At 50.2% G+C, this 70,738-nt stretch overlaps 2 protein-coding genes, 2 long non-coding RNA genes and 1 pseudogene across 9 annotated transcripts; 4 read left to right on the forward strand and 1 right to left on the reverse strand.

The window, feature by feature from the left end:
• Window positions 1-15,435: 15,435 nt before the first annotated feature.
• LOC101756134 lies at window positions 15,436-16,931 on the forward strand. Its single transcript, XR_001393211.2, has 2 exons — window positions 15,436-16,339; window positions 16,431-16,931. It is a non-coding gene; the product is annotated as an uncharacterized LOC101756134 (long non-coding RNA).
• Window positions 16,932-23,489: 6,558 nt separating this feature from the next.
• Window positions 23,490-27,353, forward strand: LOC101756541 (receptor kinase-like protein Xa21). Its single transcript, XM_012844436.3, has 3 exons — window positions 23,490-23,639; window positions 23,914-26,701; window positions 26,786-27,353. Exons 2-3 carry the CDS (start codon window positions 23,926-23,928, stop codon window positions 27,154-27,156), a joined length of 3,147 nt encoding a protein of 1,048 aa, XP_012699890.1. The 5' UTR covers window positions 23,490-23,639; window positions 23,914-23,925; the 3' UTR covers window positions 27,157-27,353.
• Window positions 27,354-32,548: 5,195 nt separating this feature from the next.
• LOC105913945 lies at window positions 32,549-38,503 on the reverse strand. 6 transcript variants are annotated; one of them, XR_001163556.2, is made up of 5 exons: window positions 37,975-38,503; window positions 33,724-37,519; window positions 33,505-33,612; window positions 33,137-33,394; window positions 32,549-33,031 (listed from the first exon to the last, which is right to left on the reverse strand). It is a non-coding gene; the product is annotated as an uncharacterized LOC105913945 (long non-coding RNA). The 6 variants fall into 6 exon arrangements; XR_001163554.2 differs by having other exon boundaries at window positions 33,137-33,612; XR_002677219.1 differs by having other exon boundaries at window positions 33,505-37,519.
• A 16,032-nt stretch (window positions 38,504-54,535) lies between these two features.
• On the forward strand, window positions 54,536-55,646 carry LOC111257987 (annotated as a pseudogene).
• Window positions 55,647-67,249: 11,603 nt separating this feature from the next.
• LOC101757757 (translation initiation factor IF-2-like) lies at window positions 67,250-68,928 on the forward strand. Its single transcript, XM_022828629.1, has 4 exons — window positions 67,250-67,519; window positions 67,682-67,821; window positions 67,996-68,384; window positions 68,466-68,928. The coding sequence occupies exons 1-4, from the start codon at window positions 67,250-67,252 to the stop codon at window positions 68,849-68,851; spliced, it is 1,185 nt and encodes a 394-aa protein (XP_022684364.1). The 3' UTR covers window positions 68,852-68,928.
• The last annotated feature ends 1,810 nt before the right edge of the window (window positions 68,929-70,738 follow it).

A 70,738-nucleotide genomic window follows, 5' to 3' on the forward strand; every position in this document is an offset into this window, starting at 1 on the left:
GGAAAACCTGCAATTTGTGACCACACGCGTGGTAGTTGGTTGCGAAACTGGCCCCCGAGCTCCTGCTCGTTGCAGGAAACCGATCGGGAGGCCAGGTCGACTTTTTGATCGTTGCCGCTCAAGCGTCCGTTCGCTAGGACGGAGGGGTTGAGCCGGGCCACGTTATCCACGTTGGACGAACCGTGGTGCTCGTTTGAGCTGCAAACGGGTAGGTTTGAGTGGAGTCCCGATCCCCGTTCGGGGGGGTCCGGCTCGGGCCAAGCTGGTGGCGTACTCCAATTTCCCGCCGGCCAGTTCCTATAGTTCCCGGACCCGTTCGACCGGGTCTGGGGGCTCGTTGCCTTTCCCCGTGGAAAAACCATGAACTTTATGCCGGGCGGGACTCGAACGTGAGGTTGGGGCGCCCTTGGCTTTCGCTTGCCTGGGTATTGACCGCTAGCGGACCCGTCCCTTCTCACCCCTTGCTCGGGGGATATCCTGAGGCAGCTGTCGAACCCGTGTTGGGCCAGCTTTCGAACCTCTGGACCGTAATGGGCCGTAGGGGCGTTTTCAGCCCCGTATCCCTTTCTTACCTCCCTGTGGGCCTTGGGCCGGAGTGGAGCGGTTCTTGCGCCTGGGCCGAACGTGGGGGGCGTCGTGGGCGCGTTACCCGGGAAGTGGAGTCATGGAAGCGCCATCCCGCGAATCGAGGAAGATAGGATGTTTTCGCGGCCGATCGTGCACGCGGTTTTCGAAAAGGAAACGGGCGTGGCAGGGGCGTACCTGGCGCCGCATTTATGGCGGCCGGGGCGTCGATTTGGCTTCCCCGGTACCCTTCTTATAAAAGCAGGAGCCCGCCGCGCCGGTTCCTCTCTCCTTTCGCATTCGAGCCTTCTTGCCTTCCACTTAGTTCATCCGCGCTCGCCTCATTTCCTTCGCTCCAAGCCGCGCGCTCTTCTTCCCATCTCCGTCGGTCTCCTCCCTTCTCCGGTGATGGGTTCCTGGGGAGTTTCTCACTTCACCTCCTCTCGCGCCGAGGGCCTGGTGCGGAAGGGTCTCCTCTGCGAGAGGACGACGGCGGGCGAGTGGGAGCTGCCGGGGCTGGAGCAGGTTCCGTCGCCTCCCCCCGGCTACGTCGTCTCCTTCGCTCACTTCCATGAGCGGGGATTCGCTTCCCCTCCGAGCCGCTTCTTCCGCGGGCTCCTCCACCACTACGGGCTCGAGCTTCAGCACCTCAACCCCAACGGGATCCAGCACATCGCGGCGTTCGTCGCGCTGTGCGAGGGATTCCTGGGCATCGAACCCCACTTTGCGCTGTGGACATACTTTTTCATAGTGAGCCTGTACCAGAAGTCGGTGAAGGCCGGGAGCCAGCAGCGGTCGCCTCCGGTGCCCATCGGGTGCGCCGGGATCCATCTCCGTCATACTCGCTCCAAGAAGTATATGACGGTGAAGACCTCGGTGTCCCACAAGGGGTGGCACAACCAGTGGTTCTACGTGAGGAGCTACCCGGACTCCCCCCTGCCGGCTTTCACTGGCCGCACCATCGACGCGGCGCCCGAGGTATGGGCGTACGGGCCGGTGAAGAAGGAGAAGAAGCGGTTCTCCGACTTGCTGCAGGCCATCGAGCAGCTGAAGAGGGGTGGGCTCACCGGCGCCGGGGTCATCGGCGCGTACCACGCCCGGCGGGTGGCGCCGCTGATGCTCCGGGCCCGGCCGCTTGGCGCCATGACCCCTGACGCGCCGACCGAGGGCACCGCCTTGGCGGCGGGCGCGCTTGCCGCCTCCGAGATCCGGCAACGGCTCCGGGAGGCGCTGGAGGACAGGGACGTCGATTACCCGATTCCCGGCCACCCGCCGATGCGCCCGGAGCCGGGCTTCATAGACCTGGTAAGGAGTTGGTGCGTCGTCTTCCTTTTCTTGTGTCCCGCTGTTTGTTGTTCTAACGTGGAGCTGCTTTATGTTTGCAGGGCTCACTGACCCGGGTCGCAGACTCCCTTCCGCCGGTGCCGGAAGATGCCGAGCGGAGGGCTCGCAACCGTCTCCAAGCCGAGGCGCAGAAGCGCCGCAAGGACAAGGAGACGACGAGGAGGCGGAAGAAGGCCGCCAAGGAGTTCCAGCGGCGGTGGAGGGGGGCGGTCGTGTCTGACGACGACGACGACGATGAAGATGAAGAGGATGAAGATGAGGAAGAGGATGAGGAGGAAGAGCTGGTTCCCCCCCGATCGGGGGCTTTGGTGATTCGTGATGCGCCCCCGCAGACGGCCGCGGGGGGTGAAGCTGGGGAAGCGTCCGCCCGGGCTTCGGCTCCCCCAGGCCCTGGGGCTGTGCCTCAGGGGCCAGCACAGCGCGCGCCCCAGGAGCTGGCGCGGACTGCCCCCCAGGGGTCGGCGCAGGGCGTCCCCCGGGAGCAGGTGCGGGACGCCTCCCAGGGGTCGGTGCAGGGCGTCCCCCAGGAACGGGCGCGGGGCGCCCCCCCGGGGTCGGCTCAGGGCGCCCCCTAGGAGCGGGCGCGGGCCGCTCCCCCGGGGTCGGCACAGGGCGTTCCCCAGGAGCGGGCACGGGACGCTCCCCCGGGGTCGGCAAGGGATGCCCCCCCGGTGTCGACACGGAGCGCCCCCCGGGGGGCTTCTGAGCCTGCCCCCGCCGCAGCTTTGGGCCCGACGCGGGGCGCTCCCCAGGAGTCTGCTCGGGGCGCTCCTCGGGGGTCCGTGGAGCCCGCCTCCACTGCCGTGCCCGCTGCCGGAGAGTAGCGAGGCGGCGACAAGCGGCCGTTGCCGGATGCCCCGGGGTCGGCGTCCGGCTCCGAGTCGAAGCGCGCGCGCCGCCCTTGCTCTTTGAGGGCGTAAGTTGGCTTCTCCCTGCGTGTCATTCTTTCTCCTCTTTTTTCATTTGTTTCTGCTGACGTCTGGCCGTCGATGTGTAGCACTTCTCCCCGTGGTCTCACCCTGCAGCTGGCGCCCAAGAAGGCGCTGCGGTTGTCAGCCTCCTCCGGGGGGCGGGCCGCGATCCCGCCCGCGGCGAGCGGCGGGGTTCCTGGTGCGGCCGTGGATCCCCCCGCGGAGGTGGCTCCTGCGGAGGCGATTGGCGGAGCGGCGGCGGTGCCAGCTGCGGGTTGTGGAGCGGACTCTACTCCGCCTTCGTTCCCTCTGGTCGCCCCTTTAGCTCAGGGCGTGATCCCCCCAGGCTCTCAGGCTGGGGAGGTGATCGACCTTGACGCCGACGAGGCGGAGGAGACGGCGGCGGCGGGAGGTAGGGCGGATGCCCCTGCAGCCGCGGCGGGATCAGAGGCGGAGGGGGCGCCTGCTCCCGGAGGCGCGGCGGCGGCAGAGGCAGTGGTGACGGAGGCAGGGGCCTCCGCCCCGGTCACCCCCGTGGAAGTGACTCTGGCGGCTGAGGTGGAGGTGCCCACAGGGGTACCGTTGGCGGCCTCGACGGCGACGAGCGTGCAGGCGCCGGGGCCGTCGGCGGATCCGGCGGCCTCTAGCGCCGTGGTGCCGTCCTCGACGGCGACGTCAGGGTCGGCCCCTGTCTCAGCCTTGGCCTCCTCCGTTCCCCGGGCGTGGAGGGGGTCCGTCCTCCGCTGGTCATCCCGCGATGACCCGACGAGGCATCTCTTCGCGCTGGACGATGCCGCCGAGTGGCATAGGTGGCAGGCGATGCAGGGCGGCGTCGCCCAGGTCCAGGCGGCTCTGACTTCGGCGCTGGGAGTTCTGGGCAACACCGTCCTCCCTAGTAGCCAGGTATGTTGCTCCTACTGTTTGGTGATGGGTACCTCCTCTTTGCTTTTTTGTCTTAACGGCGTGTTGCTTTGTAGGCTCTCCAAGAGGGCAGTCGGGGGAAATCCGATTTCCTCTGACGGCAGCAGGGTCTCTGGGAGCGCTTCAACACCGAAAGGGAGCGCACCAGGGACCTATCCCTGCAACTCAGCGCCGAAAGGGAGCGTACCCGGGACCTGTCTCTGCAGGTCAACGCCGCCCAGGGGGTCATTCGTGACCTGCAAGGGCGTGAGCAGGCGGCGTCGGCAGAGGTGCGGCGTGCGGAGGCCCGGCTCCAAGCCGTTACCGAGAAGGCCCGCCTCGACCTCGAGGAGTTCCAGGCCGTCGCGAAAAGGGCCCGCCGCGATGCCGAGGGGCTTAAAGCTGCTGCTGAGAGGGCCCGCCGCGACGCCGAGGAGCTCGCGCAGCTGAGGGGGGAGCGTGGAGCCCTCCGCACGGAGAACGATCAACTCCGTTTGCAAGTGCAGGGGCTTCAGTCTGCCGTGTCCCGCAGCGCCGACCGGGAGCGTGAGTTGAAGGCCCAGGCCGACGGTGAGGTTTTTTCCGTTCCTGCGTTCCTGTGTCGTCTGTGTTCTGTTCTTTGACTCGGTGGGGTTTTCTGGGTGGCTCCTGCGGGTGAGATCGCCAAGTTGCGGGCTCTGCTCGACGAGGAGCGCGGCGAGCACGGCGCCCTGCGAGATGCGGTCCGCGTCGTCTGTGATGACTTTGGTGTAGCTCCGGAGGAGGGATCGAGCTCTCTGCCGGCTCGTGTCCTTGGAGTGCGCCGTCGCCGTCGCGATATCGCCGTGGACGCGCTTCGCCTTGGCGTGCGGCGAGCCTTCGGGGTCTTCGGCTCTCATTATTCCGGTATCAACTTTGCCGGAATGAGTGAAGGGTACTGCGCGGGCTACACCGAAGCCGAGCTGGACGAGATCGATGCTGGGGTGACCGCGCCGGCGGAGGCCCTCGCGAAGCTCCTGGAGGATGAAGCCGTCCCTCCTGCCGACCATGAAGCCACCGCTCCTGCCGACCCCTCTGGAAATTAGCTGTACCGGGCTTGCGCCCAAAAAGTTTGTAATTATGTCAGTCCTTTGAACTCATTTTGCGTCGGCCATACGGGCCTGTTCTTACGACTTTTCGTTGCATGAAAGAACCCGATTCCCTTTGTTATTCCTTTGGGCTCGGAAGCTTAGGATGCATTGCCGGGTGCGTCAGTAAGTTTTGATGAGCGAAGATGCCGTAGCCGCTGGGGCGTAGGTTTTTTCGCGGTCCGATCACAACTTGCCTGAGCACCGTTTCACGCATCCTTATCTTTTTTGCATCCAAAGGTTTTAGAAAGGGAGTGTTCGGTTTGAAAAATAAAAGGCGTTTTCTTTTTAGATGGCGCCCAGCGGCTGGGGTCGGGACCCTTGATAGCCCCCGAGGGGTATACGGTCCTGGAGCAAGGCCAGGGTCGGATACCCCTGAGCTTAAAGGAAAAGGCCTGAGCTAAGGTGGCTCAGGGTTTCTTTTTTTCGCAGAAGAACAAAACTGGTAGCCCCCGAGGGGTATGCGACCCTGGAACGAGGCTAGGGTCGGATGCCCCTGAGCTTTGAAGGAAAAGGCCTGAGCCAAGGTGGCTCAGGGTTTCTTTTTCCGCAGAAGAACAAAACTGGTGGCCCCCGAGGGGTATGCGACCCTGGGACGAGGCCAGGGTCGGATGCCCCTGAGCTTAAACGAAAGAACGGAAAAGACGGCAAGATTATGCATAACTTGGAAGTAAAAGCTATGGGTAAAAGCGCCTTAGCTGTTCTATGTTCCAGGCGTTGCTGAAGATTTTCCCGTCGGGAGTTGCTAGCTTGTAGGTGCCTGGCCGTAGTATTTGTACGACGATGAACGGGCCTTCCCATGGGGGAGTCAACTTGTGGCGACCCCTGTTATCTTGGACGAGGCGGAGCACTAAATCACCGACGTTGAAGGCGCGGCCTTGTATCCTGCGGCTGTGGTAACGCCGTAGGGCCTGCTGGTATTTAGCCGAGTGTAGTAGGGCTACATCTCGCGCCTCGTCGAGTTGATCTTGTGCGTCCTCGAGTGATGCCTGGTTTCCCTGTTCGTCGTATGCTTTGACCCTTGGCGACCCGTACTCTAGGTCGGTGGGCAAAATGGCCTCTAACCCGTAGATCATGAAGAACGGGGTGAACCCCGTCGCCCGGCTGGGGGTCGTCCTCAAGCTCCAGAGGACTGCTGGGAGCTCCGCAACCCACCGTCCGCCGAACTTTTTAAGGCGGTCGAAGATCCGTGGCTTGAGACCCTAGAGTATCATGCCGTTGGCTCGCTCGACCTGCCCATTCGTGCGGGGGTGCGCCACTGCCGCCCAATCCACTCGAATGTGGTGGTCGTCGCGGAACTGGAGAAATCTCTTCCCGGTGAACTGCGTGCCGTTGTCGGTGATGATGGAATTTGGGATCCCGAAGCGGTGGATGATGTCGGTGAAGAACTGTATCGCCTGCTCGGACCTGATTTGCGCCACTGGTCTTGCCTCGAACCACTTGGAGAATTTGTCGACAGCGACGAGCAGATGGGTGAAGCCCCCGGGCGCACTTTTGAAGGGTCCGACGAGATCCAGCCCCCAGACCGCAAACGGCCATGTGATGGGGATGGTTTGCAACGCCTGCGCGGGCAGGTGAGTTTGGCGGGCAAAGAACTGGCATCCTTCACAGGTGCGGACTACCTGGGTAGCATCCGCGACCGCGGTTGGCCAGTAAAAACCTTGTCGGAAGGCGTTGCCAACAAGCGTCCTCGGCGCGGCGTGGTGACCACAAGCCCCGGCGTGGATATCCTGGATCAGTGCCTTTCCCTGCTCGATCGGGATGTAGCGCTGGAGGATCCCAGTGTGGCTTCTCTTGTAGAGCTCCTGGTCGATGATGGTGAAGGATTTCGCACGGCGCGCGATCCTGCGGGCCTCTGTTTTGTCCGCCGGGAGCGTGCCGTGGACAAGGTAGTTGAGGTACGGGGCTCTCCAGTCGACTGGGGAGTCGGCCCCTGCAGCGGTGATTTCCATGACCACGGGGTCGGATGGGTCGGCTTCCGGGGCCGACTCGGGTAAAGCAGCGTTGATTTCCTCGGGGTCGGCGCTCGGGTCCGGGACAGGTGGCGCGCTGCCGACCTCCACCGGCTCGGGTCCCGATCCCAGTGCTGGGCATGCCTCGCCGACCCCTGCCGGCTCCGGATAACGGATTGAGGGCTTCAGCTGATCGCTAACGAAAACGCCGTCGGGGACGGGCATTCGGCCGAACGCCGCCTTCGCCAGCTCGTCAGCGGCTTCGTTGAAGCGCCTTGCGACGTGGTTGAGCTCCAATCCGTTGAACTTGTCCTGGAGCTTGCGGACCTCATTGCAGTAGGCTGCCATTTTGGGGTCGTGGCAGCTCCACTCCTTTATGACTTGCTCGACGACCAACTAGGAATCGCCCCGGACGTCTAGCCAATGGATGCCCAGCTCAATGGCGATGCGGAGCCCGTTGAGTAGGGCCTCATACTCAGCGACATTGTTGGATGCAGGAAAATGGAGGTGGATCATGTACCTGATGCGCACGCCCAACGGAGAGACGAAGACGAGGCCTGCTCCGGCGCGGGCCCTCATCAGTGACCCGTCGAAGTACATCATCCAGTACTCCTGCTCCTCTGGCGCCGACGGTGCTTGTACCTCCGTCCACTCGGCCACGAAGTCAGCAAGTACCTGGGACTTGATGGCGGTGCGGGGGACGTAGGTGATACCCTAGTCCATAAGCTCAAGCGCCCACTTCGCGTTCCTTCCTATTGCATTTGGGTTCCGGATTACTTCACCAAGAGGGAATGAAGAGACGACCGTTACCGGGTGGGAGGTGAAGTAGTGACGCAGCTTTCTCTTCGTGATGAGGACGGCATAGACGAGCTTCTGGATCTGTGGATATCGTGCCTTGGACTCGGACAAGACTTCGCTGATGAAGTACACCGGGCGTTGTACCTTAAGAGCATGCCCCTCCTCCTCCCGCTCCACTACTAGGGCCGCGCTGACCACCTGGGTGGTCGCCGCGACGTAGAGCAGAAGGGTCTCGCCGTCGGCGGGCAGGACTAGAATTGGGGCCTTCGTCAGGAGGTCCTTGAGTCGGTCAAGTGCCGCCTGGGCCTCGCTAGTCCATTCGAAGCGGTCAGATTTCTTCAGGAGCCGATAGAGAGGAAGACCTCGCTCACCGAGGCGCGAGATGAAGCGGCTTAGGGATGCTAAGCATCCCATGACGCGCTGCACTCCCTTTATGTTCCGAATCGGCCCTATGTCGCTGATGGCCGCTATCTTCTCTGGGTTTGCCTCGATGCCGCGCACAGAGACAATGAAGCCTAACAGCATGCCCCTTGGGACACCGAACACACATTTCTCGGGATTAAGCTTAATACGCTTATCCCTCAGCCTTTCGAAGGCTAGCTCCAGGTCGGGAACGAGCTGGTCACCCTTCCTGGACTTAACCACGATGTCGTCGACGTAGGCCTCAACGGTCCGCCCGATGAGATCCCCGAAGCACTTCAGCATGCATCGCTGGAAGGTAGCCCCCGCGTTTTTGAGGCCGAACGGCATCTTAACGTAGCAGTAGGGGCCAAAGGGGGTGATGAAAGAGGTAGCGAGCTGGTCGGCCTCTTTCATCGCGATCTGGTGGTAGCCGGAATATGCGTCGAGGAAGCTGAGGGTTTCGCACCCGGCGGTTGAGTCGACTATTTGATCTATGCGTGGAAAAGGAAACGGATCCTTTGGACACGCTTTGTTGAGACCGGTATAATCGACACACATCCTCCATTTCCCGTTCCTTTTCGGTACAAGGACAGGATTGGCTAGCCACTCGGGATGGCGCACTTCCTTGATGAACCCGGCCGCCAGGAGCTTCTGGAGCTCTTCACCAATGGCCCTGCGCCTTTCTTCGTCGAAACGGCGCAAGCCTTGCTTCACTGGTTTGGAGCCGACCCTGATGTTCAAGGAATGCTCGGCGACTTCTCTCGGGATGCCTGGCATGTCTGAGGGCTTCCACGCGAAGACGTCGCTGTTCGCGCGGAGGAAGTCAACGAGCGCGCTTTCCTATTTGGGGGATAGGGCCGCGCTGATCCGCACAACCCCGCCATTGGAACAGCCGGGATCGAGAGGGACTTCTTTGATACCTTCGGTGGGCTCGAAGGAGGTGCTCGACTGCTTGGCGTCGGGCCGATCTTCGATCACCTCAGCAAGCTGGACCGCCATGTCGCTGGTGACGGTGATGGCCGCGGCGTACTCGCAACACTCCACGTCGCACTCATATGCCTTCTGGAAGGTTGTGCCGATGGTGATGACCCCGTTGGGCCCCGGCAGCTTGAGCTTGAGGTAGGTGTAGTTGGGGATTGCCATGAACTTCGCGTAGCACGGCCGTCCCAAGATGGCATGGTAGGTTTCGCGGAACCCTACCACCTCGAAGGTGAGGACCTCCTTCCTATAGTTGGAAGGGGTCCCAAACATGACGGGCAGGTCGATCTGCCTAAGAGGCGTCGCCTGCTTCCCTGGCACGACGCCATGGAAGGGTGCCATGCTGGGACGGAGGCGGGAACGATCGATCCCCATAGCGTCGAGAGTCTCGGCGTAGAGGAGGTTGAGGCCGCTGCCCCCATCCATGAGTACCTTGGTGAGGTGCGTCGTACCGATGATGGGGTCGACGACGAGAGGGTAACGCCCCGGATGCCGGACGCGTCCAGGGTGGTCGGACCTATCGAAGGTGATGGCCGGTCCGGACCAATCGAGGAAGGCCGGAGTCGCAGGCTCGGCCGCGTAGACCTCCCGACGCTCCAGCTTTTGCTGGCGCTTGGTGTCGTACGCTGCGAAGCTCCCGAAGATCATGAAGCAGCCGTCAACTTTAGGGAAGCCGTCTTCCTTCTCTTCGTCGCCCTTCTTTTCCTCATCGGGCTTCCGCTTCCGGTCACCTTTCACCGGATTGCCCACAAAGTACCTCTTCATGAGGTTACAGTCTTTGTAGGCGTGCTTGACGGGGAACTCGTGGTTCGGGCACGGTCCCTCGAGCAGCTTGTCGAAGAAGCCGGGAGCGCCTTCGGGGGGCGGCTGCCCCCGCTTGCGCTCGACCGCGGCCACGAGGGGGGCCTCGCGCCGCTGCTTGCCCTTCTTCTTCTGCTGGCGGTTGGAGGTGCCTTCCTCGGCGTCCTCCTCCCGTTTCGCCTTGCCTTTGGAACGATCGAAGATCGCTCCGACGGCCTCTTCGCCAGAGGCGTAGCTAGTGGCGATGTTGAGGAGCTCTTCCGTGGTTCGCGGGCCTCAGCGCCCTAACTCATGGACGAGGGGCCGGCAAGAAGTCCCTGCTAGGAAGGCTCCTATGACGTCGGCGTCCGCGACGTTGGAGAGCTCGGTGCGCTTTCTGGAGAAGCGCCGGATGTAATCCTGGAGGGACTCGTCCGCCCCCTGACGACAGCTCCGGAGATCCCAGGAGTTGCCGGGGCGCGTGTACGTCCCTTGGAAGTTTCCTATGAAAACCTCTTTCAGGTCGTTCCAGCTGCGAATGCGTCCCAAAGGGATATGTTCTAGCCAGGCTCGCGTGGAGTCTGCCAGAAAAAGGGGTAGGTTGCGGATGATAAACAGGTCATCGTCTGCCCCGCCGGCTTGACATGCAAGCCGGTAATCGCTGAGCCACACTCCAGGATTCGTCTCCCCCGAGTATTTGGCTACACTCATGGGTTGCCTGAAGCACGGCGGAAAGGGTGCATTTAGGATGCGCGCGGAAAAGGCCCGAGGCCCGGCCGCCCCTGGGCTCGGGCTGCGGTCTTCCCCGCTGTTGTAGCGCCCGCCACGGTGAACGTGGTAGCCTCGATCTGCCCCGTCCCCCCTGTCCGCGCGGGAGCGTCTCCGCGCGTTCAGGGTGTCGCGGGCGTCGCGGATGAGACCGACGCGCTGGTGGACGGATCGAGCCTCGCCTACCGCGGGTGGCGGGGTTCGTCGGGCGGATGCAGCCTGATTCGCCCCCGGAAGAGGTTGATGGACAGATTCCCCCCGCCGTTCCGGGGGCGCGCCATGCGTCGCCCGGCTGGCGTTCTGCCCGCGTCGCCGAGACGCTGAACTTTCCGCCTGCTGGACGGCAGCGCACTCGAGCAGGTTGCGCATCTCTTGGCGTGCCCGTCGCTCCTCGGGCGTCGCCGGCTCGGGGAGCTGTCGGAGCAACACCGCCGCGGCGGCGACGTTTTGGCTAGCGCGGGCAAAGAGCGGCGGACGCTCTCCGTCCGCACAGATGCGTTCCTGGACGTCGCGCGCCCGTTGTCGCGCTCCCCCCTCGTGGTGGGGGTGCTCTACCTCTTGGCGAGCGCCCGCGTGCGCTTCTGGTTGCCGAGAGCACTCCGGGGCCCCGGGTAAGGCTCCAGTTGTAGCTGCGGCGCGCGAGGGGGGAGCCCGTTGTCTCCCCTCGGCACCATCGTCGTTGGACCCTTCGGAGTGCGCGTCGACCACAAGGCACTTGCGCGAGGGGCGGGGACTCCCGCTGCTGGAGCCAGCGTCGGAGATTGTCCTCGCCGTGCCTACGAGCTCGTTGCTCGCGGGCGACGTGGTCAAGGACCGCGCTAGGAGGCGACCGTAAGCCCCCGTGGCGTTGCATAGCCCGAAGGGCTGTCCCTCTGGCGAGGTCCTTCTGGTAGGCGACCGGCCGCTCGCCGCCGTCCTGGCGGCGGGACCAAGGGCAGCAGGACGTGCGGGCAAGATGAGGACAGGGATCAGCTCGATCCCTTCCCCGGTGGCCAGGAAGTCCAAGCTCCCAAAACGGATCAGGGAGCCCGGAGCGAAGCTGCTATCGTAATTGGCCATCTGGGGCTGGAGATGAACGCGCAAAGGTCCCTTACCTGGCGCGCCAACTGTCATTGTCAAGATCAGCGGATCAAGACTTAGACTAGTAAATTTCTTTTATGCGCGTAAGCCTCAGATGGTTGCGTGGGAGACACGGGTTTTGACTGGTTCGGGCAAAGGAAGCCCTACGTCCAGTATCGAGGATGTTCGTGTTGCCCACGCGGGGTTCTGTAGTAGGGGGTTACAGATGGACGAGAGAGGGACTGGTCCCAAGTCTCTTTGTGCTTGCGCTCTCAGGAAGAGTCGCTGTGTGCTATGGCTTGAGGGAGAAGAAGCCGATCCCCTCTCCAGCCTCGGGTTCCTCCTTTTATATCGCAAGGGGGTGGCCGGAGTTACAGTTGGGATCAAGTAGAGAGGACTGTAAAGAGTAAAACGTAGAATGGTAAAAGGTGCGGCAGGAAGGAGGAGCAAGATCCTAGACGTCCGATGCCTCTGCCGGCCCTGGACGAGCGCCGGCGCGCATGCCGGAGGGGGAGGTTGCCGTGTGCCAAGTGTTGTTGCTCCCTGCAGATAGCTCCTTCGATGCTCGTAGGCGTCAGATCATGATGAGGGCGTTCCGTCGTTATCCCAGCGTCCGTTAGGGAGGACGGTGGATGCTGATGCTCAGGCGATGGCTGCTGAGAGGGAGAGCGTCACATCCATGCTTCTGGGCACGCGGGACCCGGGGGTGCGCGGGGCCCGAGGACAGGCCGCTCTCTCCTGTGCTCCAGCCGGCGCAGGCCATGAGTACCCTGCGGCGAATGGGAGCCGGCCGCCGGCACTGTAGCCTGCACAGAGCGGTCGTGCACGGGTACTTGTGTTGGGTTGTGTGAGGGGCGCGGTCGCCCTGCCCCCCACCAGACCTGCGGCGCATTTATGGCGAGGCCGACGGGGGACCCACAGGTTTTTGTCTGTCTTGCCCATTTGGACTGTATCCGAGGGGGATGCCTCCCCCGGGGGTCCCAGTGCGCCCGACCCCTTCGCTTGGGGTCGGACGAGACGGAACTCCGTGGCGAGGAGTCGGGCGCCCCCGACCCCGGGGTCGCAGTCGGGCGAGGCGGAAACTTTGCGGAGGGGGGTCGGACGTTCTCGATCCTGGCGCCTTGGTCGGGTGAGGCGGAACTTTGATCACACCTAGGTGGGCCCGGGCCTCCGTGTCTGCTTCCTTAAGTGGTGTTTTAGGGGAGCGTTAATATTTCCCCCCAACACTAATGATGGATTAATTAGGCTTAATAGATTCGTCTCGCGATTTAGCCTAGGGGTTCTGCTATTAGTTTTATAATTAGCTCATATTTAATCCTCCTAATTAGCATCCGAACGTGTGATGTGACAGGGCTAAAGTTTAGCCCCTGGCATCCAAACGCCCCCTAAGACAAAATGTTCCAGCTTTCCAACAGAAGAACGCGAGATGAAACCTTCACCTGCTTCTCTTATTTTATGAGAAACTTAGAAATGTAATTACCAATAACTCATTCATGTATTTAAGAATCATTAGGCAGTATCCTTGATATGCAAGATTTTTCTTGCTAAAGGAATATAATATTAACCATTTCCTTTTATTTCATTAATGGTTTAAATGATTTTAGTGAAATGCAATGGAGTTTCTGTTCCGTTAAAATATGCTGCAAAATACCACAAAATCAAATCCTGGAGAGTAAAAAAAATTGATTCCATGTATAGGGTAGTCGAAGGGGTTTCATTACATATTTTCTGCTAAATTGATACTAATGCTGGTACGACCTCAAAAAACTTTTCAACGTTTTGACATCTCCGAACTCTGAACTTTACACCTTGTTGAAGCCGTTACAAACAGCGGTGGACGCAACGCAGAGCACACGTCAGAGACTATTCCCAGATACCAAATGATAAGAAAAGCATTGGTTCTTTTTCTGCAACGTCGGCCAGTCGGTGACCCGGTGCGGCAGCTCACGTCAGATGTGCCGGCCTGACGCCTGCCTGATCATGTTGTTCGGTTCAGAATCCCTTCATCTTTATCTAACCCCCTCCCTAATCTCTTTCTTCTTGAGCAATAATCAGTGCACGTGGTGCGGAACGGGTTCTCACGTGGGGGAGGATCCGGGTCTTTGATTGATCTGACGGGAAAAAGAAATTGGTTTGCAAGTGATCGTTGGCCCTTCACATTCTCTCGAGCTTCCTGTGATGTTCTTGTTCTCACTCCCGTCAGTTGTTTTTTTTTTCGATACACAGTTTGTTGAAGCTTTGAAAGCATTACCACGGAACCACTGGTTGTTAAAAAACAATCAAATGGCAGTCAACACAATTCGTGCATTCCTGGAATTGTTCATTCAACTTTTTGCTTTTGATGTTTTCGTTTCTAGAAGTGTTCAGTCATTGCTTCTGGGTCCGGCTGCTGTGTGCTGTGATTCCTCAAAGGGCCAGAGGCCAGAAGCAATGTTGGTAGACCATCAGAGTAGGCCGCGCTGCTGGATTTCGGCAGTGGCTGAAGTGGCCCAAGAAATCGACGATGTAAGGCCCAAGAAGTTACGGTGCTGCTACCTGCACGTGTGCAAACTGGTAAGTTGGACGGACTCAAGGTCTTCGCGGAAACAGCGGTCAAGCAATGAAATCGACGATGTAAGGCCCAAGAAGTTACCGATTTATGACTAATTGTTCTCTCAGAAAATCAACTGAACGAGCCAATTCCCAGTGAGTTTTGGCGAATGCCAAACATAGCATCGTTGTATATGTTCGAAAATAATCTGTCGGGTGGAATCCCGCAAACTCTCTCTAATTTGTCCTCTCTTGGACAACTATCCTTGGAGGGCAATATGCTGGGCAACACATCGCCATCTAGCTTCGGCAACGCCCTCCCTAGTCTCCAAATTCTGTACTTGGGAAACAACATGTTTGAAGGATACATTATATTCCATCTTCCCTAGGCAATGCTTCAGGTCTAATAGATTGGGATCTGTCATCTAATAAGTTCACTGGTCAAATCCCAAGCATATTCGGTAGTCTTTCAGGGCTGTCTATTCTAAATCTTGAGGAAAACATGCTTGAATTAAGCGACAGTGCTGGCTGGGAATTCTTTGATGCCCTGACAAACTGCAGTTCCCTGGAGGTGCTTTCAGTGGCTAATAATAATCTGCAGGGAGTCATACCATATTCGATTGCTAACCTGATCTACTAATGAACGAAAACCACCTATCAGGAATAGTTCCGCCAAGTATTGGGAAATTTAGTGCTTTAGTTAGGCTCTCATTGGGAATCAATAATCTTACCGGTACAATAGATTGGATTGGAAAGCTGCAGAAGCTACAAAAATAATCTCAACAACAACAACTTCATAGGGGCAATCCCACCTTCACTTATTAGCAACCTTACACAATTAACAACAATGTCTTTTGCAGAAAATAAATTGACTGGTTTTATACCACCTGGCTTGGGGAACCTTAAACATATGACAAGTTTGAACCTTAGCTACAACAATTTCCAAGGGAGCATACCAGTCAAGTTTGGCAATCTTAAACAACCAATCTCACTACATGTTTCATCAAACAAACTTAGCGGGGTCATTCCTGAAACTTTGGGCCAATGCCAACAGCTAACCACCATTCAAATGGACCAGCATATTCTTACAGGAAACATCCCGACCACCTTCAGTAATCTAAATAGCTTGAGCACGCTTAATATTTCGCATAGCAACTTGTCAGGACCCATGCCAGCTTGTCTAAATGATCTTGAGCTTCTCACTAAACTAGATCTATCTTACAACAATTTCGAAGGAGAAATACCAAGAAATGGAGTATTCGACAATGCTTCAGTTGTTTCACTCGATGGCAATCCCGGACTCTGTGGAGGAGCCACTGATTTTCATGTGCCTTCTTGCCATCTTGATTCTAGAAGTGTAGGACTCGCAAACAATCTGGTCGAAATATTGATCCCAATATTTGGCTTCATGTCACTTATAGTGTTGATATACATTATAATCTATGGGAATAAGACATCAAGAAGACCGTACTTACTGTTGCTTTCTTTTGGTAAGCGGTTCCCTAAAGTTTCTTACAAGGATCTAGCCCAAGCTACGACAAACTTCTCCAAGTCGAATCTAATGGAGTGGAAGCTATGGTTCAGTTTACAAAGGAAATTAAAGCCTGCCGTGCGCCCCGTGCCGTGCGCCGCGCCCCGGCCGCCGCCCCATGGGGCACGGCGTCAGCTGCGCCCGCACCGGCGACGAGCACGACTACTTCCGCGCGGCGCAGCTCGGGGACCTCGACGCCCTCGCCGCGCTCTACGACCGCCTCTCCGCGCTCCACATCGCCGCCGCCAATGGGCGCATCTAGGTCGCCCCTCTTCTCCACGCCATGGTGAATCGGCGCAAGCAGGTGCTGGATCCCATCAAACTGATGCCTTTTTTTTGTTTGCAACTTGCGAGGATCTCTCTGCTAGCTTTGGGAGGGGCTGCGGAGCTGGCGAGGCGAGGGGCGGCGGCGGCAGGGCAAGGGGCGGCAGCGCCGGCGGGGCGAGCGGGGGGCGAGGGAGGACGGCGGCGGGGTGAGGGGCGGCGGCGGTGGGGCGAGCGGCACCGTGTAGTTCCTGCCGTTCTTGCCGCCGCCGGCCTTGCGGCCGAACCCGACGGCGCCGTCTGCGAGGCGCTGCCGGTTGTCGGCCCAGCTCGGGTCACAGCGCCAGCAGTCGTCCACCGGATTGCCGGTGCCGCAGTCGCCGTCAATCATCCGTCGGTGCTGTGACGTATTCACGCTTATGTAAAGAACAAGGAAGGTTAAACTCACTGACGGTAAGACGATGGTATAATTTAATCTCAGAAATTAATACAGTTTAGCTACCTGACTAAATCTTGCACGACCTGTTGCCCACCTGTGGTTGAGGAGTGGATTGACAATGGAGAAGAGATGGAAAGGGGAAGAAAGGATGCAGTAAAGCAGAAGATGAGAAAGGCCATTCTTGTTGATGACAAGACAAACTTGACATGAACAGCAATTTAGCAGTATAGTAGTTGCTGATCTCGATCTAAATAGACAATAATACCCTAGCCGTTGGGTAAGTGACTTTGGGTAAACCCAACTGTTGTATGTGACAATTGTGCTTGCGAGACTGCTTGTCCGCCTGAAGGCTGTTGCTCTTTCAGCTTGTGCTGGTCCATTGGCTGAAGAGATGCAGTGGCCTTCCCTGGGTACGAAAGCAGCTTCGCAAGGGGGCTGCTGATTTTGACGGAGGAAAAATCAACGACGTAGAGACCTGGTCACGGTGGTGGGGGAAATAACGGACTGCCCAACACGATGACATGGTCTGATTTGAAATAGCTTTTTAGCATTCTACTGTAACTTGATATATTTGATATATTTTTAGGAAGAAATTTTTTTAGCATAGCCCCTTATACCTCATTTTGGAGAAGAATTTTTTAACACCAAACTGTGGCTGCCGTGAGCGTAGGAGGGGGGCGAGATTAGCTCGCACATGGCCCTAGGATGAGCGGTGATTCAGCGGCATCGTGGGCACGGGATCGACGTGCTCGCTGCGCGGTGCGCGGCTGACCACTGCGTGGACTTGTTCTTTGTATTCACAGAATAGAAGAAAATACACAAAAAATGCTGCAAGTCGTTACGCAGCACCAAAACCTCTGAGGTGGTGTTTGGTTGGCTCAAATGTAACGTAATCTGATTACAGAAGGTAATGAATCCCATTACATATGTTTGGCTGCGGTGGTTTGTAATCAATTGACACTGTAATCGAATCCCTTACCTAAATAATATCTATACAAGCTTGTTACCCCTCCTTCCCCACCGTAATCAGATATAGCACCCACACAGTAATTTGATTACGTTACCAGAGTGCAACCAAACAAAGAGGGTAATCACCCATTCCACCACCAACTACACTGTAATCTGATTCCCTTTGCGTTTATATTACCTTAGCACGAACCAAACACTGAGTTTCAAGCGTTCTTGAGTTTGAGTGTTACTTGCCATCGCGAGCTCGCCGGACGTCAGGAACGCCGGTTCGAAGCTAACACTCAACAATAGACAATACTGGCAACGATTTCAAAGCTCTAATTTATGTAGTAATGCAGAATGGGAATCTGGACACGTGGTTGCATCCCAGACCGACTGCAGATCTGAAACATTTGGACTTGCTACAGAGAGTAAACATAGCTGTCAGCATAGCTGATGCCTTGGCATATTTACACCACGACTGTGGGAATCCTATTGTCCATTGTGATTTGAAACCAACTAATATCCTTCTTGATGATGATATGAATGCCCATTTGGGAGATTTTGGCATTGCAAGTCTAGTTCTTGATTCTAGGTCAGCACCAGTTGGACATTCTGGGCTTAATAGGTACGCAGATTGTCACGTCCTGCATTTGTATCTGGCATTTTCTTGTTTCAGAAAAGATGAGGCAATCTTTTATGCAAATGAATATCTTGACTTCAGACTGCACTAATCATTAGATTTTATACGTTTTTCTCAGAGTACGGTCAGTGTGTTCATGCATCAACATGTGGGGATGTTTACAGTTTTGGAATAGTACTTCTAGAGATGCTAACAGGCAAAAGACCAACCGACTCTGTTTGAGGGTGAAGTCAGCTTTGCTAGCTTTGTGGAGAGGAACTTTCCAAATCAAATGTTAGATAAGATCGATGCTTATCTCCAAGAAGAAGGCAAGCGCTCTATACCAGCAATGCCAGAAGCAGAAAAGGAGATCTATCAATGCTTACTATCACTCGTGCAAGTAGCTCTTTCTTGCACGCGTCTATGCCCAAGAGAACGAATGAGCATGAGAGAAGTAGCCATTAACTTGCATGCAATCCGGAGGTCATATGTTGCAGCGATCAAGCAAGAGTAAGTCATGTTTTGCTGGAGTTATGTCCAACATGCCATGGAGGTTAGTTAATTATTTAATTAGTATGTCTTTGGAGGCAACAGGCATAAAGATTATAAATTAGCCTGGCCACGAGCACCATGCTGAAATTGACGAACAGCACTGCTTGCAACGTCTTGTACATAACTGAAACTAAGATTTGGTTTGTGAACCTTAGTAATAAAATGCAACTGGTAGAGAAGGAACTGATTATTCGATGAAACATTAAGAATTTGAAGAAGTGTCACAGATCGCCTTGTTGATTGTTAGCGTGACTGTAATACTAGGCGACTCTTTTCAGATAATTCATCGTGCGGACTACTCATATGAACCAAGTCCCATCTACGCTTTGATCAGTGATCACCATGTAGGATACATTCCAGATTCCCTAGGCAATGCTTTAGAATAGATTTGGATCTGTCGTCCAATAAGTTCACTGGCCAAATACCAAGCATATTCGAGAACATTCAGGGGTTGCCTCTTCTAAACCTTGAGCTAAACCCTGAACATCCTTGAAGTAGGCAATAGTGCTGACTGAGAATGATCAATGATGCCATGGCAGACTGTATTCCCCTACGTCAGCGGTCTCATAGGTCGTCTCATGCAGTGCCATGTCAGATTTTGGATGATGTGGAGGAGAGAGAGCGAGGAGAGAAAAAGAGGTTGTTGTTTCGCGAAACAACTGCCTCATGAGCTAAATTGTAGGACTACAAGATCAGGGGCGGAGCTAGGATTTGAGGTAAGGAGGGGGCAATGGACAAAGCAAAGTAGAACTGATAGCCATGTGATTATGGATTACCTGCGGCAGTGTCAATTTGGACAGCGGTGGCGGCGTGGCCGCGGCGGAATCGCGCAGCATCTCAACTCTCACGTCCGATCTCCTAGTGGCCAGTCCAGCAGTACCAGCGCCGCACGGCTGCGGTGTCCGGCGAACTGGCTAAGGAGAAGACCGATAGACTGAAGATGAACAGTCGAACGGACAGAGTCACGACGCTTGATGCTTCGTATTCCAAACAATAATGAAGGGAGAAGGTCAGCAACAACTAGATAGGTTTAAATGAACTGCTTCTTATTGGGTCTCAAAAACAATTAACGTTTGGAATGAAGCTGAACAGCTAATACATGTATATTTATACCAGAGTCTAGAGGATTAGGGTTTAGCTGTCACCCGAGGATCAGGAGGTCACCCGAGGATCGCGTGGCTTGGCACCGCTAATCGTGTAGCTGTTGGTGCTATATCAGTTCATCCATTAGTTTTATTGCTGAATGAAATGAACCAAAGGACGGCAACCACAACCCTCATTAATAATTAACCTTGGATAAGCAAAACACACGCAATTGTTGGTCACATGTGTTTGCTGATACATTGTAGGCTCATCTGATGCGCGACGTGGAACTATCGTGTTCCTTCCTGGGGCTCCTACTCAATCATTTAGGCTCGCTTTGGCACGTCTCTCCCACGACTCTTGCAGCAACTTTTGCACAAGCTGTACCAAACGCCTCAAATGAAAACGGCTTCAACCCGTGAACTGCGCAAAAGCCGTTGGTCAAAACAACTGGACGGGATGAGCCGCAAAAAATGGCTTCCCCTGGCTTCTCCCCATCCACGTACGTGATTTTCCATCCTTCTCCCCGGCTGCTCTCCTCCTTGGCGCACGCGCGCCGACGGCCGCCTCCCTACGCCGCGTCCCGCCGCCTCCCTGTGCTGCGTCTCGCCGCCTCCTACGCCGCGCCCCGCTGCCTCCCTATGCTGCGTCTCGCCGCCTCCCTACACCGCGCCCCGCCTGCACGCCGCCCGCCAGGTGCACGCGCTCGCGCGGGGCCACGGCGTGGGGGCATGACCGTCGGGAGGGAGGAGGGAGGAGAGAGGAGGGGCCGGCTGGGATCGGATAAGGAGGGAGGAGGGGCGGTAGGGATAGGATGAGGAGAGAGGAGGGGAAAAGAAAAGAGGGGGGAGTAAAGAGAAATAAAAAAAGGAAAGAAAAAGAAAAAGAAAATGAAGAGAAAAAAGAAAAAGAAAAGAGAGAGAAAAAATATAAGGGTATTTTGGACATTTAACATCTTCTTTACATTCTAAAAAGCTAGGAGAAGCCGTTTTGCCAAACGTTTTCGTACAAAATAAGCTAAAGCTAGACTAAACTGCTTTTCCATAGGAGCCAGTTTTTCACGAGTCAAAACCGTACCAAACGGGGCCTTAGTTACTGCGTGGTTATGGCTCGGTTAGCTTCACTGAACCTGTACACCGTTGGTACCGCACATTATTCACTGAACCTCCCTACGCCACCCGAGGATCAGGGGGTGCCAGCCCCTTGGCTCCTTCCTCACTACTGAGTTATTGTTGCTACGCAACTTATAATATTTTATTTTTCATATGCACAAATTAAGAAATTATATAGCTCTATCAAACACAACCCATTATATGGGTTGCCTATTGAGTTGTCTCAAAATTAGGTGTCAATGCATGAGACCGTCTATTAGGCGACACCAATATACTTGTCCTAATGACTTGTTCAGTTAATCCCCTCCGTGACAGGATCGAGGGAGGGGAACTAACCCTCACGGCCCACCCGGCCAACCGTACACACACATATCCGGAATTAACAACCAAACAAGGTCTAAATATGCTTTCATTGGCTATTAATCATCTTCAGGGAGTCCTACCGAATTGATTGCTGACCTGTCCACAGAGGCACAGACCTCACAACTAATGAGTGGAAACCTAGTGCCTTAATTAGTCTGTCACTAAATACCAACAATCTTACCGGTACAAATGAGGAACGGATCGGAAAGTTGACGAATCTATAAAATCCAAGTCTTGGTGCCAACAAAATTGTAGGAAAAATCACGTCTTCCATTAGCAATCTTACTCATTTGATACTTTCATATTTTGTAGAAAATAAATTCATTATTTTTTTTTGAACCGAACAGTAGGGGAGGCCCTAGCTTTTTCTATTTATATGCAAAAAAGAATAGTATGTACATGAGTGGACTCCAAGTCCAAAGACAAAAGATGGGGGAGGCTACCGGAAATTACATAACCAAGATTTTAACTCCAACTTCAAGGACGGCTTGGCTCTATATAGCACAAGCAACATCTTTATGCTTCCATCTTTGAAGTGATATAGCAACACCATCGAAAATGATCTCGTTTCTATGCTTCCAGATGGCCCAGCATGCTAGAATGAGTATCTCCCTGAAAAATTCTCGAGCCAAAATTCCTTCTAGATTCAACAATCCTGTCTAAGAACATGAGGTTGAGGTTCCAGCGAAGAACATGGAGCAATCGCCAACACCACTGGCTAAAAGAGCAAGGGAAGAAGAGGTGATTTGAGGTCTCCTCAACTACACTAGCACTGCAGAGAGCACAGCTGTAGTCATCTAGAATTCTTTGTTTCCTGCATAATATGTTTTTGGTGTTTAATCTGTCTCTCAGTAGCAGCCAAAACGTAAACTTGTGTCGACCTCGGCTACATGATCTCCACATCCATATTAACAAAAGGTGAACCTACTTTTGAATCCCAATCACCTTAATTAAAATATATACCAATATATGATTCTAAATCATTTATTTCTTACACTATTGGTATATGATATAATAATTAAGGTATATATACATATGTGTGTCACCATTTATAAAGATATAGAAGAAGTGATGAGAATATAGATTTCTATGTTAAATTTGCAATTAAATTGCCCACCACTAATACTTAAAAAATAACTTAAATAAATTAAAGTGACCCCTTAAATTTGCATCTATATTACCCACATATGTCATTATTAAAAATAACAAGAGGTAACCTACTTTTGATCCAAATCACCTTAATTAAAAATATATACCAATATATGATTCTAAATCATTTATTTCTTACACTATTGGTATATGATATAATAATTAAGGTATATATGCATGATGTGTGTCACCATTTATAAAGATATAGAGGAAGTGATGAGAACTTATGGTTGGTATGCGTCGTCAGTATGCGCTTGAGTTAAAATTATAGCTCAAATTTATGGTCCATTAAATAAATTCAAGCGCATACCGACGATGCAAAGTGAAAAAAATCCTAGAAATTCTCACAAAAATCAAAAACACCAAACATCAATCGTGCAAACACTAATAATCATAGTCATTGGTCTATTATATTTTATAAAAGGTTACCTACCATTATCATTATGAACATATTCTAAAATAAACACTAACCCTATATCTAAATTATGGAGCTCCGCAATTATAAAAAACTAATCTAAAGTGACCCCATAATCTTCGTCCAATTTACTTATGCATATCATTATAAAGTATAACTTAAAATGTTATTGTAAATTTGTATCTAAGTTACCCACGTATGTTCTTATTAAAAATAACCTAAAGTAAACACCTCAATCTTAATCTAATTATCTTCATGTGCATTATTCAAAAAAGTCCAAAAGTAAACATGATGAGTGTCATTGTTAATATAGAAATACAAAGTTAAGGTATATACGCATGATAAGTGTCACCATGTAGACAATCTGTACATGTATGTGAGGAAGTGATGAAAAATATTAATTTTTATTGTAAACACAATGTGTGGAGATGTGATACAAAATGAACAAAAAAGTGTGAATGTGGATAAAAAGTGTATAGTAATTAATAATTAAAAACAATCATAAGACAAAGATAAGTATACATCTATATAAGTATTATGTTGAAATATTGAAAAAACTAAGAGAGTAGTAGGTAAATAATTTTGATTATTAACTAGGAGCTCAATTTTTAAATAATTTTTAAATATGATAGTTTTTAAAAATATTATCCTGTGCGGGAGCTGAGGTTGATGGACTAGCACAACTAATACTGATCACTAGATATTTCTCCAATTGAAACGGTGTTCAACATCTGCAAAACCCTGTAAAGCACGGCATTGTACAGACTATTCTTGTCCAGATGGGATACAAGTTGACTTGACCCACTCGCTACCCTGTCAAAGATAACCTATGAACGAATCATGCCCACACATACATTCTGGAAGTACCATCATCACAAAGGTCCAAATCGGACCTGGAAACGAAAATCCAGCACCGTAGACCATTCCTCGAGCTGAATTTTATCATCACCGTAAAACTGCTTTTAAACCCCTGGGGCCTCAGCCAGTTGAGCATCCAGCTCATACTTCCAGTTCAAACACCCACTAGCAAGCAAATAGAAGCAGATTAGAAAGGCTGCCGCACAGCAGAGGTTCCATACTCTTTCGCTCCCTTCCCTCCCTTCTCATTTGTGTTCGGTGTTACTATTTAACTATCCTATTTGTGCTGTTACTTTTTTTAAGATGATTTTAGTTGGTGTCTAGGTGTATAATAATATTTATAAACCTAGAAAAGTTAAAATAACCTACAATTTGGAACGGAGGAAGTATTTCTTAGAATTAGCTCTGGTTACAACATGAGCGTACGCTGCGTAGTCCATCTAGTAGTACTTTATACGCTGCCATATTTATGCTTTAATTTTGCAGGTGACAATTAATATGCTCCTCATGTGTCACTCGATGTTGCTGGCGAAACTCGCCGTGCTTATCGTATTGCCTTTTTTGCTGCTGTGTTATGGAGTGGGCAAGGTTCACTGCTCGACAATTCATGAGAACAGAGAAGATCTGCGCTCACTGCTCGACTTTAAGAAGTGGATCAGTGATCCAAATGGAGCCTTGATGAACAATTGGACAACTGGCACCCATTTCTGCCGGTGGAATGGTGTTAACTGCACTTCCACGCCACCATATCGCGTCAGAGAGCTCAACCTCACCGGGCTAAACTTGGGTGGCGAAATATCCTCCTCTCTTGGAAATCTGACCTCCCTTAATTATCTTGATCTATCCAATAATAGCTTTCATGGTCCCATACCTCTTCTTAACAAACTCCAAAACCTAGAGTACCTTTTTCTAGGAAGCAACCTTTTGCAAGGTGTTATTTCCGACGCACTTACAAATTGTTCTAATTTAGTTACACTAGATCTCTCTGGAAACAACCTCAACGGTCTCATTCCTCCTAGAATAAGCTTTCTTACCAAACTAGCATATATCTACCTTGATAGTAATTATCTCACTGGGGAGATACCAGCATCCCTCGGAAACATCACAAATTTACAACAAGTCATTTTTTCAAAAAATCAGCTCAGTGGTAGAATTCCCGACGAGGTTATGCAAATGCCAAACTTAATGGAGTTGCACCTAGACCAAAATAACCTATCAGGTAGTATTCCTGAGGTTTGGCAAATGCCAAACATATTGCTGTTAGACCTAAGCGTAAATAACCTCTCAGGTCGAATTTATTTTCGAGCTCTATCTAATGTATCTTCTCTTCAGGGATTGTCCTTGGCATCAAATATGCTAGGCAGCACATTACCATCTAACATTGGAGATGCTCTACCGAATCTCACGATTCTATACTTGGGTGAGAACTATTTCGAGGGTCACATTCCAGCTTCCCTAGGAAATCCTCCAGGTCTAGGAGTCATAGATCTCTCATCGAATTATTTCACCGGCCAAATCCCAAATTCTTTGGGAAACCTTTCACTGCTGTCTTTTCTTAACCTTGATCAAAACATGCTTCAATCAACAGACAATGAAGGTTGGGAATTCATCCATGCCCTGGGAAAGTGTAGATCTCTAGAAAAACTTTCATTGTCTAATAATAAGCTACAGGGAGCCGTACCAAATTCTATTGCAAACCTGTCCAGCACTCTTACACATCTGCTAATGTCTGAAAACAGTCTATCAGGAACAGTTCCCCCACGTATTGGAAAATTTAGTTCCTTAATTCAACTATCACTAGATCAAAACAATCTTACCGGTACAATTGAAGAATGGGTTGGAAATATGACAAAACTAGAACGTTTGAATCTCCAATCAAACAGCTTCGTCGGGATAATTCCACCTTCCATTGGCCAACTTACACGGTTGACATATTTATTTCTTGCTGAAAATCAATTCACTGGGTTTATACCACCTAGCTTTGGAAACCTTACATCATTGTTGGAGCTGAACCTTAGCTACAACAATTTCAACGGGTACATACCACCAAACTTTCGAAACCTTGAACAACTCATACTATTTGACCTTAGCTACAACAATCTACAAGGTGACATAACTCTAGATATTAGCAAACTTAAACAGCTCACAGACCTACGTCTTTCATCAAACAAGCTTACCGGAGAAATCCCAGATACTTTTGGCAAGTGTCAACAATTAGAAACCCTCCTAATGGACCAAAATTACCTCAAAGGAAACATCCCACCATCTTTCAAGGGACTACAGAGCCTCAAATCACTAAATCTTTCTCACAATAACTTGTCTGGCACCATTCCAACTATTTTGGAGGATCTATCGCTTCTCAATAAGCTGGATCTTTCATATAATCATCTCCAAGGAGAAATACCAATGAATGGAGTCTTTGCAAATGCAACGGCTATTTCACTCAATGGCAACTGGGGGTTCTGTGGAGGAGTGATGGATCTCCATATGCCTGCATGCCCTGCGGGTTCTCCGGAAATAGAATGGAAACGCTATGTGATCATCTTACTGATTCTAGTATTTAGCTTCATGTCACTCGGGATGTCAATTTACGTTATATTTTTTGGGAAGAAGGCACGGAGGCCATACTTATTATTACTTTCTTTTGGTAAGAAATTCCCTGGAGTTTCTTACAAGGATTTAGCCCAAGCTACAGAGAACTTCTCAGAGTCCACCCTAGTTGGGAGAGGAAGCTATGGTTCAGTATACAGAGGGAAGTTAACTGAAGCTAAAATCGAAGTAGTTATTAAGGTCTTTGACCTTGAGACAAGATTTGCGGACAAAAGTTTTATTTCAGAATGCGAGTCTTTGAGAACCATTCGGCATCGGAATCTTCTTCCTATACTAACTGCATGCTCAACGATTGACAATAATGGCAACGATTTCAAAGCACTAATTTATGAGTTCATGCCCAACGGGAATTTGGATACATGGTTGCATCAGAAACATGGTGGTGTAGTTCCAACACATTTGGGCTTAGCTCAGAGACTAAACATAGGTGTTGGCATGGCTGATGCACTGGCCTATTTACACCATGACTGTGGAAGGCCTATTGTCCACTGTGATCTGAAACCAACTAATATACTTCTTGATGATGACATGAATGCTCATTTGGGAGACTTTGGCATTGCAAATCTCATTGTTGATTCCAGATCAATAGCAGTCGGACATTATTATTCATCTGGCTGTAGTAGTTCACTCGCTGTGAGAGGAACTATTGGGTATATTGCTCCAGGTATAAATCAAGAATGTTGCCATCTCTTCATGTATTTGTATAAAACAATCTGTTATTCACTCAATAATTTTCCTCTATTTTAAGAGTATGCTCAAACTGTTCATGCATCAACCTGTGGGGATGTTTATAGTTTTGGAATACTACTCCTGGAGATGATTCTAGGCAAAAGACCAACTGATTCCATGTTTGAGGGTGGGCTCACCATTATCAATTTTGTGGAGAGAAACTTTCCAGATCAGGTGTTACATTTCATTGATGCTCATCTCCAAGAAGAATGCAAGGACTTTGTTAAAGCGACGGCGTCAACAGAAAATGAGGTCCATCGATGCGTGTTATCTCTCGTGCAAGTTGCTCTTGCTTGCACGCGTTCATTGCCAAGAGAAAGAATGAGCATGAGAGAAGTAGCCGTAAACTTGCATGCAATCAGGAGGTCGTATGTTGCAGCGACTAAATGAGGGCAAGCCATGCTTCGCTATACCTTTTGCAATTAGCTTGGGTTATTGGGTATCTTTAAATGTAATTGGAATAAATATGGCAAATTAGGCATGAGTAGCATGCTGAGATTGATGAAAGCTAATATATGTGATTCTCTTTTAAGCCGCTATAGGCGTGTAACCCAAAACTCTTAAGATAGTGAGATTGTTGCTGGCTAGTGCCCGTGGTTTTTCCCCTTCACATCGGAGGGGTTTTCCACGTTAAATCGTGTGTCTCCTCTGTGGCTTAATTCTTTACTTCATATTTCTATACGTCGTTCATAACACAGACATCGTGTTACCGCTCATGCTAGGACTTGGGATTTGAACATTTGGAAAATGGATTTGGTAAAGCATCAGTGATTTTGGTGAAGTGATCTTATATGGCTTTGATGGGTAATGTCCCATACCGGAATACATTGGGACTGCACTGTAATCTAGATGCGAATCTGCAATAACCCACCTAGAATTGGTACAGATCCATCATCGAAATCCCAAACTGGAATTACCTTCCACCTTCCACCAATCACTTCACAGAATAAGGGCTATTGAGATCATTTCATACTGGGTGTGCAGCCGAAGATCGGACATGTGCCGGGCCACGCGCGCTGCTCGCAGACGATGCGTCGCCACCCACCCGCCCGCCGTGCCTCCGCGCGTGGAGCGGCCGAGATTTACCCGCAATTGCACGGTGCTGCTGCGGTCGAGGTGAGGGCACTCCAGCGCTAGCGCTACTGTGTGGCTGGCTTGCCGTCATGGCATCATTGGGCAAGGCCGAATGTGTTCTGAGCTACTGACTGGTGTGTCATTTTGAGCCTGACCCCTGACGACGGCGGGTTCCATTTGCGTTGAGCGCTTGTGTGTGTGTGTGTGTGTGGGGGGGGGGGGGGGGGGGGGGGGGGGTTGTCGTGATCCCTCAAGTCTGGTAGACCCGGATTTCATCGCATGAGGATGGATTTTTCTCTCTTTAAAAAAAGTTTATTTTTTGTCAAATTGGGTATTTGGATGGTGCTACTACCAACCATGCATGTCCAGCGACGCTAACAAAAAGTGGGGGAAAAACACCTGACATGTTGACGGATTATTTGGCCTCGAGTCTGTCCTCCACGTCTCTGCAAAAGCTTGTGTATGTGCAAAACCCCGTGGTCCGTAGAGAAGTACGCCAGCATGCAATTGGCCCTTGAGTGTTGAGTCTCAAACAGAAAGAACATCGGTCACTCCAGTAAGGCATGCTAATGTACAATGGTGTCGAGAAATTTTGCAGTAACAATTCGTATCTACGAGTAATTCAGAGGTGAAGGGGACTTCAGAGTTCAGGTATCCTTTCCTTGTAGAGTTAAGTGGTTTCTGAATAGACGATTTATCTCACTCGCTAGATATTGTCTCCAATTCTTCGTACAATACTCTCTTTTCAAAAAAAAATCTTCGTACAATACTCACCAGGAGCAAAATCGTGAGCGGCATCCGTGATACCTCCGGATTCGAATATCGAATACTTACAAGTTTACTTGACCCGCTGCGTTGTCTAGGAAAACAATGAGTAAATCACATCCGCAAAAATACAGTCTGAAAAATTGATTTGGAAACGAGAATCCTGTAGACGCAAACAATTCCACGAGCCGAGTTTTGTCAGAATCACAGGCGGACGAGACGTGTAACACGTCAGTGCGTAAAAATCGTTGTCCTGTTCAGGCTGAAAAGCACACGCAGGAGCAGGAGTAGCAGTAGACCACCGGCGGGATGTGCTAGCTGCTGCCAGGACATGCCGGGATTTGGTAAGAAATTCCCTAGAGTTTCTTACAAGGATCTAGCTCAAGCTACAGAAAACTTCTCAGAGTTCAACCTGATTGGGAGGGGTAGCTATGGTTCAGTGTACAGAGGAAAGTTAACTCAAGCTAAAATGCAAGTGGCTATCTAGGTTCCGCGGGTCACCGGAGCTGCTAGTAGAGCTGTCCACCAACTATATTAGGAATCATGCCTGTCCCAATGGCTCGGGTCAATATTTGGACATCTTATCCATGTACTCATCTCGATCCAGATTGTTCTTGCAAAGTTGCAGTTGGCGAAAAGATGATGCCCATATCCTGTCTTGTATAGCCAGCCAACTAAAGAACTTGCACTTTGGAGGCGTCCATGCTTTCCAAATTAGGTTCTCAAAATTAGTCTCCGTGGACCCTATGAGTTGTGCTCGATAGGCCGACTGTGAGTTGTACTTCCCGTCTGCTATGAGCTTCCATGCGATGGTGTCCGGGAGACCCGATCTTAGCTGCAGTCGGCTGACCTTGATCCATAATCGATGATACTCAATAAAATGTGCCACGGAGAAACCTCGATGTAGAAGGTTTAAATCTCGTATCCATGTGTCGCCCGTCATCGCATCTATAACGTCCTGTTCTTTCTTATGGAGATGTGAAATAGGTTCGGCGCCATGTCCCTGGGCCTTTGTCCATGTACCCAGCAACTGTCCTAGAATGATATTTTCTTGCCGTCTCCGATTGTAATCGTGGTTGCCGCAGCAAAAAGCTTACGGTCAGCTTTGGAGCAGGTATCTTGCGTCCCTCCCAAGATGGCCCGTCATTCATCCAATCCTGCCAAAACCAACACAGACGTAAAGCTCTGGAAAACTTTCCGAGGTGCAGTACTCCGAGTCTGCCCCCGTTCCTAGGCATTGCTGACCACGTCCAATTCACCTTGCACTTGCCGCCTGTGATTGGCTTCATTCTTGCCCATAGGAATTGTTTCCGCTTAGCATTAATGGTCTTCATTATTTCTTTAGGTGCTTTGAGAGCCATTAGCAGATAAACCGGTTGTGCGGTTAGGATGGATTTAACCAATGTGAGCCTCCCGGCTGCCGTCAAATTTCTTCTGCTCCAACTGCTTAGCTTGCCAACTACCTTGTCTGCTAGCGGAAAATTTCTTCTGCTCCAACTGCTTAGCTTGCCAACTACCTTGTCCGCTAGCGGTTGGAAGTCGACCGCCTTCAGGCGCACTGTGGACAGTGGTAGGCCTAGATATTTGATTGGGAAGGTGCCACACTTTGCCGGTAGACTCTCCGATACCTCGCTCAATTGTACGCCTTCACAACAGATAGGGATGACTGTTGATTTACGGAAATTTGTTTTGAGCCCTGTTACTTCTCCAAACATTCCCAAAATGTTGACTAACACATCTATTTCCACTTTCCTTGGCGCTATAAACATCACCGCATCGTGATGTACGGCATGACGGTACCCTTCCACATAGTCTGCTAAGGACTCCCATATCGGTTGCCAAATCTAAAAGCCTTTGCAGCGGGTCGATCGCTATGACAAAGAGCAGCGGGGACAGTGGATCGCGTTGCCGTAAGCCTCTACTATGCTTTATAGGAGGATTTCGGACGCCATTTAGTCGGATGCGTGCGGATGAAGTGGACAGTAGCGTGTGGGGAAGCCTAGGTGGCACAGAAGTGATAATAGGTAATCCCATCGAATGGAGTCAAAGGCTTTTGCAATGTCCAATTTGAGGAAGGTGGCCTGCACTTTGTTTCTATGATATTGTCTAGCCGTGTTTTGCACCGTCATGAAGTTGTCATGAATACTCTGTCTCTTAATGAAAGCACTCTGACATTTGTAGATAATTGAGTTCATGTGTGGTTGTAATCTAATTGTCAATGCTTTTGTGATGATCTTGATGAAGGAGTGGATGAGGCTTATTGGCCTGAAGTCCTGTATGGTGTTCGCTCCCTCTTTCTTTGGAATTAGGATGATATTAGCCGTGTTAATTAGTTGGAGGTTGTTGCACCGGAGACAGTAGAACACGTTTACCGCTGCCATTACATCTTGTTTGATGATATCCCAGTATGATTTTAGGAATAATCCTGTGAATCCATCTGGTCTTGGGGCTCTATCACTCGGCATGTTGTGGATGGCTTGTTTGATTTCCTCTTCGGAGAACGGTGAGTCTAGTGAGGATAGATCATGCTGGTTGAGGTGAAGAAGGTCCCAATTGAAGTCCGCACCACGTGGCTGAGGCTGCTACATGGTTTCTCTAAAAAAGTTCTAGATCTCAACGGATTTTTCATCGTGTGTGCATGCCCATCCATTCTCCTTTTTAAGTTTCTGGATGTAATTTTTCCATCGCCTGGAGTTGATCCGCCGATGAAAGAAACGCGTATTGGCATCTTCTAGTTAAGGTTCGTTATTCTGCTTTCTTGATTCTTACGTGCGCGTTCAATGACAGCTAGTCCCATGGCTCTTAATTTGAGTCAGCTACGTAGGAGCTGCTTGGGCTCCGTAAGCGGTCAGTGTTCTTGTGCTATGTCCAACCTCAGTATCACTTCTAGGGTCATATGCATCTACATTTTCACATTTGGTATGAGGTGGCTGCTCCACTCCTTCAGTGCAACGGCTGTGGCATGTAGCTTGTGATAGAGTCTATGGAAAGGCTCGACGTGTGGTGACTGCATGTTCCACGCTCGGGTTACTGTTTCCTTGAATCCTAGAAGCATGTCTAGAAATTCTCAAATTTGAAGGATTTGGGGCATCTTGGCCCACTCTGGTTGGAAAGCAAGATAGGACAGTGGTTAGATAAGGAAGTTGATAGGGCGTGTAGGACATGAGGACTGAAGGCATCTTCCCATTCCGCATTTGCAAAAACTCTGTCAAGCCTAACAGGGGTCAGATTACGTCTTTCATTGCTCCAAGTAAATCTTCTATTTTGCAGATGAATCTCACGTAAATCACTATCATCAAGTGCCTGTTTGAACAAGTTCATAAGCCTCAAGTTCAATTTGTTGTTATTTTTGTCGCTCACTTTGTATATGAGGTTGAAGTCACCTAGGACTAGCTATTGAGAGCCATGAGGAGGCTTTTGCGCTTGTAGTTCTGCTAGAAATTGCGGTTTGTCGTTGGATCCGGTTGGGCCGTAAACCACTGAGAGTGTGAAGAAGTTTGCCGTTTCATGCATTGTTACCCTTGCTGTTATATGATATTCTCCTACGATCATGTCAGTGAGCGCGACGTGAGTGCTATTCCACAACAATAGGATACCGCAGCTGGTGCTAGAGAGGCCCCAGCTGGTTTGTAGGAGTAGCTGTCAAGCCTGTAACCCCCTATATATGCGGCTGTAAATTTGTCAATGATGCTTAGCTTTGTTTCTTGTAGGCACGCAATGTGGCATAGCGTGTTAGAGATCGTCTCCCATACCGTGTCCCTCCTCGCTCTCTGATTTAAGCCTCTCACCTCCTCGCTCTCTGATTTAAGCCTCCCACGTTCCAGCATAGCACTTCAAGATTCATGCATGATTTGATAGACTCTAGCCGTAGGAAGACAGGCAAAGCAGGTGAAGCAGGCAAAACATGGGCGATTCATCACCAGCAGGTTGAGCAGCAGACATACAGGGAATCTGATCTTAGACATGAAGTGGCGATGCATAGTTGCAAGCATGATTGAACGACCATTGCAGTGTGCTGGTTTTAAAGTTACAGACTCAAAGACAGGCAAGTCACAGGAGAACTGTAACGTGCAGCAAGTTCTTGCAGAGGTAACAACTTGGAACATTGCAGATAACATGATAATTGGAGGACACTGGAAGGATTGCTGCGCCTGGGTCAGTTCGCCGCCTGAAGAGGCAGCTGGGCAGCTGCTGCTTGGACGGCTTCCTCCTGGGAGTTGTTGTCGGCGTCACCTGCCCCTGGGTGGACAGCAGCTTCTCCCTGGATGTCTTCGATTGCATCGCCTGCCACCCTTGCCATTGCTTTGTCGAGCTCCTCAGCAACAGGGTCATCGAGGTTGAAAGCCGCCGTCAGCGCCGCAATCACGTCTTGCGGCAACGGTCCCTAGAACATGGCTAAGAATTCCTGCAGAGCAGCCTCGATAGGCTGAAGTTCGTCAGTTAGAAGACCCAGTTTTCGATAGAGATTCTGTTGTGCCTGTCGGACCGCCGGCATAGGCCTACGGTTGGACAATCTTGCGCTACGTCGTACCGTCGACATGTCGAAGACGCGTCATGGATGGCAGATTTTGGTCACCTTCTGCTGTTGCTGCTGGTTCTGGTCCTCGTCGTGTACCTCCGTTGGTGAAACCTGGAGCACTTGCTCCGGCCTGGTGAAGAGCGCGCTGACGACGGTGTTGTCCTGTCCTCGTGTTGTCGCGGCCCTGCTGTTGATGTCAGTAGCCCCTCCTTCAGCGCCACCGTGTGGCCCAGCCGTGCCGTATGTGCTGTCGGTGGGAGCGGGCGCCATCTGTTCATCATGAAGAGGGTCAGAGCGGAGGAGTGGTGAGCAATGGGCGCTGTCCAGAATTGGCGATGTTGGTGAGAACTCCTGGTCCAGGCCGTGCAGTGCAGATGCACCTGGAGGTCTTGTAACGCAGCATCAACCTCCTGAATGGAGACGGGAGCAGCAGAGACACCGTGAAGCCCCGCCGTGTCGTCTGTGCCGTCAGTGGGAGTAGACGCCATCTGTTCATCATGAAGACGGTCAGAGGAGGTATGGTGGAGTGGCGAGCACAAGGCACTGTCCAGAAGCGGCGATGGTGGCGAGAGCTCCTGGTCCAGGCCGTGCAGATGCACCTGGAAGTTCTGTAACGCAGCTTCGACCTCCTGAACAGAGACAGGAGCAGCGGCCGTGCTTGTGGTTGTGGCCTGGTGCTGCCAAGTCCTCCAGTATGCGTTTGTACACATGGGACACCTTGATCATCGGCGGATTGATTTTGTCCTTGCACCCACGCTCCTTGGACCAGACTTCATCCCCTTCATGTGGCAGACGGAGTGCGTCTGCCAAGCTAGCTGCTTTGTTGATCTAGTCGTAGGAGGTGTACAGCTTAGGTGCTATGTCATCATCTTCCCTTCCTTCCTGCACAGAAAATTCCTGGCAGCCTCCTTCAACGTGGAGGCATGGTTAGTGAACAGAATTCTGGAGCTTCATGGCTCTCTTGTCGCGCAGAGGACCAAACAACGAGAGCTGCTGAGGCCTGCTAGTGTCGGTGATGGCGTGTTGGTGCTGGCGTCCCCTGTGCCTGCTTCCACCACCCCAAGTCCAGCACCTGGGCGAACGCTCCCACTCGCGGCCAGCCTCTCCGCCCGTGACCTTGTGTGCATTGTGGGTGCGGCGAGCGCGGTCACCGTGCCCGTGGTGATCATGGTCGTCGTCGTCATTGTTCCTCCGGTGCCAGACATTCCACTTGCTGGTGTGGTAGTCGTTGTTGTAGCCTCTTCGCTGGCGGTTTTCTCTGTCATCTCACCACTCGCCCTTCCCCGCCGCACTGCTCTGACCAAGGCGAGTTTGGTCCAAGCGTGGGGGTGAGCACGGCCGTGCTTCACGTTCCATCGCCCTGCGTGGCTTCGTCTCCCCGTCGATGTAGCCAAGATGCTAAGGAGGAAGCCGGCAGATCGCAAGCGTGCACACGACATCCTGTCGTCGAGAATGACGGACGCGAGCGTGTAGTCCTGGACCTCCTCGAGGTGGATGATGATGCAGTGCTTGACACCGCGTTGCCACTGCCCGAGCGGTGCCTTGGACACTAACACAGACTTCAGCCTGGCATCGCGCGCTCGACCGGTGAACATGAGCCAGGCGTACTTGGGGATGGAGCTTGGGTTCGCCGTCAAGCCCACAGGTTGATGGTCTTCGTTTCTTCCGGCTGGTCAAGGTTGGTGTCGATGGCTTCGAGGGTGCAATTGCTGCTGATGAGGCATTCCGCGATGTCAGCTTGCCAGGCATGCATTGGCACCCCGTTGAGGCAGAGTCTGACCTGGAAGAGGAGGACGGCGCCCTCAGCATTGCAGAGACTCCTCCGTTTGGTGAAGAAGACTTCCACAAAGGACACTTTGGCCTTGCCCTTCTGGAGAGCTTCTGTGCAATGATGACTGTGCTTGAACTTGATTAGAAAAGCCTCAGGAAAATGGCGCGAGACTGTCACCTCTTCGTGGCGCAGCTTGAAGTCCTCCCTGATGGCTCTCTTGACGTCGCGTGGGTCGATTGGTTCCTGGCCGTGCACTACCCAGGTGATCGCCACCGCTGTTTCCCACTCCCGCAGGTCGGCGTCGATGTCCCGGTTGCTTGGACGAGGCAGTCCACCTGCTCCGGCCTTGTCGCGGGATCACCGAGTCTTGACATGGCCATCGAGGGTGCGGGCTTTGGCGGTGGAGGTAGTTGTTTACGAGGTGGGGCAGAGTTTGGCGAGGTGGAGGCAGAGCTTGGCGGGGTTCCTGCTCCCGGTTGTCAATGCACTTTGCATGATGGTGTGGGTGCTGAACCGGTGAGCTCCTCCTGTTGTGGTGCTTGGTAGTGCAGGACTTGGCGCGGTGGTCTGAAGCCAAGCAGATGAAGCAGCTTCAGTTGGTTCTGGCACGGAACGCTCGCAAGCTTGGGGAAGACTGAGGTTAGGGGTGGTCGCAGGTGGAGCGTCGTGGAGGGAGGCCGTGATGTTGTAGAGGTGGCCGGCGGGGTGGACTTGAATGGTGCACTTTCCTCCACCAGTACGGCTGCCTAACGGGCACCCAGCCATCCTGAGGAGTGAATGAGCCATTCTTGCGCCGCGCACCGGTCACCTCGGGCGCGTCTTCATAGGCGGCGGGGTGGCAGGTGGGTGGAGGAGGCGTGTGGCAACGGGTGGAGTTACTGCTCCGAACAAACACAGTAAAGGCGGGCTGCAGATTTTGAAATCGCCATGTCGAAGCTGGATCCGCCATAGTGAAGCCCTTGACGACCTGGGCGTAGGTACCACGGAGCTGGGAGCGTGGTCCTACTGCAAATCCGACAAGACCTGCGCAACGGATCTTACTTGGGATGCTTCACTAGCCTTGGATTTGCAGGGAACGGCTCCGGCGGAAGGGGATCGGGGGGTGCGAACGCTGTCTAGATCTTCAGGGGTCCCTCCCGATCTGCCCGGGACCTGGGTGCTGGGTGAAAGGCCGGCGGTGGAGATGGCCAGGAGGCTGCGGAGGCTCTGGGTGTGGCGTGGATGCGGCGGAGGAGTGTGGCTGGTGGCGGGGCTGGGGTCGCCGCCGACGAGGGCGGAGTGCGCTGGGTGGGCATCTTCTTTCTTTGTGTCTGTTATTCGTGTCAGTAGTATACAATTAATCTTGACCGTTGGATATTTGTATACTCCTTTTTGAACACTAGCATAACCTAGTATTGTGTACCGTAAAAGAGCTCTACTTGGGAGACTTCGGAATCGCAAGCCTAGTTCTTGATTCAAAGTCAGAAACAGTTGGGCGATTTGGTTATAATAGTTCAGTTGCTGTGTCAGGAACTATAGGATATATAGCTCCAGGTACAAATCAAGAATATTGTCATCTCCAGTTGCACATGAATATTTTAACTTTAGATTAACCTAACCAGTGGATCTTATATGCGTTCTCTAGAGTATGGTCAAAGTGTTCATGCATCGACCCCTGGGGATGTTTACAGCTTTGGAATAGTTCTTCTGGAGATGCTAATAGGCAAAAGACCAACCGACTTTATGTTTGAGGGTGAACTCAGCATTGTTAACTTTATGGAGAGGAACTTTTCAGATCAGATCTTAAGTATCATTGATTCTCATCTCCAAGAAGAATGCAAGTGCTTCATTCAACCATTGGCGGAAGCAGAAAATGAGGTCCATCGATGCTTGCTGTCCCTGGTGCAAGTTGCTCTTTCTTGCACCCGTTGATTACCGAGGGAACGAATGAACATGAGAGAAGTAGCTGTTAACTTGCACGCAATCAGAAGGTCATATGTTGGAGCAATTAAGCGCAAGTAAGCTATGCATCGCTCGATCTAGGATGGTTACCTCAGTTTCATTTTTTAATACAATAGGCATAAAGAAGCTGGATCAGCATGCTGAAATTGACGAATTATCATGCTAGGGAAACTGTATGCACGCAGTGGGCGGTGAGTTTTCTTCTAGTACTAGTCATACTAAGGTTTAGGGGTGTAAACCGATCGAATGGATACCTCCGGATACGAATTTATACGGACAGTGTCAGTTGTGTCGGATAAGATATATACGGTATCGACATCCTATATATCTGACTTTGGATGACTTTGGATGCTGAATATACGGATTCGGACATGGATGCCCCTCCAAATGGCTTCAAATTCGAATACGGACAGACAATATCCGTAATATTTCGAACATCAGGCGATTGGGAGTTTGTAGGCATGAAAAGATTTTGGACACCGCTAACGAACGTCCGATCCGGGCGCTAGGAATCGGACGATAGACCTACAGTAATTACCGTCACTTAGAAACAAATAAAACCCACCTACCCGACCCGCGTGCGCCCTCGTGTCACGACACACTTCACTTTCTGGATCTCCAGGACATGTAACCCTTCCCTGCTTTGTGGCTCTTGAGCGAGCTTTCCCCTCGCATGAAGTTGACTACACAAGAGACGAAGAGGGAGAGATTAGCGCTGGGATGAGTAAGAGTAACGTGAAGAAAGTAGCATATACAATACAACATTGAGAATCAATATATGCAACAACTGAAAATCACTTTTGCAACATCAAGAACATGAATCCAACTACGTCCTCCTTGCATGCATCTAATGAAACATTTAGAATTACCTCGTGCAACATCCCAAAACACAAACTGAAAAATCTGATAAAAACAGTCTCGGCTAGTTGCAACAACCAAAACCACACATCTCATAAAAACAATCTCGACCAAATCAACTGTTGTAACAACACAAATCATCTCTTGCAACATCCCAAATAATTTTTTGCAACATGCCAACATCCCAATCCACATGTGCGCATACCATGCCGGCTCAAACCATTGCCCCCAAATCCATCATGCAACATAAAAAAATATGTCTTGCAACATCAGAAATTACCCGCCGCAACATCATTCATGCATACCCAACACTCCAAAAATGTAGCGGCATGAAGAGATTCTCGTTGTGGTTGAGGATGAGCACGGCGACACAGATGAGGATGAAAGTGAGGTCCCATAGAAATCGAGCATCATCACAAGGCGGGAATAGGCCAATCGGTGTGTTGCTCCTCCACCATATTCCGCCATGGCCTACTGCATCCACATCGCCGAGCGCCCTTGCAACAGCCCCTGTGTGCAGCACGCTCGGTGGCACAACCCGCTGGCCACTGTCGTCGAGGAGCAGTGCCGAGTCCAGAACGTCTCACAACAGGATCTCAAGGGACATGGTGTTCTTCTCTACGGAAACGGATAAGAGCAGAAGAAGAAAGGAAGGTAGAATGAGTGGTCGAGAGTTACCTGCGTACTTCATGGCGTTTTTAGTAAAAGTTCATGTGGGCAGAGATGAGACACATATTCACGGTGGAAAGTTGGCCAGCAAAATTTGTAATTAAGCAAGCACTATGAGCTGTGAGCGAGCGTGTTAGGTTGGATGATCGGGTAGTAGCATTATCGAAAGATTTTTATAGTATGTCAGTTTGCTTTGATGGTGATGTGATCTTTTTTTTGACAATTTTCCATCGTAATTAAGACACGTAGAGAAAATTACATCGGGCGGCAGTGCTAATCAATCTGGAAGTCCACGATCTAGCTAAAAGTCAGATTTGGATCCCAAATCCAAATCCCAAACTGCAACTACCACCAATCGATTAGTTCAAAGAGCAAGGATTAACGGGATCGTTCGTATACCGTTTATGCGGGCGCCGGCCGGACAATTGATAGCCCTGTCAAGCTCGTCCGCAGATGACGCGCGCGTCGCCTGTATGCGCGGCGGTGGAGTCTATCCGCAACGATGAGGTGAAAAGCGATTTCTCCAAGGTAATCTATGCGCCTGGGCCTTGGGTGCGCCAAATACTCCGTCCGGCCACCTCTTCAGGTTTGGAGAGTCATCAAATTCAGAAGGCAAGGTTTGGAGAATCTTCAGGTTTGAATATTGAAATGAAACTGAAGACTGCATCCTGGGATGATTTAGACTTCCCGAAGACAGTTTGTAATCAGAGAATGCATTATGCATTCAAGTGACAGCTCTTAAAAGACTAGTAGTAGAATTCTAACATGTCCTCATATTTCCTTGGAGATATCAATGAGCATGATCTGATACCTACATCTAGAAATTACAATTCTCACTTGGACTTTTATAAAGCACCCGGCACTTATGTCCAGGAATTCGCAATCGATCGCAGAACAAAGCCTGCACAATCATTCAGTGAGCACCACAAACGTACCATAGCTGATTTGGAAACGATAAGTTTCACAAGTAAACCATTAGCCCATTACACGTGCTGAGTTTTAGGCTCCCTTTGGCACGGCTCATCCCAAAACGGCTTCACCGGTGAAGCCAAAGCCGGTGAAGCTAAAAAAACTGGTTTCACCCGGCTTCTAGTTCATTTTAGTCCCGGCTTACAAAACAGCTTCACGCTACAGTGTCTCGATTTGCGTGAAATAGATGAAGCTAAAGTCGAAATAAGCCGTGCCAAAGAGGGCCTTATCAGCATCCGTAGGCGGACGAGAAAAGTCAGACGAAGTGTCCCAGTACGGCTACAAAGCAAAGAGCTGGACTAGCAGTAGAGCTGCGGGATTCGAGGCTGGACATGCCGCAACAACCTTGTCCAGCTCAAATAGCGACAGCACCCGTGGGTGAGTGAGATGGACGTTGAAAAATCTGCAGTAACCGGCGAGTTTCGCAGACCCGCCAGGGTCTTCGTTGCCTCAAGTTGGGCCGTGTTTAGTTGGGGAATTTGGGAGGTGCCAAATTACTGTTACAGCACTGTAGCACACTGTAGCGTTTCGTTTGTATTTGTGAATTATTGTCCAAATATTGACTAATTAGGCTCAAAAGATTCGTCTCGCAAAGTACAACAAAACTGTGCAATTAGTTTTTAATTTCATCTACATTTAGTACTCCATGCATGTACCGCAAGTTTGATGTGATGGGGAATCTTCTTTTTGCATAGTGTCAAAGTTGGGAGTTGGGAGTAACTAAACATGGCCTTGGGTTCGATGTCAGGTGGAGGCTGAAAAGCGGCTGACCGGCGAGTTCGATGGCCTCGAGAATCTCCTCTGCAACACCGGTCAAGCTAAAATAAAGCGTTCAGTTGGGTTCGATGGTTTTGTGCGGCGTTCTTGCGGTGCGGCATCGGCAATGGGGCCATGGGGGCAAACCGAACATGCTGTTTTGTGGTTGTACCGGCCTTGTACAAACTGCCATCTGATGCTGTCCATCGTCAATGATCAGTTTGCAGGAATGTTAAAAAGATGGGTTAACGCTAAACGCAATGACAAGTAGTACAAAGGGATCAGCCCGAAATATCTCTGTTCGTTTCCTGCTGAAAAGTAAAATAACTGGACAAACAGTAGAAAGCTGGGATTAGAGGTGCGCATGCCGTAACAATCTTGTCGAGCTCAAATAGCGATGCGGCGCATGGATGGAGACACGGAGGCTGAAAATAGGGCAACTCTGGTTGGTTTGACTGACTTAGGGTCTTCGCTGTAACGGTGGTCAAGAATCAAGATAAGGTAAGATGTCACATTGCCTCAAGCAACGAAAGTGTGTGGATGTGAGATGTGCTGTTAAACTGTCTTGGACCCATGGGTACCCCCAAGCAAAGTTCATGGCTCATTTTCTCAATGAAGGAAACTTTATTGATCTTAACCAATTACCTTGATGGTACAATCATATTAAGATAACTACTGGCGACTTGGCCTCTGTACAGTTAGGATACACATATAACATAGCCTAAGTACAAGGTTCATGCATCACCAAAAACGACCCGGCAAAGGCAAGAAGAAAAGGCTGTCATGTTGCGCCCTCTCGATCCGATCAGAGGTTGTTGTTCTCTCCTGATTACCAATACATGCATTTTTGAATTATCTCTTGCCGTTAGGCCTGCCATGTTGTTCCTGACTGAAAATTTAAATTAGTAGCGGTTGCCACACTTGATTTAGATAATCTTTTTTCTATTGTCTACCAACTAGGCAACTAGTAAAACTCACCATGCTTATGATATTAGCTTTGTTGCTTCTGTCTTACGGAGTTGGCGGCATCCGTTGCTTAACGATATCGAACACCACAGACATGCTATTGTTATCTGTTTTCAGGGGGGACGTCACCAGTGATCCAAAAGAAGCATTGAGCTCCTGGAACACCACCACCCCCTGTTGTCAATGGAAGGGCGTCACATGCAGCCTCAGGCACCCAGGGCGAGTCACGACGTTGGAACTGAGCGACCAAGACTTGTCCGGCCCAATTTCACCCTCACTTTTTTTTGCGAAATTTTTCACCGTCACTTGGGAACTTAACTTTCCTTAAAGGTACTCAATCTGTCCCAAAACAGCTTCTCGGGGGAGTTACCTCACCTCAATCGCCTCCAGAAACTTCAAATCCTTGATCTGGGCACAAACTCACTGCAGGGCAGTATTCCAGATACACTCACAAATTGTTCAAACTTGAAGCATTTAGACCTCTCTGGCAACAAGTTAACGGGCAAAATTCCTCCAAAAATAGGGTTCCTTCCTAATTTAGTTAACCTTCTCCTTTATCAAAACAAGCTTAATGGGACCATCCCACCAACCCTCATCAACGCCACCCAGCTATGGAGGATTTACCTTGGAGCAAATCAACTGGAAGGGAGCATTCCCGACCAGCTTTTGGCAATGGCCCAATATAATCTCGTTGTTACTTGGTGAAAATATCCTTTCAGGTTCCATCTCTCCAGCCCTTTCCAATCGGTCTTCTCTTCGTGCTCTAGACTTGAATTCAAACATCCTGGGTAATGCATTGCCAGCAAACATAGGTAACATCTTCCCTGATCTTATACTACTAGACCTGTATAATAACAGGTTAGAGGGTCAAGTCCCAGTTTCATTAGGCAATGCTTCAGGGCTGCAACTGGTAGATCTATCATTTAACAGTTTCGCTAGTCAAGTTCCTAGAATTTTTGGTAAAACTTCCGGGACTAAATTTTCTAAACTTTCATAAGAACAAACTCGAAGCAAAAGATATCCAAGGCGGGGAATTCTTGGAGACGCTGAGCAATTGTAAACTACTGCAAACACTTATACTAAGTCAAAATCAGTTGCAAGGATCTTTACCAAATTATATAGGTAATTTGTCCACCAGCCTTCAATGGCTCGCGTTAGGTATAAACAACTTATCAGGGTCTGTTCCTATGAGCATATCGAACCTATCTGGTCTAACATTGCTTCAACTAAATACAACAGCCTCAGCGGTCCAATTGGAGAGTGGATTGGAAAGATGAAAAACTTACAGGGTTTAATTCTCCAGGTGAACAATTTGATTGGACCAATCCCGTTCTCCATTGGTGACCTTACTCATTTGGAATTTCTCTTTCTCGCACAAAACAATTTCACTGGTACCATACCTACCAGTTTGGGATACCTTCAACAACTCTCAAATTTGGACCTTTCCAACAACAATTTACATGGTAACCTACCTGCAGAGGTTTTTAGTTTCCAAACATTGACTACATGTGTTGAAGGACCGAAGGGGCGACCAGAGGGGGGTGAATGGGAGCCTATAAAAATTCTCAACGAAAACAAGGCCTATGTCCCAAACGCAACCCCAAAGCACACTGCGCGTCGTATCGTCAAGATGACACAAGTCAACTCGTGACAAGCTCACCCTAGGAACGATTTGACACGCTCAAGATATAACGGAAGCAAGACATAAAATGACTCTAACAAGTTTGCTCAAAAATATGATTAACCAACATCACTACTAGCTAATCACTCAACTAAGCATAAAAAAAAATAATAATAATCCAAAATGCTATGCGTGATTAGCTAATGAGAGAACAAAATAATTAACAGCTAGCCTTGATTAGCAAAAGATATATCATGGACAATAGCTAAACAAGATGTCACAGATAGATTAATTAGCTAAGTAAAGGAAATAACGTAGAACTAATTATTGCATGGAATTAACAAAAGATAAAAGAATTGGCTCACTGGTCTCGTGTAGATGAAATGCTCCTGGTGACCTGCTTGTTAGGATAAGCTGGGCTTGACTTGCTTTGCGTAAAGAAGCTCCCTGGCTACGAGCTGGGCCTGCAAGTCACGAGATGGACCACCAGGTGCTGGCCTGCGTAGCGCACGCGGCCTGGTGCTGACCTGCCTGGGCCTGTGTCGCTGCTGGGCTGTGGCTGGTGGGCCGCCTAGCGATGGGCCACGAGCTGCAGCTTTGCAGCACCACCGTTGGACTGCTGGCCTGCTGCTGCTCCACCTGGTTGCCTGCGCGCACGAACAGAAGCACGAACGCAAGAACAGAAAGAACAGACCAGATAAACGCAAGAACACCCGAAACTTCGAACGAGAAATCCTCCTTCAAATCTCCATGAATCGAGACAAAACTTGAGCCACAGATGCGCAACCCTAAAGGCTAATAGATCCATGGAAAAGATCACAAAAAGCTCAAGTATCCATCACGGATTTTGGAGAAAACCGAAACCCTAACTCAAGAACGCGATTTGGGAAAAACTCAAAATCAAGCCGGATTCGTGAGGGATTTGAAAGGGGATCATATCACGAATGCTCTCCAAGGTCCTAGCAACATTTCCCTTCAACCAATCTCACGAGATTCGGGCTCAACCATGATGAACGAAAATTCCCCAAAAATAGTTCCGAAAATAGGGAAAAAGAAAAACGCTCGGGAATCAAAGATTTAGCACGATTTGAGACAACAAATAAAGCTAAATCACGAGAACATCTTCTATACAAGATGAGGACTAGCCTCCTCCCTTCATCCACCCACTAAAGATGAAGAAATCAAGAGAAAAGAGTAATCACTCCCTAATCCCCCTCTCTCCTCTCACTTTAAGCACATGACTAGCCTCTAAGCAAATAGATAATAAGTTGCTAAGCAAAGAGGTGCTGAAATAACCAGCCCCCCATCCCTATTTATAGTCCAGGACGAAAGACTATACTACCCCTACAGCTACAACTAAGATAACTACCCACGCAGGGGCATTTTGGTCCAAGTTTTTATCCGTGCATCGGACGGACACGCCGCCTTCACGACTTTGCTTCGCCTCGATGCAAGCTTCGCGATGACACCACGTGCCCTCCTTCTCGAAGCTCCGACCACACCGGGCTCGCCCCCGGTTTTGAGGCCCAAACCGGGAAACCTGCCTGCGTAGTGGTTTTGAGGCCCAAACCACCCAAACCGTCCATTGACGCGTGTCCGGCCTCCGCCAAGCCTCCCGCTTGACTCGACCGACGCCGTCTCCATCGTATCATGCCCTCTCGCCATTCCGTGCACCATGTGGACCGCCCGTGACTTCGCCCGGACTCCTCGGGTCCATCGGTCCAAGCCTACTCGCGTTCATCCTTCACCGCCCTTGGTCCATCGGCATGAACCTTTCGCTTGACCTTCACCGCACGCCGTCGACCGCCACGTCGCATCCTACACCTGCACATCACAAGCCAAGAGAAACATCAAACCAACACAACGTTGTCAATCACTCATCATCCAAGGGTGACCACCATTGGTCCTCAATCTCCCCCTTGATGAGTGCATTGACAACACCCCACAAATTCATAGTATTGAAACAGAAAAACAAGAAACTCAAAATAGAAAAATCTCAGTCCCCTAAGATAAGGGCAACGGCTCTACACAACTGAGACAAAATCATGTGATCCCTCAAGAAGAGGCAGAAAACGGGCTCAACACCAATCACATGAAAATCCAAACTCAAAACAAAAAACCGGCTCCTCAAGAAGAGGTAAATAGCTCAACGCGACCGGTACAAGGGCATAAGAGCATAACAAGAGTATAACAACTCATAAATACTCCCCCTGAACATATGCACTCCCCCTGAAATCATGCATACATGCAAAGTCTCCCCCTTGATAGATGAAAAAGTTTGTGTAGATTTCTCTCCCCCTTGTTGACAATGCAATCATCAAGAAAAGCATGAAAGCACAAAGTGCATGCAGAACCTAACAAGCTTCTCAAATATATCACAATGCACTCTCAAAGGCTACTAGGGAGATAAAGCTTGATAGATCATAAGAAACAATAGCATCGCCAACAAGATGATATCAAGTTACAACAGTGGAGGTGAAGCAACTATCAAGTTTTAGCAATGTATAAAAAGATCACCGCATGAGCATTCACCTAGTTAAGAATCACCCAAGCAAGAATAGACTAGTCCATCAAGAGCTCATACTAGGAAAATCCATTCTCAACAAGAGATCATTGCAAACACCCACATATGCATCCCAAGTCATGTTTAAAGCTTGTTGAAAACAAGTGTCTACTTCTTTTGGTAGACATCTTGTGACAACTAAGCAAGCAATAATATCATATTAAGCACAAAAACTCGGTGAATTTATGAAGTTTTCAGCATATTTCTTTTCAGTATTCACACAAAGCAAAATACATGAAGTGCCTTTGCGGCACAAAGAAGCCATGCTTCCCCAAGGGGTGCAGCATGGGCTAAACATTTGCAATGATACCTAGATCTTTGACCCAATTGAAAAGAACATGAATTCCAAACATAAGCTAGATATGGAACCAGTATTCAACCAAGGGCAAACCATAACCAAGCATCTACTCATGGGTGATAAGCAAGTTAATAGAGTAGAATTTAGCATTGAATTTCAAAAAACAGTTATCTCAACAAGTATACAATATCATCAAGAGCATAACTGCACATTGCATCCAAATCACCAATCACAGCACTACCTCACAAATAGCATAAGGGAGTACACAAGATATATAGGAGAAGCTCATCTAGTGCAACATGATACAAAATGCAATATGATACAAAATGCATGGAAACTAAGCTAAAATGATACAGATGAACAACATGCCATACCCAAATGTGAACTAAGGTAAAGCATGACATGATGTTCATATGTATCATCCACCACAATATATCACAAAAATAGCATGATAAGATATACATGAAGAACTCAAAGCTATCATGAAAAAGTGACTATCCTACCATGTTTTATACAAAAATGATACAAGTATAATACAAGAGAAGCTCCAAAAACCCAACTCAGAATGGAAAGCAAACACCCAACTCCCCCCGCAAACAAGCAAAAGTGGCTTGATCCAGGGGTTTGGTGAAAATGTCCGCGAGTTGGTTTTGGGTAGCAACATAGCCAAGGTCAATATCCCCTTTCTCAACATGATCTCTCAGAAAATGATATCTCACATCAATGTGTTTAGTTTTTGAGTGGAGAACGGGGTTCTTGGCTACACTAATGGCACTCGTGCTGTCACAAAGAAGAGGTACACGAGTAAAATCCAAACCAAAGTCTCTCAAAGTGGAAATCATCCAAAGCAGCTGAGAACAACAGCTAGCAGCAGCAACATACTCAGCTTCGGTGGTAGACTGAGCAACACTAGATTGTTTGCGAGAAGACCAAGAGACCAAAGACGAACCGAGAAACTGGCAAGTACCCGAGGTAGACTTGCGATCCAAGCGACACCCAGCAAAGTCCGCATCGGAGTATCCCCGGAGCGTGAGTGTCGAGGAGGCAGAATACCACAAACCGAACTCAGGGGTAAAGCGGAGATACCTCATGATCCTCTTCACTGCTTGACGGTGAGATGTCCTTGGTGAAGCCTGAAAACGAGCGCACAGACACACGACGAAGTGTATGTCCGGCCTCGTCGCCGTCAGGTACAAGAGGGAGCCGATCATGCTTCTGTACTCCTTCTGGTCCACCGGTTCGCCATCTTCATCCGCATCTAGTGCCGTCGTCGTACCCATGGGTGTGGAGAGTGGCTTAGCATCAGCCATGTCAAACTTCCTCAACACGTCCTTCGTGTACTTCCCTTGGTGCACAAGTGCACGAAGGTTCCTTCCTTGCTTTGCTTAATTTGTAGTCCGAGGAAGAAGGTCAACTCACCCATCATCGACATCTCGAACTCCCTGCTCATGTCATCTGCAAACTTGGCAACCAAAGCATGAGAAGAACCACCAAAGATAATATCATCCACGTATATCTGAATAATCAATAAGTCATTGCCTTGCCTGAGGAGAAAGAGTGTTTTATCAACTGATCCCATTTCAAACCCATTCCCAAGCAAAAAGGATTTCAATCTAGCATACCACGCTCGGGGTGCTTGTTTTAGGCCATAGAGAGCTTTCTGGAGTTTGAAAACACGATCAGGATATTTAGGACTCTCAAAACCAGGGGGTTGTTTCACATACACTTCCTCCTCTATGAAACCATTTAGAAAGGCACTTTTCACATCCATTTGGAAGAGCTTAAAACCTTTAGCCACAGAGAAGGCTAGAAGGATTCTAATTGCTTCCAAACGGGCAACAGGGGCAAAGGTTTCCTCATAATCTATCCCCTCTTTTTGGCTAAAACCTTGGGCAACCAACCTCGCTTTGTTTCTCACAATCAACCCATCCTCACCTTGTTTGTTTTTGAAAACCCATTTTGTTCCTATAGGATGGCAATTTGGAGGTGGTTCAACTAAAACCCAAACCCTATTTCGCTCAAAGTTCTCCAACTCCTCATGCATGGCATTAACCCAATTTGAATCAGATAAAGCATGTCCAATATCTCGGGGTTCGAAAGAGGCAACAAATGCAGAATGTGCAAAGTGTGAAATATGCCTAGAGCTGTGCCTAGTGGTGCGTTCATGTAAGTTACCGATCATCTGTTGTGGAGGATGACGACGCTGAATGTGCCGTGGAGCCTCTCGCTCTGAAGTCGCCTCCCCCTCAACAGCAGCTGAATCACTCTGATCTTCTTCTTCTTCATCCTGTAGTGGTACTGGTTGATGGCTTGAAGTAGTGGAAGTAGAGGTAGGGCCATCAACTCTCGTAGTCGAAGTAGAAGATACAGGTGCAACAGCTGGAGCTCGGTCAATCTCATCATCCTCTTCCTCACCACCATCTACACGCTCTTCCTCTTCCTCAAATATGCTTTGCCCCATTTCATGTTCACCTGCAACTTCAAAGACAGGAGTTGTGCAAGGCATAGTTTTATCGAATGTAATCTCACAAGTTTCCACGATCCGGTTAGTTTCAAGGTTAAGCACACGATAAGCACGACTATGAGAAGCATAACCAAGAAAAATCCCATCCGTAGAACGAGACTCAAATTTATCCAAATTTCCTTGCTTGAGAATGAAACACTTGCAACCAAACACTCTCAGATGACTCACTTTGGGGGAACGTCGATGCATCAGCTCATAAGAAGTTTTCTTCAGGAAAGCTCGCAAAAAGATTCGATTGGACACATAGCAAGCAGTGTTGACGGCTTTGGCCCAATATTTTCTAGGAGTCCTATGCTCATCAAGCATCGTCCTAGCCATTTCACAAAGGGTCCGATTCTTCCGTTCAACGACACCATTCTGAGGAGGGACATAAGGCGATGAAAACTGGTGTTCAAGACCAAGATCATTGCAAAAGGCTTTAAAACGAGCGTTTTTGAATTCTGTGCCATTGTCACTGCGGATAGCTCTCATGGCATCTTTTGGTCGCTCATTTCTCAACCTCAAGATCAAATCTTGAACAAAAGGACATGCCTCATCCTTAGATTCCATGAAGAAAACCCATGAATACCTCGAAAAATCATCAACGATCACAAGCACATACCACTTCCCACCGACTGAACAAACACGAGCTGGACCAACAGTGTCCATACGCAACAGCTCGCCTGGATGTTCAGTCATCACCTGATTCACAGGTGGATGGGAAGCAGCAACCATCTTCCCATGTCGACAGGGAGCACAAACAAGATCTTTCTCAAACTTTAATTTAGGCAAACCACGAATAAGATCCAAAGTACTCAAGCGGGAAAGCAAATCAAAGCTCAAATGACCCAATCTCCTATGCCATTTCCAAAGTTCAGAAGATGAGCCAGCCACTAAACACCGAGAGAGACCAAATGACTTGGAAAAATCAACTCGAAATACTTGACCCTCGGGGACGATCATACACACAAGATCACCTCGAGAGTCTAAAATCCTTGAGGTCCCTTGCTTAAAACGGACCTCAAAACCATCATCAAGCAGTTGCGACACAGAGAGCAAATTGAAACCAAGAGAATCAACTAGAGCAACTCGCTTGAGCATGAAATTCTCACTCACCTTGATAACACCTTCAGACAACACCTTACCTTTGCTATTATCCCCGAAAGTGATGTACTCCTTGGTCATCACCGGGGTGAGGCTGGAGAACCATCTGTGATCACCGGTCATGTGTCGAGAGCAACCGGAATCAATAAGCCACGTGTTCTCCAGGCCTCCGACCTGCTCAAACAAAGGGAGACCAAGGATGAGCAAATGACTCAACACTGGGGTTAGAAAAACAAGTAGAATACCAGTGTCGAACCATTTGCTCAAGAGTGGGGTTATCAAAATCAACCATCTCTCATCTCACAGGAGGACTACGGCCAACGCTAGGGGGAAAACGTGGTCCGTTGTAGCTCCGAGACTCAAAGCCACAACCATATTGTCCTGGGCCATATTGATCATGGCGAGGAGCATGCCTAGCAAAAACACGCGAAGGAGCAAAACGCACACTATCCACACGACGAGGTGGAGGAGCTGCTCTAGGCGCATGTACACCATGAGAAGGGTGGTACATGTCCCTGTTGCCCCACTCACGCTCACGCCTCAAAGCCTTCTTCTTGCGAAAGCAAAACTCCTCAAGGTGACCCCATCTCTTGCAATACTCACAGTGGAATCTAGCAGGCTGTTTTGGCTGAGGATTCACTCTAGGTTGTGGCTTGTCTTGGGTTTTTGGTGGAGGTTTCTTACGAGCAATATCTGGAAGTGTGTCAAGTTTGTTCTTGAGGTGGTTTGGCTTTTCCACCCAAATGGCTTTCTTGGGTACTTTAGGTGGTGTCTCAATGAAAATTCCATCTCTCACACACTCAGACAAGTTTTGCTCACAAGCTGGATTGGGTTGCTCTCTATTTTTAGTGGGTGACTCTCGAGGGGTGTAGTCAATTGGTGGCTCACACTGATTGTAGCTTGGTTTCTTTCTCTCACCACTGTTTTGACCCACCTTCTCACACAACCCATCAAAGAACTTGTGCAACCCATTAAAAAGACATCCCTTCATAACTGACCCAAGCCCAAAACCATCAGCCCTTTTGAACTCCTGAATCATCATGCCTAACTGAGGTTCCCTACTTGACACCCAACTAAGAACAGTGCGCAAGTAGGAGTTTTCATCCTCAACATGTTGCAAATTAAGCTTGAGTTCAGGACAAACAGTGCATTCAGGAAGTTTAGATCTAGCAATAAACTCAGACTTCTCTAAAGCACTAAGCTTAGCACATGCATCATCCAACTGAACTTGCAAAGCAGGGCAAGACTTGCATGCACGAAGCAAAACAGGCCTATTCTTGATCTCATCTAAAGCAGCCCTAGTCAAATCCAATTCATCTACCAACAAAGCATGCTTAGATTGTAAAGATGCAAGACTAGCCATATGAACACCACATTCAACACACTCAACAACATCAGAAACAGTAGAAGCAGATTTAAGCATGTCTATCTCAATCAAGGCACTTTCTAACTTAGCCTTAAGCTCAACTCGCTCTTTAGCAGCCTTCTTAAGCAGTTTATCTTGATTGATTAGGCAATCATTAAGTTCTTCTATTTCTAGAGCAAGTTGTTCAGGAGTAGACTTTACCTCAGTTTCTGTGTCGGAGTCACTTTCCTTGTCATCCTTCTTGGAGTTGAGAGCCATGACACAGTACCCGTCGCGGTTCTTGTCGGAGTAGAAGCAGAGGCCATTGAAGTTCTTGCCGTCCTTCTTCTTTGCCTTGCGGTCGTCGTCCTCCTCGCTTGAGCTTGAGTCGGTGTGGTCGTCGGTGACGGAGTCGACGTCGCTGAGGGAGGCGATGAAGGCACGTGCTTTGGCCTTCTTGCGATACTCCTTCTTCTCGCGGTCGGTGTACTTCTTCTTCTTCTTGGTGCCGTCCTTGTTCTTGTGCTTGTTGTAGTCGTACTTGCTCTTGGTTTTGTTCTTGTCGGGGCAGTCGGCGGCGAAGTGGCCTGGCTTGCCACAATCGAAGCAGTTGTTGTTGTTCCTTCGCCTGTTCTTGCGGTTGTCATTGAAGCGCATGAATCGCCTTGTGATCAAGGCGAGCTCATCATCATCAAGAACCTCCAGCTGCTCCTCTGAAACAGAAACCAAAGAAGACAAGGCAAACGACATAGAAGAAGAGTTACTCAAAGACTTAGGCTGTCCAGAGCCTGACATGAGAGCCATACTATTTGGATCAGTAGGGCCTCCTTGTTTTGCTCGGAGCCTCTTGTCAACCTCCGTGGATTTCAACTTGGCAAAGAGTTCATCAATGGAAAGTGTTTCATAATTCGGTGACTCGATGATAGCATCAACCTTCGTACCCCACACTTCGTGATCCAAGGCATGCAGGAGCTTTAAAGCTCTATCATGATCAATGTAGGGTAAGACGATGATATTTGCTTTCATCTTGTTCACAATAGCTAAGAAACGCTGAAACAAAGCATCGGCAGACTCACCAGGCAAATGAACAAAGTTCTCATACTCACGCCTATAAGTCTCAAAGAGTCTAGCCTTCACCTGACTGTTTCCCTCGTGGAAACTCTGAAGTCGAGACCAAATCTCATGAGCAAGAGAGAGATCTTCGACTCGATCGAACTCAGCACGACTCAGACTCGCAAACAGAATATCAACCGCCTTGCTGTTGGCGTGATACTTATCCCTTTCATCCTGAGTCACACGAGTAGCAGGAATCACATAAGTCACATCCTGAGTGATTTCCCAAACCCCTGCTCCCCTACTATTAAGATGGGCTCTCATGCGAGTTTTCCAATACCGATAATCAGAGCCATCAAAGTAGGGTGCAGCGGTCGAGGAAGAACGCTCAGAGGTCGCCATAATAGGTTTCGAAACCGATTAGGGTATGGAGAAACCTTAACCGGCTCTGATACCAATTGAAGGACCGAAGGGGCGACCAGAGGGGGGGTGAATGGGAGCCTATAAAAATTCTCAACGAAAACAAGGCCTATGTCCCAAACGCAACCCCAAAGCACACTGCGCGTCGTATCGTCAAGATGACACAAGTCAACTCGTGACAAGCTCACCCTAGGAACGATTTGACACGCTCAAGATATAACGGAAGCAAGACATAAAATGACTCCATCAACTTTGCGCAAATGAGATTAAGCAAAGACACTACTGACCACAAGCAAACCTCACTTTATCTGATCATGCAACTATTAAATAAAGATACTTATCTAACATACGAGGATTAGCAAAGGAAGGTGCTAATTAGATATCTAAACAACCAGACAACAATTAATTAGCAATGTATTAAAATAAATGACTCGCACAAAAGAATTGCTTACAGTGGACCACTTGCTTGCTACGCTAGCTAATCTGGTGCTAGGCCTGCAGGGAAGCTTGGGCCGCAACTTGTTGGCCTGCTGGCTTGCAAACTGAGCTTCACGAGCTGGGTCGAAAAGCTGGCTTCCTACAGCTGATCGGATGGGCTGCTAGCCTTGATCTGCTCCTGCTAGGCTGCTGCTTCACGGCCCGCCTGCCGGTTGAATCCTCCTGGGCCGTGCGTGGCAGCAGGCCTGGGTTGCGGTGTGGGCTGGTTCAGCTTGCTCCTCCCGGTGGACTGCGACCTGCCGCTGGCGAGCTGCAGCTTTGCAGCACCACCGTTGGACTGCTGGCCTGCTGCTGCTCCACCTGGTTGCCTGCGCGCACGAACAGAAGCACGAACTGGAGAACAGAAAGAAAACGAAGAACACCAAGAACTAGAACCAAACTTCAATTCGTAAGATCTCTTCCTATACTTCGCGGATCGAGATGAAATCTGAAACAAGGATGCAATACCCCAAGGGCAAATAGATCCATGAAACTAATCCTGAAAAGCTCAATAATTCATCACGGATTTTGGAGAAAACCGAAACCCTAACTCAAGAACGCGATTTGGGAAAAACTCAAAATCAAGCCGGATTCGTGAGGGATTTGAAAGGGGATCATATCACGAATGCTCTCCAAGGTCCTAGCAACATTTCCCTTCAACCAATCTCACGAGATTCGGGCTCAACCATGATGAACGAAAATTCCCCAAAAATAGTTCCGAAAATAGGGAAAAAGAAAAACGCTCGGGAATCAAAGATTTAGCACGATTTGAGACAACAAATAAAGCTAAATCACGAGAACATCTTCTATACAAGATGAGGACTAGCCTCCTCCCTTCATCCACCCACTAAAGATGAAGAAATCAAGAGAAAAGAGTAATCACTCCCTAATCCCCCTCTCTCCTCTCACTTTAAGCACATGACTAGCCTCTAAGCAAATAGATAATAAGTTGCTAAGCAAAGAGGTGCTGAAATAACCAGCCCCCCATCCCTATTTATAGTCCAAGACGAAAGACTATACTACCCCTACAGCTACAACTAAGATAACTACCCACGCAGGGGCATTTTGGTCCAAGTTTTTATCCGTGCATCGGACGGACACGCCGCCTTCACGACTTTGCTTCGCCTCGACGCAAGCTTCGCGATGACACCACGTGCCCTCCTTCTCGAAGCTCCGGCCACACCGGGCTCGCCCCCGGTTTTGAGGCCCAAACCGGGAAACCTGCCTGCGTAGTGGTTTTGAGGCCCAAACCACCCAAACCGTCCATTGACGCGTGTCCGGCCTCCGCCAAGCCTCCCGCTTGACTCGACTGACGCCGTCTCCATCGTATCATGCCCTCTCGCCATTCCGTGCACCATGTGGACCGCCCGTGACTTCGCCCGGACTCCTCGGGTCCATCGGTCCAAGCCTACTCGCGTTCATCCTTCACCGCCCTTGGTCCATCGGCATGAACCTTTCGCTTGACCTTCACCGCACGCCGTCGACCGCCACGTCGCATCCTACACCTGCACATCACAAGCCAAGAGAAACATCAAACCAACACAACGTTGTCAATCACTCATCATCCAAGGGTGACCACCATTGGTCCTCATGTGTGCTTTCATACAACAAACTAGAAGGTCCTATGCCTGAGTTTAGCAATCTTAAACAACTCACTGAACTACGTCTGTCATCCAACAGAATTGTTGGTGAAATCCCTGCCACTTTATCTGACTGCCACTTTATCTGAATGTCAAGAGTTGAATGTCATTGAACTAGACCAGAATATTCTAACAGGAAGCATTCCATTGCCTTCAGGTAATTTGGCAACTTTGAACATGCTCAATCTTTCCCACAACAATTTGTCAGGCTTCATCCCAACAACTCTAAAGCATCTGAATCTTTTGACTCACCTGGATCTTTCTTACAATCACCTCCAAGGAGAAATACCAATCAATGGAGTGTTTGCAAATGCAACGGCTGTTTCCCTCAACAACAACAACTGGGGGCTTGATAGATCTCCGCATGCTTGTGTGCCCTGCAGTTACTTGGAAAATAGAGTGGAAACATTATTTGACCATCTTACTTATTCCAGTATTTAGCTTCATGTCACTCGCGATGTCAATTTATATTACAGTCCTTGGGAAGACATCAAGAAGGCCAAATTTATCATTACTTTCTTTTGGTAAGAAATTCCCTATGGTTTCTTATAAGGATCTAGCTCAAGCTATAGCTAGGGAACTTTTCAGAGTCCAACCTAATTGGAAGGGGAAGCTACGGTTCATTATATAGAGGGAAGCTAACTCAAGCTAAAGTCCAAGATGCTATTAAGGTTTTTGACCTTGAGGTTAGATTTGCATATAAAAGTTTTGCCTCAGAATGTGAGGCTTTGAGAACCATTCGGCATCGGAATATTCTTCCCTATGGTAATGATTTTAAGGTCCTAATTTATGAGTTCATGTCCAACGGGAGTTTGGATACATTGTTGCATCAAAAACATGGTGGTGTTTCTCCAAAACTTTTGGGCTTATCTTAAAGAATAAGCATAGGTGTTGACATAGCCGATGCATTGGCCTATTTACACCATGACTGTGGAAGGCCCATTGTCCACTGTGATCTGAAACCAACTAATATCTTTCTTGATGATGACATGAATGCTTATTTGGGAGACTTCGGCATAGCAAGTCTTGTTGTTGATTCTAGGTCAATAGCAGTTGGACATTCATGTTGCAGTAGTTCTCTCACTATCACAGGAACTATAGGCCATATTGCTCCAGGTATAAATGCCATCGCCTCCACTATTTGTATACTATCTGTTATGCACACAATAATAATTTTATTTTTCAATTTTTCAGAGTATGCTCAAAGTGTTTATGCATCAACCTGTGGGGATGTCTATAGTTTTGGCATAGTACTTCTGGAGATGTTATAGGCAAAAGACCAGTTGATTCTATGTTTGAGGGTGTGCTCAGCATTATCAGCTTTGTGGAGAGAAATTATCCAGATCAAGTGTTACATAAAAATCATTGATGCTCATCTTCAAGAAGAATGCAAATACTTTATTAAAGCAATGGCGGCAACAGAAAACAAGGTCTATGGATGCCTGTTGTCGCTCATGCAAGTTGCGCTTGCTTGTAAACTTCCATTTCCAAGGGAAAGAATGAGCATGAGAGAAGTCGCCATTAACTTACATACAATCAGAAAATCATATGTTGCAGCAATTAAGTGAGAGAAAACCATATGTGGTGTTAAGCCAAGTTGTATGTACTATGTAGTATGTAGTACCAGCTCATACTAATATTTGTCTTTAGAACATTTAGAAGTTGGGATTTGAGGTGCTGTTTGAATTTTTTTTTTTGGTATCTCTGTAATATGAGTATGTGACTTGTTAGAATCGATCCTATTGATAATACATATAAAGGGCATGTTATCTCTGTCAAGATAATTCTAATTCATTGGATATTATTTATTATGGTATCTGGAACACGAAATACATAGAGTGGATCAAGAAAAAATGGAACTATGATTGATACTCACTATTTAGACCCCGCAACTAGACTGGAAAAAAATTCAAGTAGTTCTTAATAAAAAAGAAATTTTCTTCCAATTTTGTTTGCCCAAAAGAGAACTTTTTTTCTCCTTCAATAAATGATCTTCAAGCGGAGTAACGGTAATGGAATTAGAGAGCAGCTGCAGGGATTTTTCTGATTAGATGCTGCACATTATTGATGCAATGCTCATCTCCAAGAAGAATGCAAGGGTTTTATTCAAGCAAAGCTCAAACAGACAAGGGCGGATGCAGGATGGGAGGTTTGGCGGGGGGGGGGGGGGGGGTTCATTTCCCTTCCCCTTCCTCTAGCACCCCCTTTCTTCCTCCTCTCTCCCTTCTTTCCTCCTCTTCTCCCTTCTTCCCTCTTCTTTCCATGGAGTTCCTGGGACCCCCACGCTGGATCCGCCCCTGGAAACAGATAATACAGTGAATTCATGATTGTTATCTCTAATGCAGATAGCTCTTTCTTGGACTTATCTATTCCCAAGAGAAAGAATGAATACGATAGAATTTGTCAGTGTAAGTTGCAATCAATCAGAATGACATATGTAAGAGAAAACAGTCATAGTTCATATTTAGTAGAGTATTTTACAATATGGCAGGAATCTTGTGTAGGCAGTTTAGGTTCTCTTTGAATGCAATGGGCACAAAGTTGGCAATTCAGCCTATGTGTTCGCATGTTAAAAAAGAATGAGGTACCCTGCTATAAAGCTGTAACCTGTAGGTGGTGAATGATGAACAGTGTATAGTGCCATCATATTAAGATTGGGCTTTTGAGCATTTGGAAAAATGGTTTTGATAAGGCATCAATAAATTGACAAAGTACTCAGATCGCTTCTATGGTAGTGTGTGACTGTAACACTGAGTGGTGTTTCAGAAAACTTTATGATAAATGGAATGACGCTGCTAATCTGACCGCAAGTCCGCAACCTAGCTAACAACCGCTCGGATCCCTAATCCGAACCTCAAACTACAGTCATTCCAAAAGTCAAGGTCGACGAGATCCTGAGCGTACCGTTAGTGCGGCCGCTGGTTAGCCGCCTGCTTTTTTTTTATGAAACAGGAGAGGCAGATCCCCTGCTAGTTATATATTAATAAATAAAAATAAATGTACAAAGATAAGAAAAGAAAAAACAGAATTACAATACAGATAGCCAGATGTCTATACTAGGATGGTACTTCTTTGCTTGATGCATAACCATGCCAAACTCTTTCCTGAATAATTGTTTGCAGTGCAGAGTTGCAGACACCTAGTTTTCAAAGATAAAGTTATTTCTGCACGTCCATCTACTCCATGTCATGATGACAATAATCTCCATGAAGAAAAGCCTAGCAATCTGATCTTTAAGGGAATTTAGGTTGTCATACCTAGATAGATTGTCATCTATGTGCAAGCCTATCTGTTCCCAACACAATTTAGCAAATGGGCACCACAGGAAGAGATGAAGCATAGTTTCAAGGTTGTTGTCATTGCACGGTACACAACTGTAACTTTGGAGATCCATATTCTTTCTCTGCAAAATATCTCTTGTATTGAGTCTGTCCTTAAGAAGTAGCCAAAAGAAGATCTTGTGCTTGGTTTGACAGCAGCTGTTCCATATCCATTTAAATGCTGGATGAATATCTAAATGGCCTTTCAATGTTGTATATGCTTTTTGTGACCTGTACGTGTTTGATCCCCATATGTATGTCCAAATGTCACGGGCTCCCTGATCTGAATATTTCCAATGCTATTTTGTAAATGCAGAAATTGATCATATGCTTCTATGGATAGGGGCAGGTGGAAAAGTGAGTGCAGCTCTTCAGTGTTCATCCTTAGGCTGATATTTATGTTCTTTGCAAATGAGAACAATTCTAGGAAGTTTAAACTAGGTACCATGCCACACCAAAAATCATTCCACTGGTAAACTGAATTTCCATTATGGGGGATAGGAATGGCCATACCTTTGTAGAGATGTAAGATTTTTTGAATGTGTCTCCACCAGAATGATCCTATTTTCACTGAGCCTGGAAGCTTACCATTGCTGTAGTAATTATCTCAGATTAGATGAACCCATGGTAAGTCTGCATGGTTGAAGAATTTATGCAAGTTTTTCAAAATGAGAGCATTATTCTGAGCTTTGATATCTGGTACCCAAGGTCTCCTTCCTCCTTTGTAGACACACCATTTCCCATGCAGCTTTCGGTAGCTTCTTAGCATTTAAATCAGATCCCTTCCAAAGGAGATGCTTTCTATATTTATCAATCTGCTTTATGACAGTGGCACGTAGTTTCATAGTAGACACGATGAATGTTGGTAGAGATGTTAAGACTGAATTAACTAGGATAAGTTTACCACCCTGTGAGAGAAGGTTTGATGTTACCAAGATTCTGCTTTCACACTTCTTGACTAGAGGCATGATGTCCTTTACAGAGGGTTTAGTGAGGCCAAGGGCATCCCCAAATATGTGAAAGGCGGCTATGTCCCAATTGCACAGCCCAATGTGGATGTCAGGAGAGATAATTTATCTTCAGGAGTGTTAATTGGCACCATCAATAATTTTGAGTAATTTACTTTCAGGCCTGATGATGAGGCAAAGCTATTCAATAGATCCCTGAGAGAGGATAATTGTGATTCATCACTTTCCAGGATTCAGCCACCTGCTTCGCCGTCCGCCGCTGCCCGCAACTGCGACTCTCCACGCTCCGGCCCCAAATGACGCGTGCCGCCTGCGCTCGCGTAGTGGCCGATTTCATCCGCAACGGCGCAGTGCCGCCATGGTGGGAACCACTTCGTCGCTTTGCAACTGTGGTGAGATTTTGGAAATTTTTTATTTTTTATTTTTTTATTTTAGCATTTTGTAAAAATATATGCCTAAATAAAAAAAATTGCAAATCTAGACGCATACCGTCATTTGAAACGGCTATAGCCAAATAAACCAGCAGAAGGTGTACTATAGCAACCTTACTGCCGGTTCAACCGGCGATATCTCTCCTCTCTGGATAGCTCATCTTCAAAAAACCATAACTTTTCATATGAACTCAGGTGGACAGATCCCTTGGACCCTAATCGAAATCCCAGATTGGATTTTGGAATTTTTTATTTTTTATTTTTATTTTAGCATTTTGTAAAAATATATGCTCAAATAAAAAAAATGCAAATGTAGATGCATACCATCGTTTGAAATGGCTATAACCAAATGAAGCGGTGGAAGGTGTACTTTAGCAACCTTACCGCCAGTTCAACCAGCGATATCTCTCCTCTCTAGATAGCTCATCTTCAAAAAATTATAACTTTTCATATGAACTCAGATGGAAGATTCCTTAGACCCTAATCGAAATCCCAGACTAGAACTAGAACCGCCACCTAGCTACATACTTGAATCAAACGAACAGTGAGGACCTAGCTAGGAGATCTTCCGCGTACCGTTGATGCAGCTTCTGGTCGGCTGCCTAATGCTGCTGGCCCGTCCGCCTCTCCGTTTCGTCCTCGAAGTCTCAAACGCGCCGCCTCTCACCGCCCGTCGCGCGTGGAGTGGCGCGCGGTGGACGTCGCTGCTGTGTTGGCTTAGCCCAATCGCGCTGTTCGTTGGGCGAGGCCGAATGCGCTCTGTTGGTTGGCCGGGCCGATCGATCCGTTCGTGCCCAAGAGTTGCGGGCTGCAACAAGAGTACAAGACGCAGAATGATGGTGGCTGAACAGGCCTAATGGGCCTCATAAGCACTCAGAAGTCCACCACTGCAAATCTCCAACTCATGCGAAAAAAAAGTTGTACGCACAGATTATTTGGTCTCTAGTGTGTCCTTCATTTATGCATAAACTATGCACGTTGTGATTTGTATTATTAAAAAATTAGAATAAGATCTCTGTATAAATTAGGCGCTTCCTCTAAGGAGACTGAGTTAGCTAGCTCTTACACCTCCATATCAGATTTTTTTTACGAGGAAGAGAGAGTGCAAGGAGAGAGAAAGTGCAGTATCTCTTTTCCAAGAACTAGCTTATAACGAGAAGGTATGTTCCATACTTTATTAATTAAAGAGAGGTTGTTGGAGTAGGATGCTTTGAGCAACGTGCTATTATATGAGTTGGATAAGCTTATAGATAGTGCATGTACTAACTCAACCGTAAAAATAAGTTTGCATAATTCATCATGGAACGACACACTGTGGTCAATAGATCTTAGTACAAAGTGTTGGGATCAAAGACCCGAACAGAAACCGTAAGAGAGAGAAATCATATAATCAGATAGGCAAAAAGTTTCTCTTCCCTAAAGCTCTAGGCTCTATTTAGAGGGAGGAGCACATAACTATTTATATTTACTCCATTAATAAGGTAAAATATTACATATAACTCCCTAAACTCTACAACGAGGTCTGTGGACATTGCAAATAAGTCACATACCTTACAAAGAAACCCTTAGATGTCGCGAATGGGTCCTCGAACCACTAATTTGAATCTCTTTTATACAAAAGGGGTTCCAAGTCTTGGCATCCTAAGGCGCCCCAACACGGAGTATTGACAAAATTAATATGAACATGGATATTTATTTGAGCTATAGACTCAAACCTTAAGTGAGCAAATTCCACTATGTAAAAGCTAACTAGTTGCAGTATGCTCAGTTTGCTAAGTTGCGATATTTCTATCGAACCTCGTAAATAAAGATCGTCGGCCAATAAAGACATTGGCTTCTTTAGTAATTCATGGTAATGTAAGACAGTGGAAACTATTCGCAGTTTACCATAAACATATATACCTTCCGTAATGCATACTAAGAACAGGCACTTCAATCAAATATCCTCGAAGAGAAAGTGCTTTTGGCCTATAACTGAATTGGGTTTCAAACTTTCAATCACCAGATATCCTCTCTAATTCGTACAATACCCACCGTTAGCATTCTTAGCAAAATCGTGAGAAGCACGGCCTCCAAAAATCTGATCCAGATCGAATACTTACAGGTACAGGTTTACTTGACCGGCGGCGTTAGTTGGCCAGGAAATAAAACCAGTGAACAGATTAAATCCACAATCACTACTACTTCACTAGAAAGAACCAAAATGACTATGGAGACAAGAATCTTGTAGCGGTAGCATTCCACGAGTTGAATTTTGTCAGCATCGTATGTGGCTGACACAAGTCACACATCCGCGCAGAAAAATTTCTGTTCGATTCGCTGAACAGTGACCGCAGAGCTCTTGGATTAAAAGCGATGGACATGCCGCAACAAGCTAGTCCAGCTCAAACAGTGACCGCAGTGGCGTACCTTTGAGGAGATGAAAGCTGAAAAGCCGCATTAGCTGCCAAGATTGACGGACTCAAGGTCGTCGCTGCAAGGGCAAGGGCGATAATAACCTTAGCAAAGGCGTGACAGTGCCACTGCCACAGCCCACAGGGCATCGCCGCATCGGAGGCGTGTGGACGTGAGATGCTGTAACTGATAATACAAGCTGCTCACCCAACGCACTGCTTGTGGATGAAATGGTGATGTAAAATCGTTTTTGAACCCTGGAGCCCTGAGCCAGCTGTGCATCCAACTCAAAGTTCACAGTTCAAACACCAGACTGCCAAACGGCAGGACCAAGCTCGTCAAAACCGCTGCTGCTTCGTGCGCGCTCCATCCTGCCGATCAGAGGTGTTTATGTTCCTTCTCTATGAGTATTTGCATCTTTTACGTGTCTTATTTGCATATAAGAGGAGTGCTCTCAGGCTTCCTAATATTTTATTGGTTGTCAGTGATGTGGGGGCATTTGACAAAGTCAATGCTCCGCGTTTCCTTCGCTTAGTGCTCTCTCGCAGTATAGTAGGCGAAGCTCATAGTTATAGTCAGATGGCATGTACGAGGCTAGGGATAAATTCGAATTATGGAATCAAATTTGGATAGCTCTACTTAGAGCAGTTCCAGTGTATTAAAAAAATTGAATCGTGGATGTGGAAAACCGAACTGAATACACTGTGAACATCGGACAGTGCAGCTAAAAATTGCACTCCGCAAACGTCCACATCACCATTGCCGGTCACTCATCACGCCTTCACACGCCGACGAGCTGCACCCGGAGGTCCTCTGATGAAGCCTGCCGGTCACTACATGCAGGGCACGGCAGAAGCAGTAGGCCTGGAGATCTCAGCGGTGTGTGCTGAGATGGAGTAGAGTATCCCCAGTCACTTAATAATTTTTGTGAATAGGACCATTCTAATATCTCTTTCGTTATTATTGGAAGAGTTATTTTTGGAAGAGTCAGAGCAACTTCAAAAACTTTCTTAAATTACCCTTAATACCTCAATTAGGGAGAAAAAATAACCTCCAACAGCTTCAAAAAACCCCGCAAACATACAACGACTTCATATCCCGGCTTCCTCGCTCCGCATGTTTCCACCAGCTCTCGGCACTCGCAATCCGTGATTTTTTTCCCGCAAGAGGCGACGTGGCACGTCGTTATTTTTCTCCCCATGAAAAAGTCACTCGTTTTCTTTTTTCTCACCATGAAAACGTCGCTAGTTTTATTCTCCCACACGAACATCCTTTCCTACGGACAAAAAAGTCGTTGGTTTTCCTTTCACGGTGGAGAGTGCCCCCGCAAATGGATAATGTCTAGCACTTAAAGTTTTTAGCAACTTTTTTCTAGGTACTCTTGGAGGAGAGGAACTTTTTAGCTCCCAATATTTTTTAGAAAGGTCCCCGGTTTTTGGAAGTCTATTTTTTGCACTCTTGGAGATACTCTCACAACTCCTTTATTTGGGAAGACTTGGGATGCATTATTGGTTTGTCCAATAATTATTGGAAATAAAGCAAAGATTAAGGGAGTCTGTTGGAGCACTATTTTTCAACGACTCTACCAATATGATACGTGGATTGGGGAACGGGGATGATCTGTTGGAGATACTTTTAAACAATCACGACTAAAAAAATGACCTTTCGTCCACTTCCTTAGTATCGATCACATTTTAACCCGATACTAATTGTCGTTGTCAAGATTAGCGGGTCAAGACTTAGACTAGTAAATTTCTTTTATGCGCGTGAGGCTTGAGATGGTGGCGTGAGAGACACGGGGTTTATACTAGTTCAGGTAAAGGAAATACCCTACGTCCAGTGTTAGGAGCTGCTCGTGTTGCCCACGTGGGGTTCTGTAGTAGGGGTTACAGAAGTGCGAGAGAGGGAACTGGTCCCAGGTCTCTTGGGTGTGCACTGATGCTCTAGAAGGGTGTGTGTGTGTTCTGTTGGCTTGGAAGCGTTGTGGTGCTTTTTGTTGTCCTTCCAGCCCCCCTGTCTCAGGCCCCCGATTCCCCTTTTATAGCGTAAGGAGACCACCGGGGTTACAGGCGAGACCGAGTATGGGGAGAAGTAAAGAGATAAATATAGCTAGGTAAAAAATACAACACGAAAAGGGGGGAAACAAGTTCCCAGGTCACCGGCGTCCTTGCCGGCCTTCGACTTCCGCCGGCGCGTTTGCCGGAGGAGGGTGGCTGCCGTCGCGTCCTGTTGATGGCTTCCTTGGCAACTGTAGCCGCCGGGCGTGATGATGGCATTTCGCCGTGACCCTCGTGTCCGTTGGGGGATACGGTGGATCCCGCCATCCTACTGACGGCCCGCGGAGCGCGGACATCGCATCCCTGCCGTCGGGCACGCGGGGCACGAGAACAGGCGAGGCTTCCCCCTGCTCCGGGCGGCGCAGGCCATGAGTGCCCTGTGGCGAATGGGTGGAGGCCGCAGCTACTGTAGCTTGTACAGTGCGATCGTGCATGGGTACTTGCAGCAGGTTGCGTGAGGGGCGCGGGCATCCTTCTTCCTGACAGACCTACGACGCATTTATGGCGAGATCGACAGGGGGACCCACGAGATCTGCGCCCGAGGCGGATACTCGTCTGGTGGGCTCGGGTCAGCCCGACCCCCTACGCTTGGGGTCAGGTGAGGCGGAGACCTGCGGCGGGGGGTCGGACGCTCCCGACCCCAGACCTGCGGTCGGGCGAGGCGGAGCTTGGTCTTCCAGATGCCTGACCCCGGGATGCAGGGTCGGGGAGGCGGAGCGTGATTCTCGCCCCCCGTGTTGGGCTGGAGGCAGGCTTGTTACCTTAAGTGGGCCTGGACCTTTACATTTTGTTGTTTCCATGGGCTTGGGGAAATCGTTAATATTTCCCCCCAACAGTAGCCCCCGAGCCTATGGTGGAGCGGGGATGCTCCTCCAGAGGCTGCTGTCATCGCCTGTATGGGATCCTTGCAGTTGATCCGGGACGGGAGGTGTTGTTTGGATGGCTTGACCGAGGGGGTCAATTAGGCGACGCATCCTGTGAGCGACTCGGCGCGGGAGGACTTCTTGTCATTCCCTTCCGCCTGCGAGCCTTAAGTCAAGACCACCCGCGTGGCCTTTGGTTGCGAGGCCATCCCCGAGCCCCTGCGCATTGCAGGGACCGGTCGGAGGCTAGGTCGACTTTTGTTCGTTACCCTTCAAGCGTTCGTTCGCTAGGACAGAGGGGGCGAGCCGTGCCACGCTATCCTCGTCAGACAATCCGTGGTGCTCGTTGAGCTACTAACGAGTTGATTCGAGTGGGATCCAGGTCCCCGTTCGGGGGGGTGCGGCTTGGGCCAAGCTGGTGGCGTACCCCAGGCTCCGGTCAGCCAGTTCATATAGTTTCCGAGTCCGTTCGGTTGGATCCGGGGGCTCGTTGCCTTTCTTCGGGGAAAAACCATGAACTTTGATGCCGGTCCGGACTCAAATGTGAGATTGAGATGCCCTGGGCTGTCGCGTGTCCGGGTGATGGTCGCTAGCGGACCCGTCTCTTCTCACCCCTCGCTCGGGGGTACCCTGAGGCGGCTGTCGAACCCGTGGTGGGCCAGCCTTCGAACCTCTGGATCGTAATGGGCCGTAGGGGCATTTTCAGCCCCGTATCCCTTTTTACCTTTTGATGGGCCTTGGGCCGAATCGTAGCGGAGGTCGCGTCTCGGGCCGGACGTGGAGGATGTTGTGTCTTGGGCCGGACGTGGGAGACGTCGTGTGCGTGTCTTCCGGGAGACAAAGTGGTGGAGGGCGCCGACCCGCGAATCGAGGGAGGAGGGGATGTTTCCGCTGTAGATCGTGCGCACAGTTTCCGAAAAGGGAGCGGGCGTGACGGGGATGTACCTGGTGCTGCATTTATTGCGATAGGGGCGTCTGTTCTACTTCCCTCGCGCCTTCTCTATAAAATGAGAACTTCGCCTCGCTGGTTCCACCCGCCATCTGCCTTCAAGCCTTTTCGTCTCCTCGCACGCCCTTAGCTTTTCTGCGCCCGCTTCGTCTTCCTCCGCCCAATGCCGCACCCTTTCTCCCCATCCTCCGTCGAGTTCTTCTCCCTCCGGCGATGGGATCCTGGGCGCGTTCCCACTTCGGCCCCACGCGCGCCGAAGGCCTAGTGAGGAAAGGCCTCCTCTGCGAGAGGACGGAGGTGGACGAGTGGGAGCTTCCGGGGATGGAAGAGGTGCCGACGCTGCCCGCCGGCTATGTCGTCTCCTTCGCCCACTTCCACGAGAGGTGGTTCGCGACTCCTGCATTACTACGGGCTTGAGCTGCAGCACCTCAACCCCAATGGGATTAAGCACATCGCGGTGTTCGTCGCGCTGTGCGAGGGGTTCCTAGGCATCGAGCCCAACTTCTCGCTGTGGAAGTATTTCTTCACGGTCAGCCTGTACCAGAAGGCCGAGAAGAAGGGGAGCCAGCAGCGGTCGTCCCCGGTGCCGATAGGGTGCGCCGGTTTCCACCTCCACCTTACTCGCGCCAAGGAGTACATGACGATGAAGACCGCGATCTCCCACAAGGGGTGGCACCAGCAGTGGTTCTACGTGAAGAACTAGTCCAACTCCCTCTTGCCGGAGTTCACCGGCCGCATTATTGAGGCGGCGCCGGATGTGTAGGCGTACGGCCCGGTGGAAAAGGAGAAGAAGCGGATCTCCGGGCTGCTGCAGGCCATCAAGCACCTGAAGGGGAGGGGACTGACCAGAGCCGGAGTCATCGGGGCGTACCACGCCCAGCGGGTGGCACCGCTGATGCTCCGGGTCCGCTCGCTTGCCTATATGACCCCCGGTGCTCCGACCGATGGCACCGTCCTCGCGACGGGCGCGCTCGCCGCCTCTGAGATCCGGCAGCGGATCCGGGAGGCGCTGGAGGACAAGGACGCAGATTACCCGGTGCCGGGCCACCGTCTGGTGCGCCCGGACGAGAATTTCATCGACCTGGTAAGGATTTTGTGCACCCATTTCCCTTTCTCGTGTTTCTTGGTCCGCCGTTCTAACGCGGGGCGTTTTTTGTTTGTAGGGTAGCATGACCCGGGTCGTCGACTCACGCCCGCCGGTGCCGGAGGACGCCGAGTGGTGGCGGCAGAACCGTCTCCTTGCCGAGAAGCAAAAGCAACGCAAGGACAAGGAGATGGCGAAGAAGAAGAAGAGGGCCGCCAAGGAGTTCCAACGGCGGCGGCGGGGACAGGTCGTGTCGGATGACGACGATGACGACGATGAAGAGGAGGAGGAGGATGACGAGGAGGAGGAGGAGGAATTTATCCTGTCCCCCCGGCCGGGCGTGCTTGTTATCTGGGAGGCGCGCTCCCAAACGGCCACGGGGGATGAGGTGAGCAAGCCGCCTGCCCGGGACCCGGCCCCGCAGAGTTCTGGGGCCGCACCCCAGGGGTCGGCGCGGAGCGCCCCCAGGAGGTTGGCGGAGCCGACCCCTGTCCCTGCGCCTACGGCCCAGGAGCAGAGGAGTGGTGATAAGCGGCCGTTGCCGGATACCCCGGGGTCGGCGTCCGGCCCGGAGGCGAAGCGCGCGCGCCGCCCTTGCGCTGGGGGAACGTGAGTTGAATTTCCTTGGGAATCTCATTCCTTTCCATACATTGTGTCTGTTTCCCTTGATGTTGTTTGTTGTTTCGCAGTGCCGCCCCTCGAGGCCTCGTCCCACCGCTGGCGCCCAAGAAGGCACTGCGGGTGCTGCCCGCCTCTGCGGGGCGGACCGCGGCTCCGCCGGCGGCGAGCGGCGGGGTCACCGGCGAGACCGCGGGTCCTTCCGCGGAGGTGGCTCCTGCGGCGGTATCTGGTGGAGTGGTGCCACCGCCGAGCACGGGATAGGGTCTGGCCCCGGCTCCGTCCTCCGCCCCTTCGGCCGACCCCACGGTGTAGATTGTTGCGCCTGGGTGTCCTCCATCCGGGGAGGTGATTGACCTCGACGCCGACGAGGGGGAGGAAACGGCGGCGGTGGAGACGGGGCGGTTGCCCTAGCGGCCGCGACGGGGACGGCGTCAGCGATGGGGGAAGGAGAGTCTATCCCCGCTGCCATGGTGGGGCGGCGGCGATGGAAGGGGGGAAGACGCCCGCCCCGGCGGCTGCGACGGAGGAGGAGGCGGTGACGGTGACGGGGACTTCCGCCCGGGGAGCCACAGCGGAGGTAGCAGCGGCGGCGGAGGTAGAAGTGCCTGCTCCGGAGGCCGTGACGGGGGCGGGGACGCCTGCCCTGACAGCCGCGACAGAGGGCGAGGTGGCCACAGGAACACCTCCTCCGGCACCTGCGTCGGAGGCGGTGGCGCCGACGGGCGGGCCCGCGGCGGCCTCGACGGGGATGGGGGTGCGTGTGCCGAGACCGTCCGTGAGCCCGGCGGCTTCCGGGATGGTGGTGCCCGTCTTGACGGGGTCATCGGGGTCGGCCCCCGCCCGTGCCTAGACCACTTCCGTTCCCAAGGCGTGGAGCGGGTTCGTCCTGCGTTGGTCGTCTCGTGACAACCCGCAGAGACCCCTCTTTACGTTGGACGACGCCACGGAATGGGGAAAGTGGCAGGCGCTGCTGGGCGGACTCGTTAACATCCGCGTGGCTCTGTCTTCGGCGTTGGGGGAGCTGGACGGCGTCGTCTTCCCCGGTGGCCAGGTATGGTATTTTCTCTATTGACGGTTGCTTTCCTCCCGTTGCTTTACCCCTGATGGCGTACTGTCTTGCAGGCTCTCCAAGAATGCAGCTGAGGAAAATTCGATTTCCTCCAGCTCGAGCGGGGGCTCTGGGAGCGCTTCAACTTGGAGAGGCAGCGGACCGGGGAGCTGACCATGTAGGTCGCCGCCGCCCAGCAGGTCATCGACGACCTGCGGAGGCGCGAACACGCGGCAGGCGGAGGCCAAGTTCCAGGTCATCGCTGAGAGGGCTCGCTGTGATCGCGAGGAGTTCCAAGCAGCTACCGAAAAGGCCCATCACAACGCCGAGGAGCTCGCGCGGCTGAAGGGGGAGCATGAGGCCCTTCAGAAGACCATCGAGCGCATCCGGCGCGAGCAGCAGAAGGCCTGGCAGGACCGGGACGCCGAGAAGGTCCGGAAGGAGGAGGCCGAGAAGGTGGTGGCCAACCTTGGGGCAGAGGTTAGCCAGCTCCAAGTGCAAGCGCGGGAGCTTCAGGCCTCCGTGGCCCAGGGGCTCGACCGGGAGCGCCAGCTGAAGGCCCAATCCAAAGGTATGACCCTGTTTATTCCTTCGTCTTTGTGATGTCATGGTGATTTTTGATTTGGCGGGTCCTTCTGGGTGGTCCTTGCAGGCGAGCTCTCCCGGCTGAGGGAGTTGCTTGACGTGGAGCGCGGTGAACACGGCGACCTGCGGGATGCTGTTCGCGTCGTCTGCGACGGCCTCGGCGTGGTCCAGGGGGAGGGGACGAGTTCGCTGGTGACTTGCGTCCTTGGGACGTACCGCCGGGCCCGCGAAATTGCCGTGGTAGCGCTCCACACCGGCGTGAGGCGAGCCTTCGGGGTCTTCGGCTCCCACTGCTCTGGCATCAACTTCGCCGGGATGAGCGGGGGGTACGCCGCCGGCTACTCCAAGGCTGAGCTGGACAAGATCGACGCGTCGGTGCTCAACCCGGCGGAGGCCTTGGTGAAGCTCCTGGAGGATGAAGCCATCCCTCCCGAAGATCCCCGAACGAGTTAACTGTATCGGGCTGGCGCCCAAGATGTAAATACGTTAATGTCAGACTTATTTTGTGGTGGCCACAGGGGCTTTTTCTATGGATTGTTGTAAAAGAGTTTTCGATTCCCTTTCTTGTTTTTTGGACTTGGAAAGTTTAGAGCGCGTTGTCGGGTGTGTCAGTAAGCTTTGCTGAGTGAAGGCACCGTAGCCGCTGGGACGTAGGTTTTTCGCAGTCCGATCAATCTTACCTGAACACCGTTGGTGCACTTTCTCCTTTTCATGCCCAAAAGTTTAGAAAGGGGGTCAGCTCGGAAAGAGAAAGTGTTTTGAGAGGGTGTCAAGTGGCCTAGGGCGGAGCCCCTGATAGCCCCCGAGGGATGTGCGGCCCTGAGGCAGAGCCAGGGTCGGATATCCCTGAGTTTGAAGTGAAACTTGAATGGAACCGACTCAAAATTCTTTTTTCCGTAAAATTTTCAGATGTACGGAAGTATCTATGTACAAAACTTGGAAATGAAAGCTAGGGGTATAAACGTCTTACCTGTTTTATGTTCCAAGCATTGCTGAAGGTCTGTCCATCGGGAGTCGCCAGCTTGTAGGTGCCTGGCCGCAGTACCTGCACGATGATGAAGGGACCTTCCCACGGAGGGGTCAGCTTGTGTCGACCCCTGTTGTCCTGGACGAGATGGAGTACCAGGTCGCCGACGTTAAAGGCTCAGTCCTGCACCTTGCGGCTGTGGTAGCGTCGTAAGGCCTGCTGGTACTTGGCCAAGTGCAGTAAGGCCACATCGCGTGCTTCATCGAGCTGATCTTGTGCGTCTTCGAGCGATGCTTGGTTCCCTTGTTCGTCATATGCCCTGACCCTCGGCGATCCGTACTCCAGATCGGTGGGCAGGATGGCCTCGGATCCGTATACCATGAAGAATGGGGTGAAGCCAGTCGCCCGACTGGGGGTTGTCCTCAGACTCCAAAGGACTGCGGGAAGCTCTGCGACCCACCGGTCGCCGAACTTTTTGAGGCGGTCGAAGATCCGTGGCTTGAGACCCTGGAGTATCATGCCGTTGGCTCGTTCAACCTGCCCGTTCGTGCGGGGATGTGCCACGGCCGACCAGTCCACTCGGATGTGGTGGTCGTCGCAGAATTGGAGAAACCTCTTTCCAGTGAACTGCGTGCCGTTGTCCGTGATGATGGAGTTGGGGATTCCGAAACGATGGATGATGTTGGTGAAGAACTGCACTGCCTGCTCGGACTTGATTTGCGCAATCGGTCGTGCTTCGATCCACTTGGAGAACTTGTCGATGGTGACAAGCAGGTGGGTGAAGCCCCCGGGCGCTTTCTTGAATGGCCCGACGAGATCCAGCCCCCAGACCACGAAGGGCCACGTGATGGGGATGGTCTGGAGCGCTTGCGCGGGCAGATGAGTTTGGCGCGTGAAGAATTGGCACCCTTCGCAGGTGCGGACCACGTGGGTGGCATCGGCGACCACCGTGGGCCAGTAGAAACCCTGCCGGAAGGCATTGCCAACGAGGGTTCTTGGCGTGGCGTGGTGGCCGCAGGCTCCGGCGTGGATGTCCTGGATCAGCTCCTTTCCCTGCTCGATTGGGATGCAACGCTGGAGGATGCCGATGTGGCTTCTATTGTGGAGCTCCTGGTTGATGATGACGAAGGATTTAGTGTGGCGCGCGATCCTGCGCGCCTCCATCTTGGTCGTAGGGAGCGTGTCGCGGACGAGGTAGTCGAGGTACGGGGTTCTCTAGTTGAGCGGGGGGTCAGGCCCCGCTGCTGGGTCTGCATCGATTTTCATGACCTCGGGGTCAGCCTCCGAGTCCGCGGCAGGCGAGGCGTTGCCGACCCTGGTGGGCGGCGCGTCGCTGACCTCTCCCGGGTCAGGGCCCGAGTTCAGGACAGGTG

This window comes from Setaria italica, chromosome I, assembly GCF_000263155.2.
Source record: "Setaria italica strain Yugu1 chromosome I, Setaria_italica_v2.0, whole genome shotgun sequence".
NCBI classification, from domain to species: domain Eukaryota; kingdom Viridiplantae; phylum Streptophyta; class Magnoliopsida; order Poales; family Poaceae; genus Setaria; species Setaria italica.

What these genes read in the sequence shown, in the direction of transcription:
- LOC101756541 (XM_012844436.3), top strand. Translation starts at nt 23,926, where the DNA reads ATGCTCCTCATGTGTCACTCGATGTTGCTGGCGAAACTCGCCGTGCTT. An exon ending in TATTGGGTATATTGCTCCAG is followed by an intron (nt 26,702 to 26,785) that starts GTATAAATCAAG and finishes CTCTATTTTAAG; the next exon opens with AGTATGCTCAAACTGTTCAT.
- LOC101757757 (XM_022828629.1), top strand. Translation starts at nt 67,250, where the DNA reads ATGGAAGGGGGGAAGACGCCCGCCCCGGCGGCTGCGACGGAGGAGGAG. An exon ending in CGGCCTCGACGGGGATGGGG is followed by an intron (nt 67,520 to 67,681) that starts GTGCGTGTGCCG and finishes GACAACCCGCAG; the next exon opens with AGACCCCTCTTTACGTTGGA. An exon ending in TTCCCCGGTGGCCAGGTATG is followed by an intron (nt 67,822 to 67,995) that starts GTATTTTCTCTA and finishes CTGACCATGTAG; the next exon opens with GTCGCCGCCGCCCAGCAGGT.